General features: G+C 36.1%; 2 protein-coding genes and 1 pseudogene across 2 annotated transcripts; 2 read left to right on the top strand and 1 right to left on the bottom strand.

Annotated features, from left to right (window-relative positions):
* Positions 1–22824: 22824 nt before the first annotated feature.
* Positions 22825–26399, top strand: Fabp7 (fatty acid binding protein 7). The gene is made up of 4 exons (XM_076859775.1): positions 22825–22897; positions 23350–23522; positions 24074–24175; positions 26318–26399. The coding sequence occupies exons 1-4, from the start codon at positions 22825–22827 to the stop codon at positions 26366–26368; spliced, it is 399 nt and encodes a 132-aa protein (XP_076715890.1). The 3' UTR covers positions 26369–26399.
* LOC143402678 (small nucleolar RNA U3) lies at positions 25029–25158 on the bottom strand (annotated as a pseudogene).
* Positions 26400–30169: 3770 nt separating the features above from the next.
* Smpdl3a (sphingomyelin phosphodiesterase acid like 3A) lies at positions 30170–47747 on the top strand. Its single transcript, XM_076859774.2, has 8 exons — positions 30170–30457; positions 35231–35444; positions 36460–36604; positions 41229–41325; positions 43029–43198; positions 43555–43735; positions 45300–45424; positions 47125–47747. Exons 1-8 carry the CDS (start codon positions 30346–30348, stop codon positions 47470–47472), a joined length of 1392 nt encoding a protein of 463 aa, XP_076715889.2. The 5' UTR covers positions 30170–30345; the 3' UTR covers positions 47473–47747.
* The last annotated feature ends 24342 nt before the right edge of the window (positions 47748–72089 follow it).

Raw genomic sequence — 72089 nt, 5'->3', positions numbered from 1 at the left:
TTATGAGCATTAGTGCAGGTGCAAGAAATAGTAAAAGACAATGAGAACAGAGCTTGATGTTTTTGTGGGTTTTTTAAATTCACTTGGCTACAAAGAACAAATTTAGAAGAACAAATCATTGTGTTTAAAAATCCTGATAATTAGTTGCCTAAGAGACCATGTAACTTTTACAATAAAATCTATATTTACTCATCAATTATAGACTATACTTTAAGTGCTCTTTGACTTAAAGAGGAAGACAATTCATACAACTATCTGTAACCAACCTCTGCAAAAAGGAGGTTGGGGCTTCAGTAATACTATTGGGCTTTGACTCTGCTTCTTAGTTCTCCATGGTTTATTTATTTATTTATTTTGTGTGTGTGTGTGGGGGGGGTTTCCTTATTCAGAATTATATCCAGGAGTTCAAGATTTTAGATAGAGCTACAGGGTCAGACTCTTGTCCTTGGTTCTATTTATCTCTGTCTGGCTTGATTTTTCATATCAGGTTTTGACGTGTGGTAGGCAGGATGGCCACCAGCAGCCTCAGACTCCTACTTCCCAGTTTAAACATTCCCACATGGAAGCGACTGATGCTTCCACCCCAGAGTTCCAGCAAATAATTTTGGGGGTGACTTGGGCTTTCTGATTTAGACATGATCCTGCAAGTGGACCTTTTCGTCTTAGAAAACATTTGAATTGGCCATGACTGAGACTTCTTCTCTCCACTGGAACAGGGAACAGAGAGTTGTTCCCATCTGAACCCAGTGAAATTTATTTAAAGGAAAATAATTTTATTTCTATACTTATCAAAACAGTAAATCAGTAAAAGACAGACCTTATTTTCTGAATTCTGAAATATTTTATGATGTTGCCCATATTTATTAAAGAACAAATGACCATAATGATAACAATGGAAGGTAAGAAATGATTAGCATCCTCTCATTACATGAATATATATGTGAACATTTTCATATTATTTAGGGGGAAGAATCATGTCTCTTTTTCTTAAGATCTAATGTTCTATCCTTAGTGAGAAAAGTAAAGCAGGAGGCATCATAATACCAGACATTAAATTATACTTCAGTGCTATAGTAACAAAAACAGCATGGTATTGGCACCAAAACAGACATAAAGATGAATGGAACAGAATAGAAGACACAGAGACAAACTACATAAATACAGTTATCTCATACTAGACAAAGGTGCCATAAACATACATTAGAGAAAAGATAGCAACTTCAATAAATGGTGCTGGGAAAACTGGAATAAGATGTACTCCATGTTTGTATAAATATGTCAAGATATACTCTACTGTCATATGTAACTACAAAGAACAAATAAAAGATCTAATGCTCTGATCATAGAAGGACTTTTAACCCTAAATATCCATTGACATGACTAAGAGCATATAAGATTCAAGGAATAATTTCTCCATATATAACCTTGCCTATATCCTGAAATGAAAGGCAGCTCTATTTAAATTCTGCAAATGTCTGTAGGTACTTATTTTTACTAATATCATAGGTAAGCATTGCTTTGAGTTCAGGGAAGCTTTGAGCAGGAGAGTCATTTATCTCAGATAAAAGACAATTTTGTCAAAGTTTTTATCACAGATAGGAAGAATGCAGCATTTTTTGCATATAAAATATTATTTCTTATAACACCAGGCATATTGGTTCTTTTCCTTTGTCATTTGTGGTTCCAATACTAACTACAAGTCAAAACGGCATTCACAACAGTTGCACAAGGTAACCAAGGAACATTTTATAGTATTAAGCAATTTATATTATTTTTAGATGTAACATGAATTGTAATACCAGTTCAACTAGTTGAAAATTGAACCCTAGAGTTGTGAGCAATTTCTAATGTTCTGCTAACTGCTGGGTCAGAAGACAAACTCAACAAATTTTGCTACCTCTTTTTGTACCTGGCAATTGAGGTAATTCTTCATCTCTCAGATCCTTCCAAATTTATAAGAGTATTCCGTCTTGAACTTCTACCCTGAACTAAGCCTGGAGAAAAAGGCAGGTGAAGGACATTGAGTGAGTCTCCTCAGGGACTCACTAGCTCCCAAACTCTCTGGTTTCCCCCTTCATCTGTCTTCCTTCTCTCATTCCTTTGCTCCAGCCCAGATCTTCCCCCCCCCCTCCCTGTGGAGTTTACACAATCAGAGCTGGGGAACTGGAAATTTTTTTTTTAGGTCCACTATTTATGCCCCTAAACCCCCAAACCAAATGCCTTGGCCTCTATAACTGACAATCTACCAGCTATCTCATCTTTCTGCCCCACCCCCACCTCTTGCTTTTCTCTGTTGGCAAGCCTTCCCTGGCAACTTTTCTAATTTGCTAATTTGATAGAGAGAAAGGCCAAAGAGCACAATCAATGATGTGAATTTCAAAATATTATTTTATTCTAGTAATTCTGAGTTCTAAGAAAGAAAACTGAGCTCTCACTAGATGTGTTCATGCCCATCAACCCCTAAAAGAGTCAGAAACAATTTTCTGTACAGAAGCTATTGCACAAGATTAGTGACTCCCTCAATCTGGCATGGTTATGTGGTTTGATGAGTGACATTTCCTAGTCCTTCTCCAGGGTGAAGCCACGACAGTGGTTTACAAATGCAATTCATTTAACTGGGGTTGCAGTCATTTTACAGGAACTTTCTCTCCTCCATGTACTGGCCTAAACTCCTACTGCTATCCCTCTTTACCTTTCCTGAAGATTTTGGCCATGATGCAGTCAGTAGATCTTTGTGAATAAAACCTAAGGAAACATCTTGCATAAAGGATGAAGAGTTGGCTTTGCTTATATAGAGAGTGCAATACAGCCAATTTCCCAGACCAAAGTTTTAGCCATATCTATTCACTCTATGTGACTAGTTTTTTTTTTTCCATCAAATACCTAATTGTAGAAAGTATTTGTTTAATTTTGACTTGTGTCAGCGGTTCCTCTCTGATTTGTTGGATCTTCTAAACCTGTGTGGATTTGGTTGCTTTTTAGCTGTGGTTTCTTTTTAGGAGCCCAACTCAAAACAAAATTCTGTTTTGAAGAAAGATGCTTACTTAAGGTACAGGCTTAGCAGCTTCTAAACAAAAATTCTCTCTGGCTCTACCACGGAGTTCAAACTCCTCATCCACAACAAGATCTGTCCCCCAGTATGTACCTAGACTAACAGTATTTATGTCCTGCAGGACAACTGGGGTTGTTGTACTTATGTCTTACTGTATTTCTGTTGGTAGTTTTTTTGTTTTTTTCTTTACAATTCAGAACTTTAAAAATTGGCTTTAAACATAATTTTCACCATCTTAAGTGTTTTTCATTGATTTAGGGATTGAACCTCTGTGGCAATTCTTTCCTCAGGTAGATTCCCATGTATGTACCATGTATGTACCCAGAACATTCAATTAATTTGCTCACTGGCAGCCTCATCATTCCAGTGGTTTATCTGAAGTTGGTACTGACTTCAGAGTCAGCCTCAACTCCACATTTTCATAGGCAAGCTCTTCCATATATGGGGTACCATTAGTAGCTCTCAAAACTCACTTATACAATACATGTAACTTTATTTTTTTTTAATTCAGACATCTGCAATTAGGAGAGCCACAAAGTGGATTCTACTTTGTCAAGTCTAGATCATTGTAATTCATTCAAGGTTTGTCTATAGTTGATAAATGTATAATGTTTCATATGAAAATCAGACAACTTTTCTCCATCTCCTTCTCTCAAACCTACCAGTTTCCCCTCTTCAGTGCCCGCAGGCTCTGACTTCCTTCCTCCCTATTTCAACTGAAGCAGTGTCTCCACTCTTAAGGAACTCCTCCCCTGCACAATAGCTCTCAGACTCTTACCTTCTCTGGGATGTTTCTCTTACATTTATCTTCATTTTCTTCATTTAACCTGAGGCCTTCAAGATCTTAAACTTTTGTAGTTCAAAGGCTCAGGCCTTATCAACTCAAAAGCATTAACTTCTAAAATTCTCCTGCTCCTCTGCTTTTCAGTCATAGCATTAGGTTTCTCTAAATCTAGTTTGAAAAACTAATAAGATAAAAAGGAATTGCCAGAGTGAAAACACTTTGATTAGACAGTACAAGATACATAACTATTATAGTTTCTTTCTTTCTTTCTTTCTTTTTTTTTTTTTTTTTTTTTTTTGGTGGCGTTGGGGATTAAATCCAGAGCCTTGGACAGTAATTCTAAGTGTGTGCTCTACTACTGAGCAATGTCCCAGCTCCCACTCCACTTTGATTTACCATGACACTGTGACTACTGCCCATACTAGAATCTAAGGCTGCCAGGGAGGGCCCAGTGCCACTGCTGAGATCATCACTGCTCCCCTAAAAATGGGCAATGATACCATATCTGCAAAGGCTACTGGGGATCAATCATTGACTTCTCCATAGGAGATGATCATTAGAAATGGTCTTATCACTCCTGACATCCAAGCCTCTTGGGTGATCTCTCTTAACTCATATGCTCATCTTCTATGGCTCCAATATAACTTTTTCCAACCCTGTCTTAGTTTGTGCTGCTAATAACAGTTTAAATATTAGGTATCTTCCAAAAGCTCATGTGTTAGATAATGCAGGGAAGTTGGAGGTGAAATGATTGGGTTACAGGAGTTTTAACTTAATTAGTGCATTAATTCCCTGATAGGGAATTAATGTGACTGGTAAAGTGTGACTGGAGGAGGTGGGTCACTGGGAGGTCCTTAGAGTATATATTTTGTTCTTGGAGTGAGAAGTCTCTCTCTGCTTCCTAGTGCCATGTCCTGAGCGGCTTTCCTCTGCTATACTCTTCCACCATGATGTCCTGCCTCACTTCAGGCATAGAGCAATGAAGTCAGCCATTTGTGAAACCTCTGAAACTGTGAGCCCCCAAATAAAGTTTTTCTTCTCTAATTGTTCTTGTCAGGTCTTTTGGTTACAGTGGTGAAAAAGCCTATTAAACCAAGAGCAAACCTGTTTCCTCAAACTCTCTTACAAGGGCCCTAATCCCATTAACTAGGATCCTGCCCTTTTGATCTCCTCCACCTACCCTGCAATACCATCTTAACACCATTACACTGATTATTTTAAACATACAAATTTTGAGGGATACATTAAAACTATAGCAACTCCCCTAAACTTCACTGTGCCAACTTACAGGAATTCACAAGCCATCATGAGCAAAACCCTCATATTCTTGATCACTAACACCTGTATCACTAAAAGATTCTCATTCCCTGACAATGACTTATTTTCTTTTCAGTTCACTACTTCTAACAGTGTCACACCTACAGGGTATGGATCCTAGTGACTCTCAGAGGTCTCTCATAACTTCACCATCTCTTTGCTGTATCCTATGCCTCTCAATTCCTAACTTCTATTAATGCTTGGCTTATATTCCAGGGCTCATTGTTATATAACCCTCCTTCTCTCCATCATTCTCACCTTGTAAAACCAAACCCTAGTAAAATCCATTCTTTTTCCTATTCTGAGCTGTACATGGATGACTTAAAAACACAAAATTACTTTGGTTGTTTTTGTGTTATTTTATATCTTACTACAATATGACATGAACTATTACATTAAAAATATATATTGCGGAGTATTTATTTTTATTTATAATCGCGATTTTGAAGAGGGACCTGTTGTGAGTGAGCTATCACTAACATGGACCAAACATGTATATGTTTTCTACAAAGGCAGAATTTATTGAATGACAACACCACTTTCATTGGTGGCAGTTCACTGAATACCTGTGAGGCACCTGATAGTCATAAGTTGGGCAAACACAAGTTCTTTTATTCCAGTCTTAATTTCTAATATCTGTAATATTCAAGTCACACATACTTCAAGCAATGATATATAAACAGGTCACAGAAAGACTAAGAAAGGGTTAAAGCAGCACAGGGTTACAGGACCAGGACGCTGTGCCAAGAGCACAGGCAGAGAGAGATATGAATGCAGAGTCAAAGAGTCACTAGAGGTGGTCAGATAAGGATTTTAACAGAGTTGTCAAAGTAGAGCATCTGGATGGATGGCTGTGTCACTTTCAGAGTGTCAGCTCAAAGTGCCAGCTTGGAGTGGGCTGTGTATGGTCATCAGAGGCAGGAGAAACTGCACTGTGTTGAAGCCTGTAGGGGAAGGAAATCAGAGGTTCGTTGCTGTGTCAGTTTTCCTGGTCAAGGTTTGCGATGACTGATTGATCAGGTGACGGGATCAAGATACCACCACGTACATTTCAGAGGGGTCCTGCTTTTATGAGTCTAGAATGAGGGGTTCTTATCCGATGAGATTGTTAAGCTTCTATATCTTCTGTTTGTATAAAGAATTTCTAAGTTATTTATCAATTTATGCCTTAGGGTGGCGCTGGGCAGATGGTGGTTGTTTGCTTGTATAAAGTGTAGAGTCATTCTACCTTGGTCCTTGTACTCAAGATGGAATTGTTCACAGCAAATTTCTGTTTACAAAATGGAATAACTGAGGTTTAGGCACAGCCTGAGAGCTGCTCTTCTGTACATCAAAGAGTAACTGAAAGCAGGACATGGCCTGCTGTCCCCAGGATCTCAACACTTACAATGCCTTCCAATATATTTCCTAAATGAAATCCTTTCCTCATTCTTCATTCACTCAATCACCTTCTCTTCCTTAGTGTTTTAATGAAGTTGCTTCCAATTTAAGTGAGAATAGAGAAGCAGTCAGATCAGGACTTCCTCTCTCTACCATCAGATCACGAACACACACATCTGTGGCAATGTAGTCTGGGTTCTATTCCTATCTAGCCCCTTCTACTTACATCCTGGGCCTTGTGTTCTCTTGCACAGTAAGTGCATTATGCTCATTAGCATAACAACATGCTTTCCTATCAACCAACAATAGCAACAAAAAGGCTCCATGACTCCACATAACCAGTTTCTAAGTCCTTCCTTATGACCAAAGTCCTCAAAGGACCTGCCTATACTCACTGTCCACTTTCTTTCTCTTTTCCCGCCTGTTCTTCCAGCCTATGGAAATCACTGTTATCAAGAGGCATCAATGACATCTCTGGTACTTAACCTGGAGATCTACTCTCTCTTGTCTTACCCAATTCCTCAGGAGCACTTTTTAGGGTCTGAAAACAAGTCAAGATGGTACCTGGCCTTTTGCCAGAGGGAGTGGTTTGTGAAGTAACGCCAGCGAGCCACTAAGTGTGGAGATTCCTTATTGGTTGACTGCTGTATCTAGTTTATGTTAATTAAGATAAGCTGTGTGGAATGTATATATACCCCTCCTGTCCTACAATAAACGGCTCCTACTCCTGCTGTATCAATCTACACGAGTTCCTCGTCACCCCCCCCCAACCCCTGTTATACTTCAAGCAATACTTTTTTGGCTTGTCTATATGGCACTAGCTTTGTTTTCATCCTGCCTCACTGGCTTTTCTTCCCCTCAGTTTTCTTGTCTGTATCTTTCTACATTTTTCGATTTATTAATGCTAGAGAATTACTAAGTCTTTGAATTGCTTCTCTGCAGGTCCAGAGCCACTCCTTGGAATCTAAATCGGTAGATGATCTAAATTCAGTGCCATAGCTTTAAAGTTCAATTATATACCCAGGCCTGGTGGAGCACACCTGTAATTCCAGGGACTCAGGAGGCTGAGGCAGAAAGACAAAAAATTGGAAGGCAGCCTCAGGAAATTAAGGAGAACCTGTCTCAAAATAAAGATGACTGTGGGTCAAGATAACTGGTAAAGCATCCTAGATTCAACTCCCATGCCATAAAAATAAATAAATAAATATCAATTTTATGCCTCTGGTTGCCACTAAATGTATGTATTATCCATGCTCTTCAATCTGAATTCATTCTCTTATAAACTCTAGACTTCTATGTTCAAAAATCTTCTTGATAATTATCTTTAGTTTCCAAAAGAGAAATACTGATCAATCCCTTCAAACTGTCCCCTCCTCTAGTTTCTTTAATGCATTGAATAGAATTACAGTGCAATTGACTGTTCCAGCCAAAAAGCTTGTACTCTTTCTTGACATCCTCCTTTCTCTCACATGGTACAGTGAAGATCAGCATCAGGACTTGTGTGCTGACGACAGAGAAGATGACTGGGAAGAGATATTGTGATACTAACATGACAACTTTTTTGGCCCTGGCCCTTTCAACTCATTGCCTATCCTCAGATATTAAATTAAATGCCATGGAGAGGAAGGAGAGGAAGGAAACTCTTGAAACTTAATTTTTCAAAACCTTCAAATTACTTAATAATCATAAATTATACTAGGCTTTCAGAAAAGTGACTAAATAAAATGCTATTAAATAGAAAGGAAATTTGAGTTAGTAATTAAGTTCAGTTCCAGAAAAAAGAAAAATGTACATTATTGTATGTAGGCCTGGACTGAATATACATACCTACTATCTTTAAGGTTTCTCTCCTTTTCATGAGGCTTATGAGTTTTTGTTCATGACTGGTCCCTTAAGTAGGTGAGGGGGAGAGTTAGGGCTGCACAAATTCCAGTGACCTTGTAAATGATCTAATAGAGCATCAAAGTACTAGTATGTTTATTACATTTAATTCTATTTAAAATGAGATACAACTTAATCTTTACTAAGACATACACATGAAAGGGCATGGATCCTTTGACTCAGGCCTATGTGATACTGTCAATCATGAGATGTCCTTAGGGCAGAGAAAGTGACAGAGAGTGACAGTCTCATTTTTCATCCCATTTCAGTTCACTGTGACTTATTGCATTGCATGCGGGCCCCATTGGGTGAATTCATATATAAAGTACCTATTTTATTTAAACTTTTTGAAATGAGACCAAAAAAATATCTAAAAACAGGATGTTGTGATTTGAAAGTGAAGTGTCCCTCAAAAGCTCACGTAGGAGACAATGCAAGAACATTCAGAGGTGAACTGATTGTGTTAGGAGAACCTCAACCCAATCAGTGAATTAATCCCCTAGTCCCCTGATGGGGATTAATTGAGTGGCAACTGAAGGTAGGTAACATGTGGCTGGTGGAGGTGGGTTATTGGGGCATGCCTTTGGGAGTATATATTTTGTATTTGGTGAGTAGATTCTCTCTCTCTCTGCTTCCTGGTCATCATGTGAGATGCTTCCCTCTGCTATATTCTTCTGCCCTGATGTTCGGCCTTACATTAAGCCTGAAGAAATAGAGCTGACTGTCTTTGGACTGAGACCTCTGAAACCGTGAACCCCCAAATAAACTTTTCCTCCTCTAAAATTGTTCTTGTCAGATTTTTTTTAGTCACAGCAGTGAAAAATCTAACTAAAATATAGGATGCAAAACAATGTTAATGTGTGTACAACTTAACAAAGAATGAATACTGATATGTCTTCCCAGTGCAAGGTTTTGTTAGTCACATTATAAAGTATAAATTCAATCAGTATAAATTATTTTAACAAAGAATAACTAAAATTTCACAATACAAGTCATCTTGCATACAAGCATTCTATACAAGTTATCCATTATTTATACCCAGGTTTACTAAAGATAACTCTCACCCTAAGTGTGAAATTTAGCCTTGAAATAGTATTTAACAACTTTATGAGGCCATCTGTGATTAGCAGAAAAATATAATAAAATTTATCTATTAATCTATATTTATCTCATCCTTTTTGTTTTATAACGTTCACATTATGTTAGTATAATATATTCACATAAATTTTATACAAATATGCATGTTAGGTGGACATTTTTTAATCTATCATTGAAACATAAATAATATTTAGAGACCTCTGCTCAATGGAACAGCAATTATCAGAGTTGCTTCTAAATCTTAACAAAAGAAAATGATAGAGCTACACAGGTTCAAAGAAGTTACTTAAATGACAAACTCCCTTGAGACCAACATCAATTCCTTTTCTTTTCTTGGGTTTTTCCTTTGTAAAGTTACAAAGCAAGGCAACTAGTCTTCATATACTCAGAAATGAGTTCCACACCTTCCCGTGCATTAGTTCATTCACATATACTTATGAAACATCTTCTTTATGTACAGTATGACAGTGCAGAGCCCTGAGGTTCCTCCTGGGAGTTTCTAAATCAGGCAACAAGAATTCTTGGAAACTTCTAAATTGTTCTCAGTATTTGGCCACCATCTGTCCCCACAGGATTTGCCAACTATGCAAATCAAATTACTGGCAGAGGTTTGTCTTACTAAAAGTTAAAAATCTAGACATGAAAATTAATTCTAGTTAATTTCTGACTTAAAAAAACTTATTTCCAGAGGCTGGAAATGCAACTCAGTAAAAGCACTTTCTTAGTATGTGCAAGGCCCTGGGTCAGATCCATAGCACTGCAAAAACAGACACAAAAAAAAGCACCAAAAAGACATCCAATTAAAAAAAAAAAAGACCATTTCTCTTCTTCTTTCATTTCTTACCTTTCTTTTTTTAATAAAATATTACAAGTTGTCATAAACATTTAATATTAACCAGGACTGAGAGGATATGAAAATGATAATAGCTAACACATATTGAGTAGTTGCTGTGACACTATTCTAAGTGTTTTATTTGTAATTACTCATTTAGTCCTTACATTTACATTGTATGATGGTAATATCCATTTTAAAAAGACAGTAAAAAACAGAAAAGTTTAACAAAATTAATTTTTATATGGTAAAGAATGCAAAGAGGCAGGATTTAGATCAGAAATTACTATGCTCTAATACTCTATCGGTGGTTCATGAGGAAGTGTCATCTTTTAAAACTTTTTAAAGATATAATTTATATATCACATAGATTTAGCTTGATATAACTGCAGCCATCTTGAGTTGTAACCACCATAATGACCCCTGAGTAATCTTGTTTTTTCCTTCATACTTTCCCAATAAAACGTAAAACCATTAAAGACATAAGTGGGGCTTTATAACCAGATCCTGACTTTAGGGATGTGCCTGACTCTTCCACATTATCGTAAGATAAATAAAATGCGTTTGAGCCACTGTTGCTTTTGTTCATAAATCTGACCTCTTCCTGAGCCAAACTGTGAGAATACAGCTGGTCTTATTGCCAAATCAGGAGCATACTTCAGTCAGCAAGTTTCCTGTTCTATCCTGGATCTGATTGCCTCTTTCTTTGGACTCAAAGCACCTTGGGCCCACTCCTCGGGTACTAGGACTGGGTTGTTCAATAACATATATAATAAATGGACTCATTTAAATTGTACAGTTTGGTAGTTTTGAAAAATGTATGCACCCAGGTATCCAAAAATATCCCCAATCAAATGAAAAGCATTTCTCTCACTCTAAAAGTCCCTTCATGCCCCTTTCAAGAAATAACACTTGAATAATTGACTGTTTTATCATTAGAAGATGTTCTTCTTGGCCACTTCATTGTCCTGAAGTCTACCTTATCTCATAATAATGTGACCACTTCAGCTTTCTTATGATTAGCATTTGCACAGTATATTTTCTATACATTTACTTTTGGGGGGATTGAACACAGGGGCACTTGACCACTGAGCCACATCCCCAGTCCTATTCTGCATTTTATTTAGAGATATGGTCTTACTGAGTTGCTTAGCACTTCCGTTATGCTGAGGCTGGCTTTGAACTCATGATCCTCCTGCCTCAGCCTTTAGAGCTGCTGGATTATAATTATGTGCCCCTGTGCCCGGCTCTATACATTTCCTTTTAAGAAATGTGGCTTTAAAGTAAATATCTTATGAACAACTTACTTGGGAATTGTATATGTGTGTTTTTTTAATCTGATATTTTGCTCTTTGTTTTATACTTTATTTCAATCTATCTTTTTTCTTATTTTCTTCTGTTCCTGCCTTCTTTTGAATTGATTTGATTTTTAGCAGTTTTTAGTAACCACTTTTGGCCTATTAGCAATATTTTATTTCATCAGACTCTGAAAAAGAAGACTGGGGAATAACTTACATTCATTGTCCAACAGAGCAGGTGTTGTTTTTGGAGATACTTTTAGCTGTACTAGGCAAGCACTCTACCACTGAGCCACATCTCCAGAACTTGAACTGGTCAATTGAAGAACAATTGATCTTTTCTAGGTGGCTTTTTTTTTTTTTTTTTTTTTTGAGCACAGCATATGTCATAGTTTATTGTAATATTATATTGAATTGATTACATTTATGTGATTTCTAAGCTAAACCTACCTTTATTTACCTGAGAACTCAAACGGTTGCTGCTTTAGTTCCATCTCCGCTCCCCAATTCTTTTCAAAGGCTAGACATGTTTTCTATCTCAAAGTATTAATTCAGTAGAATTGTTTTGTTTGCCTTGCCTTAGAATCAGGAGGACAGCAGGTGTTTGCTTCTGGAGGAATTAGGCAATGTTTTCTCACAAGGGCACTATTAACATACACAGGGCAAAGATCACTTTACTTGTCAGACAGGGTTTCCATGAAGTGAAATTTGAAAACTAACCAAATAATGCAGAAATGCCAGAGTTCTGGGATATTAGAGAAAGAAGGAACCTAAGAGAGATAGTCCCAAGTAACCTATCATTTCCAAACTGTGAATCAAAAGGTTAGGTTATGTAAGGATACATCTTGTGCTTTGAACCTATCATTAATCATTCAAAATCAAAACAAGAAAATCTTTTCAAAATAGGATTTTAATATAGGGCAGTCAGAGATTACTATATTAATTAATCTAAGTACTAGATTTGAACAGATTTAAGATTAAAAATGCTAATCTCTAGGTTGTGGAGTTTTGCTTCATGTTTTTTTCTGTTTAATTATTTTTTGCAACCCAAGGCTGTCTTGAAGAGAGTAAAAAGGACTGAGAACACAGACTTATATGTACAAAATATTCATTGAAAGAAATGTGAAAGTTTTGAGTACATGAAGCCATAGCTTCATGGTTGCTAAATTGGAAGACTGCATATAATAACGACGGAATCCTTCCTGAAAAAATGTATAAATTTTAACTCAATTGTGATCTGCTAAAGTTTTGAAAAGAAGATTTTCAAAAGAAAGCTTAAAGAAGGCATTGGACAATAATTGTTTACCACCCATCTTCTCTTTAATAAAAACTGCCTGTTTTCCCCCAATGTTGTAAGTTACAACAACAGTAATTGTGAACATGGTTTGAAAAATGAATCCAAGATTATCCCCTTTGGAAAAGGTTGTATCTGGATGTATCCTATGTGTAAATTGAAAATCACTGCCTTAAAGTCTTTGCCATTGTTTAGAATCTGGACTTGATCCTGAGGATTTTGAAACATGACAGCAAACCTTGATCTCATCTCAAGTGGAAACTAAGCTGTCATGCAATCAGACTTCACTAGAAATACAATTACTGTAGAATAAATTGGGTTACCAAGTTCATTGCCTAATGTGTCTCCTCCTGCACCTCGTAACACATGATAAACATTATAATGAGAATCTCATTTGATTGATTTTCTCTTCCTCCCTTCCTTCCTTCCTGTTTCTTTTTCCTTGTTTTTTTTTTTTTTTTTTTCTTTTTGTTTTGTTTTGTTGGTGGTGCTAAGGATGGAACCCAGGGCCTTTGTATGCTAGGCAAGTCCTTTACCTCTGACTTACATTCAAGATTTTTCTCTTGAAAATCAATACATCTCCAAATCAATGTGTTGATTTTCAAGAGAAAAATCTCTTTTACATTCACATATAATGAAAGAAAGTAACCCACACTTTTTCAAAACCTTCATAACAGCTCTATGTTTATTGGGTATCTAAATGCTACAATGGAAAATGTTATGGCCAGTCCACTGATTTTTATAAGATTTTATGTATCTTATTCTCTGATTGAATGTTTATTGGACTTTTTCCTTATTTTATATATTTATAGTTGCATTTCATTCAATGTGTCCTCTACTTTTTTTCTTTATTTTCTTTTTTGTGTTTGCTAAATATATCCACGAATTTCATTCTGGATTTGATTATTTTCTTACTTTTTAAAAAGTGAACTTGTATATATATATACACACAAGTTTTTATATATATATAAAACAAAAAAACTAAAAACTAGAAAATCTACTCCAGCTTGCTAAAAGCTCAAATGTTAAAACTTTAAAATTCTGTGTAGAAAATATGGGTGACTATGTTTTGGACCTTGAGTTGACTGTTTCCTTAAATAAAAACACAAAACACATTGACCCTAAAGTAAAACATATCAACACATTTTGACAATATTAAAAGTAACAACTTTTGGTCATTAAAATTGCATTAATGAACATGAAAGTAAATGGAATATATTCATGTCACCTACATTCTACAAGGATTAAGAATAAAAAATAAGAAACAGAATCAACTCATAGAAAAATGGGTATACAGACAGAAATTGCAGAAAGGAAGAAACCAATCAATAAAGAAATGTTGAAGAACATGAAGAAATGTTCACCTCATAAATGACTAAGAAAATGCAAATCAAGAAAAAAAAATAGATGTCTTTGCATATGCATCTGATTGGAAAACAATATTAAGTATTGGGAAAATGTGAATTCACTTTGGAAAAAAAAATTTGGCATTACCTTCTAAAACTAAGTATCAACCTATAACTCAGCATTTCCATTTCAAGCTATGTACCCAAAAGAACGTATTGCACATGGAAGTTAATTCCCAGAATATTATGCAACAGTAGTAAATATTTTATAGAAATTTTAAAAACCCCTACATTAGTATAAATATTTAGGAAAATATATTGCTGCATTAAAATTAAATGAAATCAAGGAAATGTTGAACATGAGATTCTAGAAGATGATTACTTTGGGAGATAGCAGGGAAGTGGATGCAAGAATGTTTTCAGAGCCCCAGGCTTTGTATTTGGAGAGAGAGTCACAACATGTATTTGTTATACCAATGAAAACAATTAATCATGTAATTTAATAAGTAAATGAAAATTGATATTGTGTGGACAAAAAAGATCATAACATTAACCAAGGATCATAACTAATCTAACTTTATAGTCCAGGTAATAGCCAGATTGCATAGAATTTTCTTTTAGAGGAGAACCTTTTATTTGGAAACACTTTAAGAACTAGTTGATAATACCAAGATTATGAATTAATATGGGTCAAGGAAATAGAAGATATGACTGAATTACTTGAGCTTGGAAATGAATAGAAATTTAGTAGTAGTAAAAATTATGGAAAATAGAAAGATGTTACTATTTAAATAGTTTTTGGTATTTTTGCAGTATAAACTCTGTCTTCCTAAAACATTAGAAAAATGTGCCAATGTTATAAAAGCCTCCTATCAGTTGTTTTCTCGGGGGAAATGAAGAAAAAAGACCCAGTTCCATATCTTTCTGACATGATACAGAACAGGTTGAGCACATCAGAGTGAGGCAAACCATATTCTGAAATTTTTTAGCAGCAGAAATCCGAAAGTGACTCTTAAAAACTCACCTTAGGGAATTTGAAGATATTGTTCTGAGGACAAAGGCATCCAAGAGACATGGGAAGGGTTTCCAAATAATGTTATCTGACTTCAATTTCATTTTATAATCTCCAAGACTCAGTTGTTTTCCAAAATCCCCTATTTGCAATTCATAAATTATGTATATTTGTGATATAAATTATCATATATAATTATAGATTCATATCTCATTTTAAGTTTTACTTCTAAAAACATGTAAATACACAAAATGCATTCTTATATATGTTCCACATAGAAGTTTTTCCTTAACTGATTAATACCTTCTTTTAGGTACCAGAGTGGCAGATGAAAATACATTCAGTGAATGTAACTGAGTTCCAGAAACACCTTAACCTATAATGACTTTTTCATAAAATCACTCATATTTATCTATGTCTCAGTTTTTCCAAGTGGATTAAAAACTTCATACAATGAACAGAAAATTTTTGAAGTGCTATTATTTTCTTAAGAGTCCCAAATGTAGACTCAAACATTTGGCCAAATTGCTTGGTATAAAAGTTTGTAAAGTCATTTAAATATGCTTAAAAACAACAAGAAAGATGCCTTCAACTGATCTTTTCAGTTTCAAAACTTGCTTTGGAAATGAAAAAAAAATTATGCTAATGTCCTAATTTTGTTATTTTTATGTCACTGGAATTCAAAGATATAATACTATACTTTCTAGTCAGCTAATGGAGGAAAAAATAATTACAAATTTCAATGACCTGTTTAAAATTATGATGATATTACTGTTCAAAGTATATTGATAGCTGCTCCAATAAATTATCTTTAAAATAATGTATTAAAAATACTAAAACTTTAGCTGGAAAATATTTACATAAGGGTTCTATTTCTTCTATAAAATGAGTGTGGAAATATCTTACTCATCAGAAGTCCCCATGGGACCAGATGCTCTTTAGGGATAAGTCTTTCCAATATTGTCAGAAATGTCGCCATAAAAATTAATAAAGTGCTGATTAAACTTTGTGAATCCTGCATATCTCCATTATGATTGGAGATAGCCTGGATTGTGGCACAGAGCTTTACATGCTAACATTTGTTCAATCTTAGGAATAGTATGGGTCATGTTTTTTCTTGCTAAATATCACATGACACTTTAATGCAGAGGCAACTTTTTGTTAAAAGTTGTGCACAGCTGGGTGTGGTGGTGCATGCCTGTAATCCTGTGACTCAGGAGGCTGAGGCAGGAGGATTATGAGTTCAAAGCCAGCCTCAGCAATGGCGAGGTGCTAAGCAACTCAGTAAGATCCTGTCTCTAAATAAAATACAAGATAGGGCTGGGGATGTGGCTTAGTGGTTGAGTGCCCCTGAGTTGAATCCCCCGGTACTCAAAGAAAAAAAAAAAATGCACTATTTCTGCAATCATCTGAGAGCCAAAAGACTAGTAGTATCATTAGACTTGTCCTACTTTAGTACTTAGCATTAAAGAAATATTAAAATTCAGATTTACTAATATGATTCTGACAATTTGGAAAGGACTAGTTTGCATTAAATGCATTATATATGTAGAATTTTAACCTAAGATTTTGTTTTCCATACAAATTCCTGAGCCCCAGGCAGTCTATAAGAAAACCTGTCTGGAAAAATTTAGAATTTGCATAATTATGCATCTCTGCAGGTGTTTCTAATGATCATTCAATTTTAAGTACTACTGCTATACAACATTTCTGGACATCTAAGACCTCTTTATTTCTTCATGGTCCCTCTTAACAAACATATTTAAAACCTATCCAAATATTTCTAAGTAATGGATGAGTGCAGTTGATTGGCTTGTCTGACCTATGCCCTGCTTCCTTCTAGGTCCTCTGCAGAATCAGTGAGCAAGCAACATCTCCAAATACCCCAGAGTGATGTAAGTTTTGCCTATCATACATGCTTGTTGTGTAATACTAGAATGCAACTAAGTGTCAGAGAACACATGCAAGACATCCATTTGCTGTTGAACTGGACCCATGTGGTGTGATTTTGAAATCAATATTTCTAAGGGAAATTCCCTTGCTCACAGATGACAACTGAAACAGGATATTGCTAAAGCCAGCAGGTGAAGAAGCACCTTCTCTTGATTCTCCAGCTTACTCGAATAGTTGAGATCACTGTCGTCTTAGCAGGCCAATTTCTTTGGTCATGTTCTGAGTGTGTTTCTAAAAGCTCAATTTAGCCTAAAATCTATTCCTTTAACTGTTCCAATAGCTTTGTAAGCATCTAATTCCCTGTTTTAGGTTCAGTTTCTCTGTTAAAAATAGCAATGGTTTCTTTAATCTTCAATTGATCCTAGGTTAATAACTTCCTTTACTAGATACCTGTCTGGTAAAATAATGCTTAAAGCTTACTCCAAAGTAAGATTTATGTACCCAGTAAACAGCAGAAATTTCAAGGACTATAAGAAGAAAAAAATATATCGGTTTTGAAGTTTTAGATTTACAAATCATAATCACTCATAATAAAGACACCAAAATATCCACTAAAAGGACGGTTTCCACGCAAGCTCCTTGGCATCAGGTTTCCACATATGACATGGCATACAACTCTTCTACTCTTGCATTAATAAATTCATCATTCATTTGAATGTTCTTCCAGACTATCTATGTGCTTTCACTTCAAAGAAAAACTCTAAAAATCTCTAAATTCTTAGTTTTCTCCCAAACAGGAATATGATAGAGGTGAACAAAAAGCTTCAATATCCTGCCTTTGAGTCCTACAGGTTGCAAAGTAAGGAAATGTTTGAATAAAGACTTGGAAAAGTGTACGTAGACAGCAGTTTAAATTCTTACAGTTTGAAAGCTCTGTTTCTCTTTGCTCTCTCCATTTGTTTATCATACTCTATGGACTTCATATTACACTAGACAATGGCTTTGGAAAACACTGGGGAATAGAATTGACACATCCAAGAACTTGTTCTCTTACAAGGAAGAAAAATGTTTAACTAGTGATTATTAAAAGTACTTAATTCAAATTGTGATATGTGTAAAAGATGTAACCAACACCATGGATGACATAACCATAGGATTCAGACTAATCTTCCTCAAGGAAAGCATATTTGAGCTAAACTCTAAAAGACAAGTGGACAATAATGAGAAAGCTAGAGAGAAGAGTTTTCTTGATAGAGTTGTGGCTTATCATTGGTCTGAGGAAGGAAGGTCCTGGAAATCTTTTGTAACAAGACTGGAGTAAGAACAGTTCTCACCTGGGATACTTTGTCAGATCTGGAAGCCAACTCCAGCCCTCTTTTATATTTTGTGTTTAAGAAGACATGGAGAATAGAAGATGTAGATAATGGTAGGGAAATGAAGGAAAAGCTGCTGGAAGAGGCAAACAGAGAAAACATTTCTCCTAAAATTCTTCTTTCACAGGGTGTGACACTGGGAGATGCTTTTTTCCCCCATATCTAGTCCACATTTTTTAAAAAAAGTATAATAAGAGAAGAACTTCATATCACCAAGGGACAGAGAAGCCACTTGTTTTCCCTTCACTTCTTCATACTCATGAAATTCCATCACCATTATTGCATCAACTCCTGCTTGAAGTTTGGGATCCTCATCACTCCTGGCAAGAGCTGGCTTAGCTGGTTAATTGTGGAGGTGGGGATGATGAAAAGTGTGCACAGGGCAGACTGGTGAGCCTTAGGGTACGTCTTTAGCATTGTATTAGTCTGATGGTTTCATCTGATCTTATCTGTTACCTATCATTGGAGAGATTGTGGATCCAGGGTGCCATCCTTGTGTTGTCACAATACATTTCTTAGTACAGAGATATTCCATTAGTATTTTATTCAATATAATTTGGTAACAACAACAACAAAAATTAAAAAAAAAACACCCTAAAGCAAGTACTTTGAATGTTATTTAATTACTCTTGGTGTATACCCTTGGGTTATCTTGCAAGAAATAGTGTCATGGCCTTGGTTGGCTTACTTTGCTCAAGAACAGTATTAAAAATTTATTAGCAATCTGTTTTCTTAAGAAGGAAAAACTGTGAGCAGATTATGCTGAGTGAAGCTAGCCAATCCCTAAAAAACAAATGCCAAATGTCTTCTTTGATATAAGGAGAGTAACTAAGAACAGAGTAGGGAGGAAGAGCATGAGAAGAAGATTAACATTAAACAGGGATGAGAGGTGGGAGGGAAAGGGAGAGAGAAGGGAAATTGCATGGAAATGGAAATGTAAGGAGAACCTCAGGGTTATACAAAATTACATACAAGAGGAAGTGAGGGTAAAGGGGAAAAAAAAAACAAGGGGGAGAAATGAATTACAGTAGATGGGGTAGAGAGAGAAGAGGGGAGGGGAGGGGAGGGGAGGGGAGGGGGGATAGTAGAGGATAGGAAAGGCAGCAAAATACAACAGACACTAGTATGGCAATATGTAAATCAGTGGATGTGTAACCGATGTGATTCTGCAATCTGTATACGGGGTAAAAATGGGAGTTCATAACCCACTTGAATCAAAGTGTGAAATATGATATATCAAGAACTATGTAATGTTTTGAACAACCAACAATAAAATTATAAAAAATAAAAAATAAAAAAAGAAGGAAAAACTGTTAGAAAGAAGGCACAGTCTCACTTGGAGATTTTGCCAACATCTCTCACAGCATCTTCTCTTCCTTTGTTCCTTCTATTTCACTACTTAAAAACATAAATCTTTATAATAGATTATTTAGAGCCCTTATTGCCATTAGTTAACATGCAAAGGAAATGATTTCAGGAGAGGGGATCCAACCTTTCTCTTCTTAAGCTTGAGGATGCATGAAAGTCATATTAAAACACACAGTGCTCCCAGGGTTAGTAAACTTGGAAAAAATATTTGTTGAATCCTCCTTAGCACAACAGTCTTTGTTCCATTTCAGGCTTTTCATGACTGCTAAAGGCATTTTCAAACTCACATCACACGACACCAAGTTCATGTGCCCTCTCAGGTTCAGGGGGTTCCAGTCACTGCTGGAAACTCTGGGCTCCTGACCAGCTTCTGCCTCGTCTGCCCACTCACTGCTGCTCAGGTCTGATGGCATCTGCCCTGTGACCAGGAATGGGGCACTACCTATTGTAGGCAGTGTTTTATCTACAGCATTTTTTGCTTTAGGTATATGGTATGTGAGCCTCCATTTGGATTCTTACTCTAACTCCTTCAAACATCAGGGGCAGAACTGATATAGACAATCTCATTAACTTTGGTCTTTAACCTGAGAACAGGAAGAATCTCTCTGAAGGAGTTTAAGTACTAGAGGGACAAGATCAAATTTAGATTTTTAAAAATAACTTTAATGTGGTAAAATTAACATAAAGTCATTTGTACTTATTTAATATGTATTCTTAATATTTTTAAAAAAATATTTTTCTTTAGTTGTGAATGGGCACAATGACTTCATTTTATTTATTTCTTTTTATGTGGTACTGAGGATTGAACACAGTGCCTCACACATGCTAGGCAAGTGCTCTACCACTGAGCCACAAATCCAGCCCTATACTTAATATTGTTGACACATCAGTGAAACCATTTTAGCAACCAAACAAATGAAGAAAAATCAAAAGAAAGAAAAAATTTCAAAACACATATCCAATAATTGACATTTACCTAGAATATAGTTACATAAAGAACACTTCAAGTCTGGTGGCAAGAAAACAAACAAACTAACAAAAAAGAATTTAAAATAAGTAATAGTTTGAATAGTCACTTTGTCAGAGAACATGTACACAAGGCAGAGAAGCACATGAAAAGATCCTCAATACTCTTTGTCACCAGGGAGATGTAGATCTATACTTCAAAAGGTCACTTGGACTCCAGTATAGTGAAAGGACTAGAAATCAGGAGTGGCTGCAAAGGACAGTGAAGAGGTTATAGTCATACAACTAAACTAGTGAGAGCCAGTGCTGTTTGAATTAGATGGTGTTTATGGAGATCGAAGGAAAACAACAGAGAAATATTCAAAAAGCAAAAAGAGGTAGGTATCGACGTTGAAATCCATCTTGGAGATTAAAGTTTTAGAAATGATGTATATTTTTGGTGTTGTGTAGTTGGGATGATGATACTATTCACATATGCAGTCCAAATTAGAAGAAGAACAGGTGTGGTGAAACGTCTCTGAGCTTCTTCTGGTAAGCACCTTTGAGATAGCAAAGTAGAAGCATGTAGCTAGAAATTGGTTATATATGTTCTGAGTATCATCTCTTGTATTTGGTGAGGACAGAGGCAGATACATAGTGGTCTGTGGTTTAAGTGATGTGGGGTGAAGAGCAGGAATTGCTAAGTCAAAATCCTTGAGGGGCTGAGAAGGTAATGTTCATCTCCGGTCTATATGTGCAAAGCAGGGAGCATATCCAGGTGAAGAGGAGTTTCAGATATCTCCTCTAACTACTCAATTAGAACTTTTGAATTATTTTGCCATTCTTGGGGTACCCTGAGACAGGACAATCTGAAACCCAATTTCTCCTGGTTCCCACCGCTCCTCCCCTCATTGCTCATTGCTTCCCCTCATTTCTAACTCCTAACATGGACACAGATTATATTTATGTAGATGTGGTCTCAGGAAATCAGAATGTCCTATAGTGCATGTCATTTAAGATCTTACTAAATGATCTTCTGTTCCATTCTTCCACTTGGATTCTATAATCTGTTAAAGGAGGGGGAAAAAAGAACCCTCTCTTTATTTCTGTACTTCATTAATGAGTCCTAACCATACTCTTCCTTAGATCGCTTTTCTATTCCAGTCTGGTTCTCACATTCTTAGAGGGAACAATGAGATCTTTAAATTCACTCAGTTTGTGTTGCGAAGGGTCCAGATTTGGTTAGCTTCCATTGATACTCAGCATAGCCTTTGAGCAGTATATCCAGGGAAAGCCTTACACCTCCTCCCTGGCCTCTTTTCCCAGTTTGGCATATTCTAGCCTGTATTTTGCTCTCCCTGTAAATATAAGAGAAAATAAAGTACACTATTCAGACTCTTTTTGTCTGAAAACTCTGGCATTTCAGTGGTTTTCTGTAAGGGGGTCCTCATTTGTAACCAGCTTTGCCATTAACGGAAATCAATCTGAATGTCCTATTGTGCATGTTTTTTTCTTTTCTCACAGTTGGAGATTGCCTTTGCCAAGTTTTTTTTTTTTTTTTCTACTGAACCTGAAAGACCCTCTCTCATCTTCTCTTTCCCCTGCCTCTAGTCCCACTGAAACCCTGCAGAGCTTTTTCAGGCATAAGGGCTGCCCTGTGTCCATTGGGAGGAACTTGACCTACTCTGCTAACCCAGTGGCCTGAGCCAATCACAAAGAGGATTGGAGCCTTCCTTCCCATGCCCTCCCCCTGGAACAGCCTACTGGAAAAAGACACACTGGAAGAGTGAGTTTGCAATTCAAATCATTGGCTTTTTGCCTGCTTATTTTCTAGATAAGAAGGCAGGAGCTGCTATTGCAGTGCAAAGGGGTCTCTGAATTGTAGTGGCAGAAAGACCTGAGACCCTCTGTGGCTTAGCTGCTTTCAAAGCTAAAGGAGGAAAGGACAAGAATGGTGGAGGCTTTCTGTGCTACCTGGAAGCTGACAGACAGTCAGAACTTTGATGAGTACATGAAGGCTCTAGGTAGGTAAAAATAAGACTTGCTATTTTCTCCTTTCAACCTGCAACTTCTGACACTTGCAGATTTCTCTCTTTATCCATCTGGTCAGCATGAGACAGACAGATCACATTATCCTAATTTTACACCAGACTATACATTTTCCACTGAATGGAATTTTTTTTTTTTTTTTTTTTTTTAATGTGGCACTTGCCTGCTTTCTTGTCCAGGGCCAAATAACAGAACATTTGATGTTTTGTGGAGGACAGGAAGCTTCTGTGACTTTTTTGGGTTTTCTTCAGCGTTCATTTATTACAATTTGTGCCCAGTAGTTGTATGATTAATGGGTTAATCATTAATCATATTGTAATGCTACTTATACTTTAGAACCTGGATTTCAGGATTGGAAAGCAGATTTCTGCTTTCTGAGCTATCTTGGAATTGTTGTTGACCATACTGGTTCCTTTTGCTATTTTAGGTGTGGGCTTTGCCACTAGGCAGGTGGGAAATGTGACCAAACCAACAGTGATTATAAGTCAGGAAGGAGACAAAGTGGTGATCAGAACTCAATGCACATTCAAGAACATAGAGATTAGTTTCCACCTGGGAGAAGAGTTTGATGAAATCAGTGCAGATGACAGAAGCTGTAAGGTAAGAGGCTGCTGCTTCTCAGTGTGGGGATGGGGACAGGGGTCATAAAAGACAGATTCCCAAAGCCTGTTTGTTTTCTGAAATTGGAAAGTAGAGAATGTTTCAGGAAGAAGGACATCTAAAGTAGTGTTCTGGTGTGCATAGGTTGTATCCTGAACAAGGAGTAACTGCTCACATCGCAAACCTGTTTGTCTAACACGTTTTTGACATTTTATATCAAACTAGTATTTCAGAAAGTATGGAATCAAGTTCATTTGAAAGAAAGACTGTGCTTCATTTCCTCTCTCTAATTGCCTCTGGTCAACTAACTAGTTTGACTCATTCTAAGGTTTTTATTTCTAGCCTGAAGTTTTTGAGTCTAGATGCATGCATTTCAATCAAATTATAAATAGTTAGAGTTGACATAATAATGAGTCTAGAAGTAACAACTAATTGGATAATTAGTCAATGATAATTTATTCAATTATACTTTTTCCTGTCATTTGACTTCTGTATCAGAAATCTGACTTGTATATCTCTTGCTATACTCTGCATTTTGTTGTTGGTCTCAGTCTGTTGTTAACCTGGATGGAGACAAACTCATTCATGTACAGAAATGGGATGGCAAAGAAACAACTTTAGTCAGAGAAATTAAGGATGGCAAAATGGTTGTGGTAAGTGATAAGTGATAATCCTCCACTTTCCATTTCCACCACCTCTTCCCATCCTTCAACCTTCCTCTTTTCCTTCCTTTCTTCAGTTTTTCCCTCTCTCTTTTTTCATAACATTATGTCACTACCAAGATTTTTTAACAATGTATTAAACAGGAGAAATGAAAAGATTCTAACTAATTGTTTCCTCAGTTCAGCTTCTTTGATTGAAGACAGTCAATTTTGTGTACCTTAAAAATCAAAACAAACATACCCTTGTTTTACCCAGTTCTGTGTGTCAAAATAAGAATTTTTATAGGATTACTGTGAACATTTGATCCTCAAATAAAATTTAAACATAAACCAATAATTATGAAAATATGTACAGATGATTTATGTTACAAAACATCAAACATGCTGAATCTTGGAAAAGTTACTTAATAATTCCATAATAAATAAGACCTTTAAACATTTTACATTTTAGTTTATAAAGATTATAGAAGTCCAGTGTATATGTTTAGTATCTAATAAAAAACTATAATGAAAAAATTAAAAATCTCTTTAATTTCTCATGTGAGAACTATTTTGATGTTACTTTTTTGTTCTTTTTAAAAAATGTATAAGGTGCTTTTTAAACATATATGTTCAATACTAGGCAGGCATGTAAACATTATACAATAGGAAATAATTTACAAAGAAGTTCCTAATGATAGAGTAGCATCAGAAACTGGGGAAGATGTTATGCCTTGATCTAGCTTTTCTCAGTCCTTTTTATGCTAAATAATAGTATTTTGATGATACTGGCATATCAAGTTGGTTTATTCCTTTGTATATGTGTATGTGGTGGTGGGGGCGTTTCTTTACATATCCCTATTAAGCTAATAACAGAAAGGTTTTTTTTTTGTTGTTGTTGCTATTTAAGAAAACCGATTGTCTTCCTCTTGGCTACTGTACTCATAGCGGTTCTAGTAGCAAACTATAGAAATGATCCTTGAAAGTATAGGCTTCTGACATATTCATATTTCTTTACATGCATGGAAGTAGGGATGAGAAGCATCAGGACAGTTTTTCTAAAATGAAAAAAGATATATGCCCACATTTTTCTGCAACGACCAACAAAAGAAAGGATTCATTTATTCTAAGAGATCCAAACAGAAGTTCTCTTTTGTTTTTACTACCATTTTTTTTTCCCTGACTGTAGAAAGGAGAGAGCTCAACTCTGGCACATTTGACTGTGATCAAGCAAGACTGAGTTCAGAAGTGTAGATTAAAAGCAATGGATAACCAAGGCATGCTATAGCTTTGAAAATCAGGTCAATACTCAAAAATTATGAGCACGACATCTTTGCTTTCCAAATTTTATCAAGGTACATTATGGCTTTTCTTTAGATTGGACTTGACATCAGAGGAGTAGAGTCAATGGTCCACATGATACCCAAATGACCACTTAGGTTTATATGGGCTAAATAAAAAATGACAAAATAATGAGAACATCTGTATAGTCACATTTTCCTGCTGATTTTGGAATGAGTCATTGCAAATACCATTAGTGTAAATGATGGGATTTTCTCACAAAATGATCTAGATATGAATTGAAAACTTCTATGAAAACCTATTATACATATTATTCACATTTGATGCAGAGAGCCAAGAAAAAAGTGAACACACTCCATTTCTCACCTGGTCTTTTCCCTCTCTTCTTCTCCTCTGTCCCCCCCCCCCCCACTTTTCCTCTTTGCTTTTCCTCCTTCCTCCCTTAATAATATTATGTCACTACCAAGGTTCTTTAACAGTACATCAAGCAGAAGAAATGAAAGGATCCTAGCTAATTGTTTCCTTTTCTCAGCTTCTTTGATTGCTCCAGTTACCCTGATAACTTAAAACTGAAAGAAATCTTTTGTTCTGAATTTAGATTGTGAACTCAGGTTTTTGGTCCATTTTCATTTTGGAGCTGTGAAAAATGTCTTCTTGTTATTCACACATTAAACATCAAGGTTTCTTTTTTTTCTTTCTGTTTTAAGAAATTAAGAGTTTTGCAGTATTTCATATTTGTAAATGTCATCATTATATTGTGTAGTAGATAAATCATATACATGATGATCTTTAAAAACTCAACTATGAGAGTTCCTGTGTAAAAAAGATTTGATTATCCTTTAAATCTTTCAGACTCTTACTTTTGGTGATGTTGTTGCTGTTCGCTACTATGAAAAGGCATAGAAAAGTTCCTGCTCTGGGCTGGAGAAGCTGGTTCCTCTCATCTCTGTGCTATCCTTGCTATTGCAGCAAGCTGATCACTAATTGAAGGTCATCCTTGGCATGAAGGCAGAAAATAGTGACTTAAAAACTTGATACTTCAAGCAACTAGCCCAATTTTGTTATGTAAATTTATCATGGTTTATAATTTCCATTACAATTTTATAATTTTTTTTATAAAGTAGTGAATACATTTTATGATTTCCTTTGGAATGCAAATCAAATTGAAATAAAAATCTTACTCATAAAATTTTGTAGTTTTCAATGTCATTAATCTGTCTAGGAATTGTGCATTGGAGAGTTTTAAATAAATTAACCATTCTTTTTTTTGGAGGGGGTGTGTAGGAGGGAGGTTCCTGGGATTGAACTCAGGAGCATTCAACCACTGAGCCACATTCTTAGCTCTATTTTGTATTTTTTATTCAGAAACAGGGTCTCACTGAGTTGCTTAGCACCTCACTTTTGCCAAGGCTTGCTTTCAACTTGTGATCCTCCTGTCTCAGCCTCCCTAGACACTGAGAGAAAAGAAGTGTGCCACATGCCTGGCTAAATTAACTATTCTTATGGCATAAAGTAAGGCTGAAAATTTTGACATCTTGTATAAAATACTAATTTTAAAAAATGAGTAGAAGCCTTCAGAAAATGTGGAGATGCCACATATTTGTTTGAGACTTTCATGAACAATTTATGATGATTGCATTTATTTAGCCAGGATCTAAAGAAGTCTTGTCATAATGAGTTGAGCTACCGAAATGACTTTTTTGCTCATAAAAACACACAATCTGAAGAAATAAAGTTATATACTGCAAAATGTCTTGTGAAAAGATAAATATAAAACAAAACACAATATAGTCAAAATGCCATTTACTGAAGCTTCTTATTGGAAGATAAATAGGTAAAGGAAGTAGAATTTACACTAGATTATCAAAAGGAGTCTCCAGACAATGGAACTGAACTCTACTAATTCAACAGAAGGGCTAAAATGAAGTGTATAAAGATTGTGCACAAAAGCATTCAAATTCCTCTTTATTTGAATCCTGGTAATGGGAAGAAGTGGGAGATTGGAACTGAGTGGACCAAACCAAAATAAGTATCTGTTTGTAACTTGCTATGGGTTTACATTTGCAATGTACAAACACACACATATTATTTTGTATTTTATCACTTACAAAATTATTATTATTATTATTATTATTGCATTTTCTCAACCCACAATGTGAAGTCAAGCAAGTATTTATTTTACTTTCCTAATGAGGAAACTGAAGATTAGATTTACATGTTCAAGTTCTCATGACTCATAAAGACAATGAAAACTGCAAACTTTGCAACATTTAACATTGCAATGTTAAAGGACCTTCACTTTGGCACCTGTCACATGAGTCAGAGTTTTCCATTTGTGGTGTCGTGTCAGTGCTCAAAAGTATTGGACTTTGGAGTACTTTGGATTTTAGTTTTAGAGACAACATGTATTTTACTATGGCATAGGTTAGAAAAATATAAAACACAGCTATAGTATTTAACATGAATGTATAATGATTACTGTCAAGATAATCTAGCTAAGGTTTCCAGATTTACAGAGTCTACTGCTGTCTTAAAAAACATGAAACTGAACATTGCCCTGATAGCCATCGTCTCTGCTTCTGGTGAGAGTTGCTTGTTCCTGGTGATTTCAACTTGTGCTCTAGGAACATGATTCTGGCCTATTAACTCAAGGTATAACACCAAGGATGGAGCGTTCTCTTCAATTCTTTATAATGAGGGCAAATCACATTCAGTTGGTACTAATTTCCAACAGAATGGAAAGGTGTTGGGATTGGCCTAAATGGGAAAAATATGTCACCATGGGCTAAAGATCAAGGGTGGCAGTGTTAGATCACAGCATATTTCTAGAAAGATTGTTAACAAATAAATTTGCCTCCTAATTTTTTGGGGGGAGGCACTAGAGTTTGAACTCTGGGGCATTCAACCACTGAGCCACATCCCCAATTCTATTTTGTATTTTATTTTTACAGACAGGGTTTCACTGAGTTATTTAGCACCTCAATTTTGCTGAGTCTGGCTTTGAACTCACAATCCTCCTGTGTCAGCCTCCGGAGCCTCTGGGATTATAGGCATGCACCACCAGGCCTGGCTTGCTTCCTAATTTTTTACAGGGTAGTTGCAAATTTTTTTCCTTCAAGCCAGATTCTTTCATAGTAATCTGTTAATATGCTAAGGTCTCTGGTTTGTTGCCCGCTGCTCCCCTACACTTAAGATAGTTAGAGGAAAGGAAAACAAGCCAAGACCAAAGGTAATTTGACCAATAGGCTTGGGAAGAATATTTCTGAAATTCTGTCTCAAAGATATAAACTAGTTTAAAAGCTATTTTGTGAAGCCAAATCATGCCACTGGCAGCCAGCATCCAGAAGATTCTGCTCTTTTCTCACGTTTTCCCTCCCCCAAGTTAGCACACATACTTGGGAAATGGAGAAATACAAATATAGGCCTAAGCTTGAGGAGCACTGCCAGGAATGTTGGGACACTATAGCTGCCTGCTTTAGAGTAAATAAGAAAAGGAAAGAAAGTAACACTTCTACTTTTTAATTTTAAATTCTTTTTAGGGGTGCAAACATTTTGTAGGTTTCAAAATAGGTAAGACTTATTTTATGTTTACTAGCTGAAGTATTTCACAACCAATTTACTTCAAGTACAGTGTGTTGAAAATCGGAGAACATGAGAAAAAAATCAATATTTTTATAATTTTCCCCTTTTCCCATCTTTAAAAAAAAAAGTATTCTCTCAAATTCACCAGTTTTTTTCCTTATTCCTGCCCCACTTTCCCTCATACTCCACAGGATGAGAACTGAAAAACTGCAAGGACCATTTTATCTGCTATTGGAAAGCACTGTTTTTTGAATCATCTGGAAGCTGAGGCTGGGTTTCGGCTGCCCTGGCCAAACTTAAAATTGAGAAATGAGGTGCTCTGGTTCCCATTTCAAGCCGGAGACACACTTTCATTAAACTACACAGGATGCAAAATAATATTTTCTCTGATGGGAAACAAATACACTGTACAATATTTTTTTTATGAGGTTAGTAATTCTTATGTTATTTTCCTATCCAAAGAAATTCCATGACTTATAACTATTAGCATTATCTTAGAGAGATCAGCACCCTCATAAATGGTAAGAGAAAGAGCACAGGATATGTGCCTCAACACAGTTGGCAGATTCTAACTTCTTTGCGAAAGTGTCTTAAAAAATTTCTTGGAAGTATAAAATCAGCTGCCTCTGTTCATTCTTTCCATATGTCTCCAGAATTCATACTGCACGATTCAGAGACAATGGTGTCAGTTGTAATACATACATACATACAATCCAACCTGGAGCCTTTGAGCAGAGGTTTTCAAGCATCACTGACAATTAATTACCACCTGGAAGGCGTGTGAAAACACGCTTTGCTGGGCTCCCCTCCCAGAGTTTCTGTCTGATTCTTTAAGTCCGGGGTGGGGCCTGGGAATTTGCCTTTCTATTTAGAGTTCTCAGGTGCTACTTAACTCATCCTGCTGATTCAGAAACTGCACTTTGAGAACTACTGCGCTATCCCAAACTTCCGTTGGCCTAGATTGATCAAAGCACAGTTCAGGGCTTTCTGCAAGGCCTTTGCTAAGCAGGGTCCTCTATTTAGGGCCTGATGGCATTTGAGGAAGATGATGTGTGTGGGGTTGGCCCAAGAGCATTCTTTCCCAGACCAGTCACTGACACCAAGGCACAAGACGGCTTGTAATCACAACACAGCAGCTGAAGGTCTGGCGAACCGACTCGTTGGGGAAATCTCTGTGCACGTGATCGGCTGGGCGTCTACACCCGCGCCTCCTTTGCCTCCTCCCCACCCCCAGGCCTGCCGGTCCCAGTGGAACCGCAAAACAGGACAGCCTGAGCCTCCCGGGTCCGCGGCATGCCATGGCGCTGCTGGGCGCCTTCCTCTGCTGCGTGCTGGCCGCCTGGCACGGCCGCCCGGGCCTCGGGCTGCCCCTAGATCCCGCTGGCGGCGGGTGTCCCGCGGCGGCTGTGGGTGAGTCGTCAGGGAGCTTCAGAGGGCGCCGGGCCAAAGGGCTCCGCAAAGTCGGGAAAGTGAGCGCGGCAGCTGAGCGCTGGGCAGAGGCCGGGGCAACCTGGGTCCCGGCCCACCCGAGTCCCGGCCCGACGGCGCTGAGTGGGCCGCGGAGCGTACCAGGGCAGGGCAGGGCAGGGCGGCCAAAGCCGGGAATCGGGTCACCCGCCGGCAACTCGAGGCAGGCGGGGAAATGTCCGCGCCGGCGGGGGCGCTCCCTAGGGCGCGCTGGGTTCCGCACGCAGGGCGTTTGTTTACATTCTGCGTCTCGGTGGCCGGGCCCGGGGAAGGCTGGAAAAGTCAGGGGCTGTTGGTTGTCGGCCACTCCTAGAGTCCCTGAACTGCCCAGAGCGCAGGGGGCCACGCAGAAGTGTCCCTCTCACTTCAGGGGTGTAAGTTTCAGTGGTATCTTCTGTCCTGCTCAGTGAGGTCGCTGGCTTTGTCTGCCATGCACTCAGCCAGAGAGCGACCACCCTGTCGGTGCCGCGCTCCCCCTTTCTTGGTCTACCAAAGAAGCGCTTGGCCTTTCATTTCACCAGATGCCCACCAGGCTTCCTGCTGCGGGCCGTTTTATTCATTTCCAACCAAGAATGAGGTGCCTGTTATAACAGGTTTCTCAAAGTGTGGCCCCCGAACAATAGCAGGAGTAACAGCAGCACCTAAACTTTTTTGAAATGGCAAATTTCAGCGTCACGCCAGACTTCCTGAATCTGAAACTGCAACGCTGAGGCTCAACAGTGTTTAACAAACTCTTAAGGGGGTTCTGATGACGCTACAGCCAGTCTAGACTAAATGAAGGGTGAGAGATTGTACAATGCCTTTTGAGCCTTCAGTTTCAAAAATCAAGGAAACTAACCCCCCTGACTCCCTTTTAAAATAATTGCTGTAGTTTGGGGGGGGGGCGGGAAGAAAAAAATATAGGTGTTCTGTTTGGGGATTAGCAGTCCCTGAGACTCAGAAGCAGGCTTAGTGCTCAACTTTCGGTCTTCCCCCTCTCTCTGTGTCACTCTTGCTTGCTCTCTCCACTCACTTACAGGATTTCAGGAACACTTTGGCTCTTGGGGAAAGTGTCTTCTTTTTATCTCAAAGCCAAGTGCTATTGACTCTGCTGTCAGGCAGTTTGAAAGAACTGTAAATCGGTTTTTCTGATTGACAAATGTTAGTTATAACCAGAAATCGTCCCCAAAATGCTGATGTATGATGATGACTTCTGCTTTTATTATTGCTGGAGTTGTGTTGTGTTATGTTAACTATGTGGCTATATGGGATTTTCAGATAAAATGTCTCAGGTTGAAATTATTGAACCCTACCAATGGTAAACTCACCTTTTGGTTTTAATGATTGATGCCCAGGGTCTCCATGAAAACTTTCTGGATAGGATGTGAAGCTTCTCTTCACTTCTTCCTGTTTTCGTAGGGAAGCTGCAGAGGAAGGGAAAGAGGTAAATGGATTCCAGAGGCCAGAGAAGTGTTGACTTAGGGTTTCACTGAGCATGTAGTATTTTACATGTTTTCTACTTGAGGTGACCAAGTGTCCCCCTTTTACCTCTGAGCCCTCAGTGCTTGTACACCTCCACAGCTTCTACCATGCCTGTCTCCTGCTTGTTTTGTGTTTGTATGTCTAAATTCCCTGTCTCAGTTTCTTCTCTGCTGGGTCTCTTTGGCCCCAGTGCTTTTGATTTAGCAAACTGGGGCCTATTGGTGTATTTAGTAGATAGGAACTAACATTATAAACAATAAATGACCCCATGTCCCAACATCTGAGCTAAGGTTCAGTGGGTTCTTTAGGATAAATGATACTGAAAGACTTGTATGATTTTGAGCATTTTTCTAGATAATGTTGAATACACACACACACATACTCATACACACATAATTTTTGGATTTTTTTTTTTAAGCACTCTGGACTTTGAAAGAGGCAACTGGGATTGGTGTGTGCGTGGGCTCTGTCACAGGCCAAGTCCATGTCTTTAGATAGACATACATACATACAGACAGACAGACACACACAAACAGCACATTTTAAATACAATTCATTAGGGCTTCCCTAATTAATCCAGAGTTCATTATGCATAAATCTCAGGTTAAGAACTTGTCAGAGTTTTTGGCTTCTATTTAAAGATTTCCTTTAGTCAATCTAAATAATTAGCCCCTCATTTATCTGTCTGGTAATGCCATGTAGTAGAAAGAGCAGTGAAGTCTGGGGAGTTTGGCTCCAGTTCAGCTTTCATTACTGAATCATCATGTGATCTTGAGTAAATCCCCCAAATTGGCCTTGACCTAAAATGTCATCATATATAAAAAATATTTATTGAGGGTCTCTGTTGGTCAAACATACTCTAGATGCTGGAGGTATACAAACTAGGTACTAGATTACATCGAAAGAATGTTCTCTTAATGCATTTTAAGTCTTGGGTTACACAAATTTAGTAAATTAATTTTCTTGTGGGACTTACTCTTCATAGTATCTCACACATAGATGCCATTGCCTATTTTTGTGTGAGGCAAGTGAGAGGATATTTGACTGAACACACACAGGGAGGCAGTGCCTGCAGTTCTGAAGGGCAACAGCAACACTGGGTGGGATTCCGGAATTCATGTGGCAGCTCTGTTGTGTAAGATCTATGTGACTGGATTTAATTTCTGTGTACTTCCCTGTACACAGGGAAGTTCAATTTTAAATTAAAGTTTTGGAATTATAAAGTAATAACAGTCAAACTAAAGGTGGTACTTACTAGGTGCCATGCGCCTCCTAAGGGCTTTCCTGCTATGGAGTCACTCAACCCTCATGCAGACACTATTATTATTCCCACTTTACAAATGAAACCAGTTAAGGTCACTCAACCAAATTAGTAGGTGGTGGAGGTTGTGTTGGAAGGCAGGTGATCTGACCCATGCTTTAGCTCTCCACCACAGCACTTATGTCTTGTGTACAGTTTGCTATTCCTTAATATTCTACAAATAATACAAATACATGTCTACACAAGAGTGAGATGTCCAAGGAAAGGCAGCCTCTAGTATGATTGTGACCGCTTTGTCATCTCTACTTTGTGTACAGGATAAAGCAAATCTATACTGGAAATATAGGATAAGGTATTTTCTGCATTATGGAATAAAATCAATTACTCAGCAGATGTTTTCAAATGGTGACTAAGTACTGAGTAATTGACCATAAGGACTATTTTATGTCGTGTTCATCTAGATCTGTTGTCTGGCACTTCTTAGGTGTGAATTTGTGTTATGAAATTATAATAATAACCTTGGCAGGAAACAACCAAAAAGATTACTCATACTTTCCATCTTAAAAAAAAATCAAATTTTCACTTCATTTTTCCAGCTTTGGGCTGTATTAAGTTTTATTATGTTTATATAAATAAAGGCTTACATTTTTTTTTTTTTTGCTCTGACACTTCTGTTGTGTTTCTGATGTAATTAATTGGAATCATAGTGAACTCAAAATCCTATGTTCTCATGTGTGTTGAAGATTTGTTTTGAAAGTCATTTTCAAAGCAAATTTAAAAACAATCTGAGGAAAAAGTGCACAGAATATGCTTAGTAAAAAAGTATAGAGATTAAATCAAAGTAAAGAAAATGTTTTCTTTTGCAACTCTGGAAATTAGTTATTGTCCTGAAGGTGTGTGTGTTTACCCAAATTGGGGGAAACCATGGCCATTAAATCTGCCTATTGATCATAGGCAGCTTTAAATCTATAATAAAGTGTCAAAAAAAATTCTCAATGTTAAAGCAAGTTAAAAAATAAACATAAGAAAGCAGAAAAATCAATGAATTTATAATTTAATTATATAGATGCAAGGTTGGGGGCCCTTCAAACGAGGGTTCAGATTAACTGTATGTACTTGAGCAAATTTCTGGTATATGATTTCCTAGGTGAGAGAATACCTTTGAGAATGAAATAACTTAGTATATTTAAATTGCTTATCACAGTGCCTAGCACATATTAAATAATAAAATGAGGTAACTACTATGACTATTTGTTTTAGTGTGTCCTTCAAGGAAGTAACCTTTCTTAAGATGATTTCCAAACAGGCATGTTATCAAATGGATTTGGCTTCTCCCTGAAAACCCAAAGGGAATATTGTCTTTAACAACTGCTTCCTGTAATACTATAAATGTTTTGTACAAGTATATAATAGAAGGTGTACCTCTATTAAATAGCTTTTAAGAATCTGTGGGAATTCCCGCTTGGGGCATATGACTATGGTTAAAGATTTATGCTCTTTCCTTTAATGTTGAGAAGAAAGTTATATAAAAAATTAACTGAGGTATACCTTTCTTCATTCTGCAGTTAACCTATTCATGTAACTCTGAGAAATCACATATTTCAGTGTCAGGTTTTTTGCAAGATGAATGTAAATAATTTTCCAAACCTTAAATTCTGTAAGGAGACATGCTATTAAGACACAGTATGATATTATCATTGACCTCTCAGAAGGATGTCCCCAAAAATTTCATTAGGAAAATTCTTCTTTGTTAGTAGTTGTGCTAATAAGCTCATTAGTTCTGACATATGTAAGTGGGATATTCATCTTATGTTCTTTGAATATTCATCTTCTCAAAGGAAAGGAATGTATTTAACTTCATGGTATAAGGACATTTAAATTATTAAATCTTTTCTCATCATAGGGAGGGAAAACTGTTTCTAGTCTTAAAGTAAATATTTGTATGGGAATTCCAAAAGAAAAGTATTTATCAGCATTTCTTTTCTGATCAACAGGACAGTTCTGGCATGTCACTGATTTACACTTAGATCCTAGTTACCACATCACAGATGACCACACCAAAGTGTGCTCTTCTTCCAAAGGGGCAAATGCCTCCAACCCTGGCCCTTTTGGAGATGTCCTGTGTGATTCTCCATATCAACTTATTTTGTCAGCATTTGATTTTATTAAGAATTCAGGACAAGAATCATCTTTCATGATATGGACGGGGTAAGTGAGCATATAAATATCATTAATTCCTTAGTACTTAACTATAGTATCCTAAACTTCATGTGAATATTGACATTTATAAGAATAATAATTGTTTTAAGAACCATTTCAGTTAAAAAATACTAGATCAAATTAGTCAACATTATTAGAGATAAAACTATTTTTGAAGTCCTGTTTTCTTTTTAATAATACATACCTTTAGAAGTATGTCAGTGTTGACAAACAGATGATTCCATAAACATCACACCTGCATGAATATTTTAAAGTATTAATTAATGTGATTATTGGTCTTGATTAAATAATGGAGGAAAAAAGGCAACATGGGAGTTAATATATGATGATAATTTTGTCAAGTCTCATTTTCTGCTGGAACAATTAGCTAGTTCCATTCATCATAACAGAATGAAGAGGCCTAGATTTCTAGTACCTTGAATAATCCTTGTAGTGTGTTTTCTTTGTTCTGGGGACTGTTTTAATTAGTTTATACATTGCAACTTATTTAATTTTTATAGTAGGTATCATTATTATTCCAATTTTACAGTTAAGAAAATGAAGGCACTGAGCATCTAAATACCTTGCCCAATTGTACACATCTAGGCCATTTGGCTCCAAAATGTGTGTTTTACAAATACTACAGTTTTTTTCCCTCTCACATTATATTTTTATTATTTTTCTTTTTCTTTTTTAATAGGATTCTTTGTGGGGAAGAGGTAGGTGATGAGTAGTTTATCAACTCTCTCTCTCTCTCTTTTTTTTTTTTTTTTTTTGTTGAGATGGGATCTTGCTATATTGCTCAGGCTAGGCTTAAGCTCCTGGCTTACATAATGTTCTTGTTTCAGTTTTCTGAGTAGCTTGGATACAGGTGCATGTCACCTAAAACCTCACCTGACATTAACTCTTTAATTGTAGTCTGCTTTTTAAAAGTGGAAGTCTGCAGTGATGGGTATAGTTGCATAAGTCTCATGACTCTTAACAAAGATGGATTTTGTTCTTTACCATTCTTTCTCCTTTTCAGGGATAGTCCACCTCATGTTCCAGTACCTGAGCTCTCAACAGACACTGTTATCAAGGTGATCTCTAACATGACAATGACCATCCAGAGTCTCTTTCCAAATCTCCAAGTTTTCCCTGCCCTGGGCAATCACGACTATTGGCCACAGGTAATTGTGACCTCAATTTCCAGAAATGCTTAGAAAAATTTTCCCATCCCTAGTGTCAAAATTATGACAATAGCTAGCTAGGAGTAGGGAGCAGGAATGGGTCTTATGGAAGCAGAATGTATTCTTTGTGATAAACATCAAAGAAAGCAGGACAAATGCTTTGGGGACTTTAAATGGATATTTTAAATAATTCATAGAAAGTTATGTCAATAGTGAGTTTTTCAGAAGAAAATTACCCAGTATGTAGATAATTAATTCCTGTCTATCTGGTTTGTAGGTAATTAACCCCTGTTTTCCTTTACAGTATTCTCTAGTTTCTCCATTGTTTTGGAATAATTTTCTTGTTCATTTGCATTCCCATGGCAGAATTAGAAAAGAAGATTAATGTTGTCACATATTTGTATTTTTCAGAATTTCTATTAGGCATATAGAGATATATACTCTCTGATTGTGATTAAAAACAAAAAAAAATAAAATGCTATTAACAATCAAAAAGGGAGGTCTAATGTTCAAATCCATTTTATCTAATTAAGATGTGATTCACAACATAAACCCTGTTAGATTATTTATTGCCTGATGTAGCCCTGGCCCCACCACTCAGTGTGGCCATTTGTTAAGGTACCTGTGCATAACAGCTGGGACCATTTGTGGTTACAAGGTCCTGTTAGAGTATTGTAGAATTGTAGATTTGTGTAGATGTAAGATGTCTCAGAGATTACTGTTTAGTTAAGGGGTTGGCAAACTGGCCTGTGATTCAGATTTGGTTCATTGTATGTATTTTACTGGAACACACTATGTTTCCATTCTTTCTCTCTTTTTAAAAAATTGTCTGTGGTTGCTTTTGTGCTATAACAGCAGAACAGAATGGTTGTCACAGACAGCATATTAACCATAAGCCTGGTGGATATACTGTCCTTTCCTTTATAGAAGAGTGTGCTGACCCTGGTCTGGACAACTCTCCATTTACAGATAAGAAAACTGAGGCCCAGAAATGTGGAGTTGCTTTTCTGAGTGCTCACAAGCACTTAGTTGCAGATCCCACAATCTGGATCTTTTTATCCCTGTCCTGTGTCTGTTTGGAGCCACATCCTTTCATATATCCCTTGTTCTTGCCAGACTGACACATTCAGCATTTCCTAAATGTGATTTACTTTGTCCACATTTCTCCTTCTACTTAGAATATCTTTTCCATCTGTGCCATTGGAAGTTTTGATTAATTTAGCTATCTAAACTGAGTAGAGTGATTTTGAAAAGTTGTATTGTTGGACAAACTTTATTTTCAAGTGACTTCTTGGCTTTGGCCTACAATCTTGAGCTAACAGTATGTGAGTCTTTGTGAACCAGCCTCTCAGCCAGTGGTCAACTTTTATTACTATTGGAATGTTAAAACTACACAGCATAGGAGCTTGAGGACAAATAATGTGCAGGAGCCTGAAGTTACAAACAATTGTTTTTATATGCCTTAGGTGACAGGCACACTGGAAAATAGGGAGTTCAGATAATATTCACTAGAATGTAAATCTCTATCCTGCCCTGCTTCTGTGAGCTTGACCTTGCATAATTCACATAATATCCCTCATCACTAGGTCACTCATTTGCAAATAGGAGAGGGAATACTTGCCTTGCAAAGTTTTTCTGAGAATTAGTGATACATATGAAAAGAAAGCAGCTTACTTCCTGGGACATAAGTGAGGTGGTGGTTTTTGTAGCACTGAGGAGTGGAACAGGATGAAATTTTTTTTCTGACTCTGAAGATTTGTTTTATTTTATCTTTACCTCTGTCTTTTCATTAAGTCAAATTTTAAAATATTTTAAAGTTACAGATACTAACTTATGCAACTTATTCTATTATATGTACAACTAATATAAATTGGGCTGCACACATACCTTAAATAGTTTGTTTGGTTGTTTTTTTTTTTTCACTTTCTAGCTTATTTTGGGGGGGAGGAAGGCAGTTGAACTCAGAGCTCTCTGGTCCCAAGCATGTGCTTTGTCACTGAGCTACACCAACAGATCCTAGCTTATGGTTTTATATTTGAAATTTTTTTTTTTTTTTATAAAACTACCATCTTTCTACTTCACAGTTTTAGAAATATCAAATGTCACATGAAAGCCCCTCAACACAATTTCCCAAAGACTGACATCTGGGATCTAATTTTGAAGAATATGAAGAATAAATAAATTTGATAACTGTGATTTCTCCATGCAGAGCCCATAAATCTTCACCATAGCTCCATAAACATGCATGCAGAGATGCATGTCCCACTCATTGAATCAGAGGCAGTGGGCAACCCAGGGGTTCCTTCTGTTGCGGTCTGATCGTGGTCCCCATTTACTCCTATGCTGGCAAGACTGGTGGTACCAAGATTATCACTTCCTATTATGCCTCCTTTCTCTGTGGTTAGCAGTCAAAGTCCAAAAGGATTGACAAGGTGGCACAGTTCAAGAGACAATTGGACCTATGAGGGATGGTGGGAAGACCTGGGAATTTATCAGCTGTCTTGATACATTATCTAGTTTGTCTGCTCATATTTCTCATATTTAAAATACAAAAATCTAGAGTGATTTTTATATATAGTCAGTCCTATGTAAATATAGCTCTGCATGCTCAGATTAAACCAATTCTCAGAAAATATTTAAAAGAAATACTTTTATACTGAACATGTACATACCTTTTTCTTGCCATTATTTGGACAGCATAGAATAATGGCTATTTACATGACATTTAGATTGGATTAAATATTATAAGTAGCCTGGATATTATTTAAAATATATATGGGGTTGTGTGAAGGTTTTATGTAATTTCTATTCCATTTTATATATAGGACTTGAGCATTCCCAAGATTTTAATATCTTAGGGGGATCCTGAAACCAATCCCCTGTGGATACTGAAGGATGGCTATAATTTTAAGATTATCCACCATCATTCTATACTTTAGCAGTCATACCAAAATAAACCAATGTCCAATACTTCATGGATTTATATTATTATTAATATCATCATTATTGTTATTACCAATTTCAACTCAGAATCTAGTTTGGCAGAAGCTATGTGCATTTCTCAGGTAGGTGACCCTGATCTCTTAAACAAACTTAAAATATGCTTTGAAAAATTATCTCCAGTTAAAACAAATCATTTGATTATTACATGTCCTGAATTAGCCTGAAAAATAACTAAGTATTTTGATCAATTTTTGTATTGGTTCATCATAGTTTTATATATATATATATATATATATATATATATATATATATATATATATATATATAACAATAAAGTGTGTTTTGACATAATTATAAATGCATGGTATATAACATGCTCCAATTAAGTCCTCAATACTTACCATCCCTTTCCCCCTCCTTCTACCCACAATTTCCTTTCCTCTACTCTAAATATATATATATATTATATATTATATATATAATATTTATATATATATTATATATATATATATATATATATATAATTTTAGTGTCTTGTGGATATACATAATTGTGAGATTTACTCTAGTATATTCCTATGTGAACATTGGAAAGTTAGGTCAGATTGATTCCATTATTTTTCCCTTATCACATCCCTCCTCCCTCCCTCTCAATCCCCTTCTTCTACTCCCCTGTTGATCCATGTTGACAAGAGACTCCTCTAAGATATAGGTTTATTCAGGCTGTATATTCAGGGAAATGATATGACTAAAGAAGAGGGCTCTAGTTTTTCAGATTTTTTTTAAACATTAGAAATTATTATCCAATTTCACAAATGGTTTATGATGCTTTATTCAGCACTTTTAAAAATTCTTTCTTCCTAGAGTTTATGTCACTATTAATAATATTTCAGGAAAACAAAGGTACTTTATAATGATTTAAGAAACTTGATATAATAAAAAGACACTTGAAGATGAAAATGCTTTATATTTTATAAAGCATTATTTAAAAAAATCAAAGCATATTGATATAACTTAAATGGCCATTAAGACACTTCTTCAAGTCAGAAACATGTGGTTGTAAATCTTTATTCAGTGAGCTGAGAACCTTCACAGTAGTTGTAGCATTCAGAGGACTTTGTTAAAGTCTTAAATCATGTTTTTCTGGTTCCCACGGCATGCTAGACCAGGCCCTGCATGTTCAGGCTCCAACCTGTCTTCAGTATCTGTTTCATGAACACAACTCCCATGTCCATGCTATAGACCCTGGCCACATGAAAACAGGAGTTTTCTCTGTTTGTAGCACTGCTCTCTGTGCTTCTGGGTCCTTTTTTTTTTTTTTAGCCATTTCTTTTGTTTTGGTGGCTTTTCTTGTCAATCTGATGAAGTCACCATGCAAAACTGGGTGTGATTGCTCTCTTTGCACTCCTCTCTAACTTGACTATCCCTGCTTCTCTGCTCCCAGGACCTCCGTGGTAGCACAAAGTCTCATGGTTGATTACGTTTGGCTCTCCTCCCCCAACTAAGTTATCAATTTCTTGAAGATATCATCTATCTAGTGTTCAGCCTGTGTCTACAGATGCCTGACACAGTAGTCAACACTAAAGTAATATATAAATTAATTAATCCTTTAAAGCTTAATTAATTAATTAATTAATTAATATCTTTGAAGTTTCAATGTGGATTATATTGTTTGTGGCCAGGATCAGCTGCCTATAGTCACCAGTGAAGTGTATAATGCAGTGGCCAACCTCTGGAAACCATGGCTAGATGAAGAAGCTATTAGTACTTTAAGGAAAGGTAAGTGAAAAAGTATCCCCATTTTACCTACTTTTTTATTCATGTTGTTTAGAATTAAGTCTTGAGTGTTTTCTTGGATGAGCCAAGGATGGTGAGTAGTTACGTTGCCATGTGATGTGAACCTGTTTATGTTATAGGGAACTCCATCCCTTCCTTTCTACCCTCAATCAGGATGCTCCACGTGAAGCAAAAGCTGAACTTCAAATTAGAGTGTAAATAAGTATATGTTTTCAATTGGAAAATTGATTGAGAAGAGAGAAAGGATGCTAATGTTTAGCCAGCAAGCATATTTTACAATGCTAACAGGCGGCAAAGTGAGAATAACTAAGCTTTTCACATGGACCTTGAGGTGCTTGGAAAAGTCATGTAGAGCAAGTGCCTGGTGAGGGCTTCCTGGGTGTTGTCTGAAGGTCCCTTCTCCCCTGGCTCCCAACACACGAGATGTAAACTCTGATGTTTTCTCAACTTCACTGCAGTGGTGATCTGTGAAACTTAACTTTTAGTCTTTTAAATTTTTGAGACAATTATTAACTTAATGACTGGACTTCTCTCAGTTCAAAGTCTGTCTTTCACTATTTTCTTTAAATCTTTTGCCACTATTTTCTTACTGTTGTTTTTGCTAATGCTCAACCAATCACAGTATGTATGACTTAGAGTCCTGTTATCTTAGAATCAGGCCATGGACCTTATTCATCTGGGGAACGGTATCTAGTCCTATCCTCTCAAACTTGAAACACCCATGGAGAGCTTGTGTATATTGAAAGAAGAGCCATAAAAATAATCAAGATTCCTAAAGAGATGTTCTAGATTACAAAGAGGCTCAACTCAACACAATGAGAGGAAGGCACAAAAGAGCCTACGTGGAATGCTGGTCCTAAGAAAGAGCCATATGAGTTGTACAATGATATCCACTTCAACCATGATTATCTAACTTCCACTTAAAGATTAGAGTTGAAAATCATAAAAGGCTTTCAGTGAAAGTCTTAAAAGCAAAAGTGATTTGAAGGAACTCAAAGTTTATCATACTAAGAGCCCAAAGTGAGAATTGCTGTCATCTTCTACTACTAGGAAATAAAGGACATCTTTTCAAAAACAACCCTGCTACTACCATAGTAAAAATTATAAAGTGTTCTGGCTACAGAGAAAAAGAAATTAAAGAAGTAGCAATCAGTCATCGAAAGTTTGTGAGTGGGCAAAGAAAGCTCACCCAATCTCTTACTATCTGACTCTGGAAGCACCAATGCAGCAGACCCATGAGTGATGATTCCCAGTAGTTCAGAGGCCTGAATGGGATCAAACTTTTAAGTCTCTCCTCCACTGGGGACTGTAACAAATCTGGTTTATCTGACATTTTTTTTTTTAGTAGTCTCTAGCAAGATCTTGGTATATTTGCATTATTTAGATTTTATATTTCACGATTGTTCATTTTAACTCTTCCATCCTATTCAAGCAGAGGTTGATATATAACTCTTTCTTTTATAAAATTCAGTCGTATTAATTAATGCCCAAACATTTAATTATTTTTTTCATCTGAATATTGGCTGCAATTGTTGTATCCTCAGTATATATACACTGAGCCTGGCACATACCAGGTTTTCAAGAAATGTTTGTTAAATCGATTGTTATTTAAAGAGTGAGAGGCAGGTCTAAGCTTCCTGATATATATGCATTTATAAGATGTAGTTTTTAAATTGTTTTTACAGGTGGTTTTTATTCACAGAAAGTCACAAGTAATCCAAACCTTAGGATCATCAGTCTAAACACAAACTTGTACTATGGTCCAAATGTCAAGACCCTGAACAAAACTGACCCAGCAAGTCAATTTGAATGGCTAGAAGATACTCTGAACAGCTCTCAGCAAAATAAGGAAAAGGTAGATCCCATAGACTCAAATCATAGATAAACAGAAGGCTAAATTTGTTTATTTATTGACTTGAGCAGACACAGATATGAAAGATGATATTAAAATTTAAAGATTTAAAAAATTAAGATCAAGGTCATAGTTACTATATATTATCAACAGTGTAGTATAAATGAGACAAGTGCAGATATAGTGAACTTAATAGTTTCATAATTTTCTCTCTCTTTTGTCCTAAATACGAGAGTTGATATATTTGATTTCTGAATTTTAATTAATATACTTTCAATGTTGGGTATCCAAATATCATTTAGTTATAATAAATGTGCAAAAAGAGTCTCATAAGGCCTTTCTTGCATTTCTTTTTCCAGGTTTACATCATTGCACATATTCCAGTAGGATATCTGCCTTTTTCGAGTGGTATCACAGCAATGAGACAATACTACAATGAAAAATTGATAGATATTTTTAGAAGATACAGCAATATCATTGCAGGACAATTCTATGGACATACTCACAAAGACAGCCTTATGGTTCTTTCAGATAAAAAAGGTAGTGTGACATTCTGTTTGCAGTTTTTTTTTTCTTTAATTTGGTACCAAGAGTTGAACTCAGGATGGTTAACCACTTAGCCACATCCCAGCGCTTTTTATTTTTTATTTTGAGACAGGGTCTTGATAAATTGCTTAGGACCTCATTAAGTTGCTGAGGCTGGCTTTGTGATCCTTCTGCTTCAGCCTCTGGAATCATGGGGATTCCAGGTATGCACTACTGTACCTGGCTGCATCTGATCAGTAAAGATACTGGAGTAAAGCAGTGACTATCCAGTAAGTTTACTGATTCAGGAACTCAGAATCTTTGATTAAAAAACCTGTCAGCACTGGCCTTTTGTGAATACCTTTAATGGTTATATGATGAATGTCCAAATCAAAAGACTAGGCCTGTAATTAGATTTCTGCACTATAAGCTCCTATTAGATGCACAGAGCCAGGATCATTTGTTTGATGTCCACATAAAAATACCTGAAATGCTTAGCTCACTCCAATTTTCTTTCAGATACCTGAGTTTAGGAAGATATTACTGTTGTTACTTACCTCAATTTCTTTTTATATGACAAGTTAAAAAAAAACTTGTCATATAAAAAGAAATTGAGGTAAATTTCTCTTTTTCATAATTTAAAAAGCTGAGCACAATTTACACAATAACTTACCTGTAGGTGCTTAACTGCTATTCTTGCTTATTCAGCAGTAAAAGAAAAGAAAAGGAAAGAAGCCCTAGCAGGACACTGAGAGTTAAAATATCAGAGTTCGGATTTTATGCTAGACTGAAGGAAAATCAATGTGCATTTTCTTTCATGATTGGGGAACAATTTTCAAATGTTTACCTCTCATCTAAAATGAGTTAGCTTGGTAAAAATGACTACTTTCTAGCATTTGAGAAAATTTTTTCACTCAGAAAAAAATTTACTTTTATAACAGATAATCAAACATTGTGACACTTTAGTCAAATTCTTAGTATATGGTATATGGTTTTAGGTAGAGGTACAGAATGAACTAGTCCAAAACTTTTTGTGTGTGTTCTTATGATAGACTTGAACATTTTTTATTATGAAAATTTTCAAATATATAAAACAGTAGAGGGAATGATACAACAAACATCTATATTCATGATTTTATCATTCATGTTCAACATCTATCAAGATTTTGATACATTTGGTTTTTATATAAATATGTAGTATATGCATACGTACGTGAATACATACATACATGTATGTGTGCATATATACACTTCAGTGTTTAAAATGAAGTATTGAAAAGTGAATTCTAACATCAGATCTTATGTCAGCCCTATGTATTCCTGAATTCATTGTAAAATATATGGAGAATTGATAGAACCATAATTATATAATCATATTATCAACATTAATTCTTTGATATTGATATTATGAGTTTTTTGCTTTCTTAAAAGTGTCTTTATAATTGTTTCAAGTCAGGATTCATCAATGATCATACATCATTTGACTATTATGTCTGTTAACCTCTTAACCTGAAAGCTATTCCTATTTTTAATATAGTTAAGCTCAATTTAAAAGAAAATTTACATATTTTTTCTCCAGGAAGTCCAGTAAATTCTTTGTTTGTGGCTCCTGCTGTTACACCAGTAAAGGGTGTTTTAGAAAAAGAAACTAATAATCCTGGTGTCCGATTATTTCAGTATAAGCCTTGTGATTATACATTATTGGTAAGTTGGCATGATTTCAGAGTTGACCCCATATTTATGCATGTCTTTGCAATTTTATTTTAGTTCAATGATTCTCAGCACAGCCTTGTGAGATGTATTTTATGCTGCAGTCTCATTATATATATATATATAAATATATATATTTATATATATTGTTTGGAATGTCTGTCAGCACTTTCTAAGTGTGGGCTGGTGAGGTTAGTCTTGGGGAACTATATCTGTCTCTCTAAGGACTTCACACTTATTGAAGAGTTCATTGGATAGTGCTTTATTTATGAACTTGGATACAAATTGAAAATTTTTGCCAAACCATATTAATTACTCTTCCAAAGCATAACTATAAAGAAGAGTGTAGGCTCTGGGATCATATTCTTCTCTTGGGCTATATTACTTCTCTATGTTCTAGTTTATTTCTCCCTAAAGTGGGAATTAAATATGCCTGAGTTTACTGAGTAGCTGTGAGGATTCCATGAACAAATCTATGTGAAGTACTTAGAGAAATGCTTAACTCATACTAAGTGCTCAATACATGTTTGCATCAAATCTTTGTAAAGAAAAAAATTCAAACTTGACATTTGCCTTTGAGACAAAAGTTCTCTGGAGCGTATTCATGACTCTGCTTTAGAACAACATAGCACCAAAAGGCTGGCCATTTAGGTTATAGGTACTTAAGCTTGGGTAACTGCCCCTCTCTACAAATATAATTTGAAAGATTTTTCCACTAGTAAAGCAATTGTTTTTATAATTGCATTTTTTCCCTAAATAAATTAAAATAAGAGATAACTCTGTTATTCCTTAGAATAACAAGGAAATAGGGCAACAAAAATCTGGTTTCATTCATATATGTTCGATTAAATGGAGAATAAAACAATTGATAAACTAATTCAAAGAAATTCTTTTACAACTGTTAGTTGCATGCTTTTGGATCTGAACCTCAGATATATACACATACCCATACGTTTCTATGCATGTACATAGATGAATATATATATATATATAACCTATATGAATTATATGTGTGAGTGTATGTTTGTGTATGTATACTGATATGCTGACACGGAATGATTCCCCTTAATTTGCATTAATTTTAAAAGTACAAAATACTTTATATAGTATGACTCCCTTTTTTTGAGAAGTCAAAGTAGACACATATTTTCTAAATATTTATCTTTGTTTTGTATGTAAAGAATAGAACAAAACTTGTACATTGCAGTGCTGAAAAACATTTAGCTAGTGCTTCACTGGGAAAATTAGTGCCTTGATTTGTAGTGTTTGTTGATTTCCAAGATAGAAATACACCTGTCATGGACAATTTCAAGCTACCAAAGTGACATTGTCTGACTTTCCAATGTTTCTGAACACTTCAGTCAGCTTTTGTGAGCTGGCTTGAGCAGCCTCTAGCACACTACTATACTACACACAGCTGTTAGCAGTAGTCACCTTTGAGTTGTGTGAACTAAGTGAAATTAAAAATTTTTATTTGTACATCTCTCTTTATATTTTGGGTTATTTACTATATATCCTATAATTTCTAAAATTTAAAAAGTGATGACAGATTTTATTGAGTGTTTTCTTTGAAACCAATTTTAATGACAACAACTTTAAAAATGTCACATAAATCTTAATAAGCACTCTTCATTTTGTGTAATGCTTCATATGCCATAAAAGTGAACCAAGTTTGTTACTGTCTTTAAATTTAGGATATGTTGCAGTATTATCTGAATCTGACAGATGCAAATCTAAAGGGAGATGCCAATTGGAAGCTGGAATATATCCTAACTCAGACCTATGACATTGAGGATTTGCAGCCAAAAAGTTTATATGGATTAGCTAAACAATTTGCAATCCCTGACAGTAAGCAGTTCATAAAATACTACAATTACTTCTTTGTGAATTATGACAGCAGTGTAATTTGTGATAAGAAATGTAAGGCCTTGCAAGTTTGTGCAATTATGAATCTTGATTATGTTTCCTATGTAGATTGCCTTAAGCAATATTATATAAAGTATGGCCACTGGAATTGCACAGTTTGTGTTCATAGAAAATAAAACATTTCTGTTTTTGAAATCAGTTGTGGGAATTGTTATGTAAATTGTTGTGAATTACTGAATGAGCAAACAGAATTATTGTTTTTGCTTTCTTTGTTGTGATGTCCATATGTAGATATCCATAATAATCTAATTTTATTTTATTAAATACATTTGAAGTGCCCATTAATAGAGTGATGTTTGAATGTAAATATCCTATTTCTAGTTTGTATAATTATATCTAATTTATATTCTTGTTAAAATTGTCATTCATAAAATAAAGCAAATTACTTTTCTCTAAGCATGAAGTGTTTTTAATATGATTTTCAGTTTTAATTCACTTGTTAAAAACTCATATGTAAATTGAGGTTCAAACTGTTTTACATCTCATATGTAAACTGATGCAAATACTCTTGGGAAAACACCAGTGTCTCATTATAGCCATCTCTGCCCAACTTTCTTCATTCTGTGCTTTTGACTTTATGCAATAAACACAAAGCTGGGACTTCATTTGGCTAACAGTAGAGGTGACAGCTCTTTCTGAAACTTCTTGTTGAATAAAATCTGAGACTTGCTCTCATCATTAATCTCATCAGATGACAAAGTTCTGAGACAGTCCCCCTTAAAGGCGGTACCCCTGGTGGTCCTCTAACTCTGGGAGCCACTGATAAACTCTGTAAGAACTGAACCACTGCAAATAATCAGTTGGTCAGTTCTCTAAGGCCAACTTGGAAAATAGAATTCTCTATTTCTTGGCAGTTTAGTTATAGAGGTAGGCTTAAGAGTTAAATCTCAAAAATAAATGCTAAGAGTCATGTATAATACATCTAGGATAGCATTGTTTAAATATAACAATAAACCAAACCTATAAATTATTTAAATATACATCAACAGGAAAATGGATAAATGGAATATGGTTTATTATGGAATATTATAGAGAAGTAAAAATGAATATGGATAGATGTTAAGCATAATGATGTTTTAAAATGGTAAATACAATATATAGTATTACCATTTAAATCAAACTTAAAGTTTGACCTTTAAACATAAGGTTTTTGCATTTCAAAAACAAGGAGGGAGGCAAAAATAGCATTTGTGTCTTAGAGATAAGTGAAATAGACCAAAAGAAATATTACTAAAATAGATATGAAATACAGAATATATGGGCTATGGCAAATGGAAGAGTTGTTTGAAAAGAGATAAATAGGGAGATTTAACTAATAGCTATATAAATAATGCTCTATTTTTCTATATATTAATATCTATTAAAACCATATAATATATAGTATACTCTTTATAAGGAAAAATACAAGTTAAGCCTTTAAACATGATGATCTGGCTCTTCCATGGAGAATGACTTATAGTGAAAGCACCTGAGGGTTGAAGTAGTCTGACTGAGAGGGATCCTTGGACTCAGATGGTGGTACAGGAGAAGGGTAGCCCAGTTCATGATATATTTTAGAAGGAGAAGTAACAGGATTTGTTGATGAGATGGACGTAAGAGACAAAATAAGAAGATTTTACCTGGAACAATTGGCAGATGGTATATTAGGAAGGAGTTGGGATTACTAAGAAAGGAGAACAATGATGAGAAGGGCAGAAGGGTAGAGCAACAGGTTATCATTTTTCATTACTGCTAGCTGGGACTACCTAAGGACTCCTCCATCTCATTAAATGTTTTGTCATTACAATTATTTCTATATTGAGGATATTAAAGTTTCTTTAACAAAATAATTGGTATCCTAAGAAAGAAGCCAAACCAACTCAAACTCACTTTATTACTTTATTTCTACAATACTTAAAACTTGTTAGGAATAAATATGACTTGCTTATAGAAGTGTGTCATCTGCCCACCTCCCTGCCGGTACAATGCTAGACAAATGTGTAGACATTTAAGGAAAGGAAAGATAGTACAATTCAATTACTGATGAGCTATCTATTCTTTTGTGGAAAAAGGATTCCTTTGTATAGAATCCCTTATTTGAATTGCTCTTTCTTGGAGCAATTCTGTGCATAAGCATAGCGTAGGTAAACTACACAGTGGACCCCTGGTAGGAATAATGAAAAGATAAGGAGCATTATCTACATTACAGAAAACGTTTCCCAAGATGTACCTGAAGTTTCTGTTTACAAAATTTTCCATTTTAAATGCAGTGTGATTCAGCATCCTTACTTATTAATAGATTATTAATAAAGGGAATTTCCTTCTTTAATTTGTATATGCTACTTAATTTTAAAATTGTAGATCATTATAAAACTCTTGTATCTTTTATAGTAAAAATTCAGTCTTGTGCATTCTATTCCATACACAAACATTTCCTTTTGAAAGTTTTTTGTCCTCAAACTTTAAATACTGGAGACAAAGGAAATGGCTATACATGTCTACTGACGTATAACTCATAGGCTGGAGACATCTTTACATACAGGACCAGGAATGGATGTGCTCTGTTGATTTCTGTGGCCCTTTTGCTGCCTCTGTGTAGATTCCTACATCTTCCATCACCACCTCGTATTCCAACTAATTAGAATGGACAGTTTCTAAACACAAATGCAATTACCCGTATCATATTGTTGTTTTTCGAGTCTAAATGCCTGCATTTCTTCCTCCCCCCAAACTATTTTTTAAAAGCTTTAGTGTATAAATTACCTTTGTTGTCAAAGCTTCCAACTTTTCTTCCTGAGGCTATCAGTTGATCATATGTCCTATTCTCTATTTCCTTCTTCACCATTGAGATAAAAAGGGCTCTGCTTTACTCAAATTTGTATTTTTATTACCTAACATGGTACTTAACAAATAGGTAAGTGTTTTAGTTCTGCAGGACTTCCATACAAAATATCACACTGGGCAGCTTAAACAACAGAAATTTATTTTCCCACAGTTCTGGAGGTAGGAAGTCAAGACACCAGCAGGTTTGGTTTCTGGTTTCTGGTGAGGCATTTCTTCCTTGCCTCCTCTCTCAGAGGGCTGCCTTCTCTTGATTTTCTCACTGGGACTTTCCTCTCTGCATTTGGAGAGGGATGGGTGGAAAGTTATAGTTATATACCAGGTGCCCCCCACCACCCTGAAAATCATTTGTAAGGCAATGAGAAAATTTAGAGATGAAATGACTGGGCTATGATAGTTTAAACCTAATCAGTACATTAATCCTGTGACAGGGATTAACTGGGTGGTAACTATAGGCAGGTAGGATATGGCTGGAGGAGGTAGGTACCTGAGGTTGTGCCTTTAGGGTATATATTTTGTCCCTGGTGAGCAGAGCTCTCTGCTTCCTGATTGCCATGTCCTGAGCCATACTCTTCCACCAGATGTTCTGCTTCACCTCAGGTTCAGCACTGTGGAGATGGTCATCTAAGGACTAAGACCTCTGAAACCATGAGCCAAATAAACTTCTCTTCTTTTAAGTGTCTATTCATTTTTTTTTATCTTAGCTTGAAAAAATTAATTGAAACAAAAAACCTAAAAGTAAACTCTGGTTTCTTTCTCATCTTATAAGGGTACTATTCCTATAAATTTAGGGTCTCACACTTATGACTTCCTTTAATTTTAATCACCTCCTTAACAACCCTATCTCCAAATATTGGAACATTGGGGGTTCGAGCTTCACCATATGAATTTGGACAGTAAGTTTTATAATAGTATTGAATAAACCAAATTAAATAATTTTCAGAGATGTTTCTTTTAATTAATTGCTGATACCTGAATTCCCTTACAAATAGATACAATTTATTATCGAATAGCAGAGTTACAGGTTTAAGATGGGCATTTGGCAGAGGCACTCCTGTGCACTGTGTCCTATTCACATTGAAGTGTAATGATTAATAAGTCAGCTCCTAGGCAACTGAGCCAATGCACCCTCATTCCAGTCTAGACAGAATGGATTTTGGCATTGGTGGGCTGGGGAAAAGGAACTGAGAAAGGAGATGGAGATGTTATGAAATAATAAAAGTTGGGCAGTTCAGCCCCTCATATTCTGGTGGTAAGGAGGGCTTTGTGACTAGGAGGTGATATGATAAGGGATTGAAATTCAGAGCTTCCAGTCAGAGACATTTGAGACCAATGTCAGCTGCTCCATGTTTTTCTGATGGCAGCCAAGGTACTTATCTGTCTATAATTGAATTTTTCTCATCAATTAATTGAGGGTGTAGTATCATCTAACTTATAAAGTTGTAGGAAATAAATGAACTCACCCCACTGTCTCGACATAGTAATCATTGTAAAAAATCATAAGTATTAATATTATTTTTGATATGATCAGATGCCTAAATAAATTAGAGTGTACTTGGCAGAGACACAGAAGAGATCAGAAAAATTGAACCCAGGGGTAGTTAGCCACTGAGCCACATCTGCAGACCTTTTTATTTTTATTTTGAGGCAGGGTATCATTAAGTAGCTTAGAGCCTTGCTAAACTGGCAAGGCTGGACTCGAACTTGGGGTCCTCCTGCCTTAGCCTCCTGAGTTGCTGGGATCACAGGTGCTCACCTCACATTTTTCAGAGTTGCTCTGAAGAATATTCAGTTTATATACAAATGAAGCCACAATGATGGTATCTTTACGGCTCGGTTCTCTCTATGAGTATGTATTGAGTTCCTCTAATATTCCTGGCATTGTCTTTGGTGCTAGTGATACAGAAATAAGCAAAACAAAGATTCGAGTACTAGCAGAGTTCCCTGGAATGCACATTAGTGCGATGCATGTGTGTGTGTGAATGGCTTGGAGTGTATACTGATTGCATTTGATTCATATTTTACATAATAACAACTGGTTTAATAAATAATATACATTTTTATAGGGCCACATTTATTATAATGGACTGTATTCCTCGAGAACTAATTAGCTGTGATTGTCATGTCACAAAATGAAAGCTTCACAAACACTGACAGTTGTAATACAAAGATGTCCATAATTCTTAAATATTTGGGATGAATGATCAAAAGAAACTAAAATGACTGCTTCATCTGAAACCATGTAATTTTATAAACATGGAGATGGTTATTGCAATGTGGAAGAAAAACCTGTTTCCAATCAGCCTCTGGCAGATTTCATGATTTTTCTGATCAATGTTGAGGGAACTGTGTAATATTTACAAAAACACTTTTTTGGGGGGTGCCATGTAAGCATTTGCTCTCAGATCACTCAGACCATGAGGGAGCAGGGCTTGAAACAATGAGTAGGGTTCCACAGAGCATTTTGCTAAAGTGCTCGTTTTCCCTCTTCCCTGTTAAGTTCTCAAGATGCTACCAAAAGGTGTTCAAGCACCATAGCAACAACCTGAGGAGGTTTTTAGTCACCTGAAAATTCATTAACCCACATCTTCTCTTCAATTATAGCAAGACTCTTAAGCTGAAATCTGTGTAATTTCTTATTATCTTTTGTTTGGAAAGGGTTGGTGGACATTATCTTAAAATATTGGGTAATAAAACTATTTGACAATTTGAAAGATGACTTAAAAAATTCAAGATGACATTCACTCATTATTTGTATTTTAGTGGTTATTTTTGCTCTCCCAGGAAAAACCCAAATCTTTCATTTGGAGTCTCTATGCTTTAAAAGCTAAACGGAATCCTTCTAATATGTATACATTTAAGATACTGTTTGTCTTCTTTAGTTGAGGATGGTAGGCTGTAGAATATTAAATTGATATTTCTTTGTTTAGAGGCTACTGCAGTGTGTTTGTTTATGTTATTCATATGTTCAGTGACTCTTTTATGGAAAAGGGAGGAGTGGATTCACACACTGATCAAGCATTTTCTTAGAGTCTATTATGTATATGGGAGTTCAAAGACAATTAAACTAGGAAACAAAAAGGAAGGCATATATATAAATAGGTAAATAAAAATTATTGTAGTACAAAAATTGTATTGATTTTAATGTCACATTTTGCCCAGTTCTTTGTAGTTTTATTTTGTCTGTGTTTTTTATTTGTTCATTCATTTATTTCACAGGGTTTCCTTATGCTGCCCAAGATTGACCTTGAACTCAAGATCATCTCACCTTAGCCTCCAGAGTAGCTGTGATTACAGACATGACCTCTTTCATTTTAGTTTTGAGTTTCTGGTTCTGACCTTTACCTGAGAGTTTGAACAAGCTTTATCATTGTATTTCAGACTTGTTTTGAATTATTTTAGAAATATAGTACCCCTGTGAGTCTTAGGTGGCTTTTTCTACTTTATGTTAGTTGCATATAGTATTTATGGTGGACTTATTCTGTTGGCCAGCTTCCAATGAAGTACACCTACTTCTGGATTTGGCCAAGATCAAGGAAAGAATTTCCTGCTTTGTAAAACAGAGGTAGTAATAGAACTTCATAGTTTTGTGAAGATCAGAATCTATTGTGGCAAAGCATGTACAACATGCCTGACACATAGTAGATTCTACAAAAATGCATTTAAACCACAAAAGTCACATACTACCCTTTAAGTTCATCACGGTCTACTTGGCTGTTATGGTATACCCAAGTCAACTTTCTTTGTTCTTTTGTGGTAGAAATGTTAGCCATTGCTAAATTCTTGGATGTCAGGTTAAAGCAAAAGCAAGTTTTGGTCAAATTATACCACAAATACAGGCATTTATTAACTAAATACTTATTTTTAAGAAAACATAGAGAACAATAATAAGTTAAATGACAAAAATTTTATACAACTAATTTTATGGTCTTGAGAAGCCTTGATTTCTCATTTATTGAGATGCTTTGAATACTTCCCTAAATGAAAGTTTTCCTGGAGATGATTGCTGAAGTTCTAGAAACAGATATTTCAGTCTTACACTCTTTAGATGCGCAAAATGAGGACAGTGGGGCACCTATCAAAGAGGCAAAATCCAAGGAGTCACCTAAATTCTGTGTTCAAGAGAGGTAATATTATAAGGCAATTCTTAAAAATTTTAATTGAATGCAAAAAATATTTCTGTGTACAAAGTATCAAAATTTTAAATAAAGGTAGGCTGTTGATGTTTGATGTCTTGACATTATGGTAAAACAAATGGTCATTCCATGTAGTCAGTGGTTCCTTGCCTTCCAGCATAGATTTATAAGGGTTGAAGATGTCTTGCAATCACTGGATAACACAGTGGGCAACATGGGGCCTGATATGGGTGTTTTTTGAATACGTAGATTGCATGAAGTGTTTCTAGTTGGTTCAGAATATCGGAGAATATTTTAGTAAGTGTAAATAAAGACTGTTTTTATTTACTGAATTTTGACTCTCATATGGTGCTGCTCAGAGCTCTCAGGAATTTGCCTCTGGAGGGAGGACTGAGTAGTCTAAGGTATACCATAGCTAAAGGTAAAACTTTTGACCTTCTAATTTCTTCTACTTTGTTCATGTATGTTAAGTATGTTTTAGCCAGCTTTTTTGCCACTGTGACTAAAAGACATAACTAGCACAACTGTGGAGAAGAAAACGTTTATTTGAGGGCTCACAGTTGCAAAGGTCTCAGTTTATAGACAGCAGGCTCCATTCTTTGGGCCTCAAGGTAAGGCAGGACATTATGGTGGAAGCGTGTGGTGGAGGGAAGCAGCTCACATGATAATCAGGAAGCAGAGAGAGAGACAGAGAGCTCCACTTGCTAGATACAAAGATATACCCCAATGCCCCACCTCCTCCAACCATACCCCCCTGCCTTCAATTACTACTCGATTAATCCCATCAGGTGATTAATTCACTGATTGGGTGAAGGCTTTCATAACCCAATAATTTTTCCTCTAAACCTTCTTGTATTGTCTCATACATGAGCTTTTGGGGGACAACTTACGTCCAAACCATAACATATAGCATGTGTCTCTGTGAAGGAAGGAAAACATATATGCATGCACATTTGGGTATCTGTGTGTGTGTGTGTGTGTATGTGTGTGTGTGTGTGTGTGTGTATATATATATATATATATATATATATATATATATATATATATATAAATTTCATCATTAAGCATTTCATATATGCTAATCTATAGGCAAATGTTTTCACCAGTGAAAACCCTTTTCTGAGATCCAGGCTGTTAATTAAGAAAAGAGTAATGGCTTTCTGATTAGAACCCACACTGACTGCTTCTGGAAAATGCTTTCTTGATAGTGGGTTACCCTAGTGTGTGAAATTTCCATCACAGCAAGTCTTCCCTTCCACTTGAGCTGTTATGTTATTTTGTCTCTTCTGTCTGGTTGTCTGAGATGCTAAAACATCTGAATTATGAGATATCCCTAATTGTCTACATGCAATAATCATCCTACCTGTATATATACTTATATATTTACGAAAACTACATATCCCAAAGTTCTACAAATATTTCTCCTACATCACCCAGTTTCTTTCTAAGGGTTTTAGTCACTAGTTTTAGATAGATAGATAGATAGATAGATAGATGGATGAATAGGTAGATAGAGCTAGATGTATATGTCATAAGGTACATGTGTGTATATCTCTATATCTGCATGTATATAGATATACACATCTGTCTTGTATATCTATATCTGTCTGCATATACACACATCTGCCGATTGTATATACACACCTGTGTATAGATATGGATAGACTAATTGAGGACAGAGGAAACTGATACTCAGTTATTGATCTGGATGAAGAGAGTTATATGCATTGGTTTCTGGTTAGTGTATCTCTTGTGACTCCCTGCCACTGGTAGATAGTGGTGTAAGGATGATGGTTTCCCTTTTTTTAAGGCAAAGGTTTTCATTGCTTGATTTCTGTTTTAGTCAACCTTTTCATTGCTGAGACCAAAAGACTGAGACAATAATAATTTTAGAGGAGGAAAATTTATTAGAGGTTCAAAGTTTAAGAGATCTCAGTCCACAAACAGCCAACTCCATTGTTTTGGTCCCTAGGTGAAGGAGAACAACCTGGAGGAAGGGTATGAAAGAGGAGAAAGTGGCTCAAGACATGGCCACCAGAAAGCAGAAGGAGCCACTCATCGGGGATAAAATATATATCCAAAAGACATGCCAGCAGTAACCTACTTCCTCTCGCCACCCCCTACCAACCTACAGTTACCACCCAATTAATGCATACAAGTGGATTAGGACATTGATTAGATTGAGGCTCTCATAACCCAATCATTTCACCTCTCAATTTTCTTGCATTCCCTCACATATGAGCATCTGGGGGACACTTCATACCTAAACCATAACGATTGTACATTGTGCAGGGTCAGTAATTTTCTTCATATCTAGTCATTAGCTATAATTCTTTCCAGATTCTCAAAGCAATGTAACTCCAAGTCTTGGTTAATTATTTTCTCCTTTCATTAAATGCTTATGGAATTTCTGTTACACACTAAATGCTGTTGAGTCACTGAAGACAGACAAAAAGTATCCCTGCCTTAATTCAGCTTAAATTCTTGATGTGCCTTATTACCTTATTCTGTGAATTTAGGGAGTAGCAGTAAAAAGAGCTACTAGACAGATGTCAAACACTTCAGGCCTGTCTCGTGAATTTCAAATATTGGGGATTTCTTAGTTCAATCTATTCTAATATTAATAAATTACTCATTAGGGAAATTCATATTATTAAATAAAACTGTATACTATTTTATGTATTTACTACATGGACATTAAAAAATTTCCTTTAGTACTTTAATTTTTCAGAAGCATAGTTGTGTGTACAACACATTATTTATGGGCAGAGTTAGCTCAGAAAGATTAAGCAAACTGCTCAAAGGAAATATCTAAGCTGAAACTCATACCCAAGCTTTCTGACTTCAGATTCAAATAATTTCTATTATACAGATCAAATTTGCAGTTTCCAGCACTTTCTATGCTGATGTATAATTCATTAATTCAGTAGGCAATGGATAATAACTCTTCTCTTCAAATAATTTCAGTTATATTTTCACAATTGAGCTAGACAATGAATTTTTTTCCTAAGATCGTTTGTTGGTATTTCAAAGCATTGTGTTCGGTATGCATCTTGGCTCTGCCCTGTAGAATAGGCCTGTCCTGAGCACTGAGATCACCACTCTCCTCAGGCTTCACACCTCCCTGTGAGGAACCATTCACTTTATTCTTGTTAGTAAGCTGAGCACACAACCCAAACTAAGGCTGCATGGTGTTTATGAACCTGCTTCTAAACTTTTCTTTATATTTTAGTTTCATTTTTTTCCTGACCAAAATATAATTTAGGAATCATTTAAGAAATAGCCTATTCTTTTCCTATTACTTCGGAGTAGGTAAAATGTAACTTTTCAAATATTAGGTAGTTTTTTATAGTCTCAATTTTCATAAATTAAGTGCATGATTACTTTCAAGTATAGTGCTAGAAAGACTTCTTTTATCTTCTAATAACCTAATATACATTTAATGGTGCTCAATTATTCATTTAGCATGGTCTATTAAACAGCCATTTTGTGCAAGGTGTGCAATTAGTTCCAATAAACCTGATCACTCCAATTTATGGGATAGTTTTCAGCTTTATGCACTGTTACTAGATTATAGAGGTCCTCTTGAGCTTTTGGTATTTAAAAGACTCCATCCTTTGGACATCCATACACCAATCCTTTTATTCAGAAAGTAATAATAAATTCTATAAAAAATAAGGATTATATTGGATAAAATAGAACCATATATAATTCATATGATGCCCCAGAACTGTCTTAGGAAGCACAAATGGCTAACTGCTGTACTGTACACACACACATACACAAACACACACACAGAGACACACGCACACAGTGCAATCTCATGATAGTAAAGTGTCTTCATTCAAAGACACGAGAATGAGAAAGGAATATCTCAAGCAGTCAATTAAATTGCATGTTTGATAAAATTGCAGCTATTTCTCAATGTATCTAAAGGCATAAAAGTGAGAAATGACACAATCCAAAATTCTTTTTAAATTTGTACTAATGTAGTTTTCTCAAAAGATACTAATAGGGCTGGGGATGTGGCTCAAGCGGTAGCGCACTCGCCTGGCATGCATGGGGCGCTGGGTTCGATCCTCAACACCACATAAAAATAAAATAAAGATATTGTGCCCACCTGAAACGAAAAAATAAATATTAAAAAAGATACTAATAATTCTGAGTGTTTTCAAAACATAGTAATAATTATTTCAAGAAAGTATCACGAATGGATGCTGAAATGATTGGATGACAGTCTTAAGAGGAACAGTATATTGCACTACCTCTAAATATCTCTCCATAGATTAAAAGTCAATTACAAAAATTAAAATGATGAATTTACAATACAAAAACCTGGTGGTGCCATTTTAACCAAGTATTCATAGTGTCACCAACAAGGTACAAACAGCTTTGCCTCCTTGTTGTGATGTATTACTCCTGCTTAAAATGAATAAACAAACGTACACTTAAACAAAGACAAATTCACTCTGGGGAACATTCTACAATTTAACTGGCTTTTAATCTTTACAAAGGCCAATGTCATGAAAGAAAAAGAAAGACAGACTGAGTCATTATTCTGAATTAAAGAGAATAAAGAGAACTGAACAAATAAATATAATGCATAATCCTGGGTTGGGATAAAAATATTCCATAAAGAATGTTATTGGGATAATTGTTGAAAACTGATAATAAGCTGTTCATTTGTTTATAATTTGTATTTTCTTTAAGTCTATTGAATATTATAAAAGTAGCATAGACATAGTATCACACTCATATACATATATAGACTATATGCATCAAATTAAAATAATGTGTTACAAAGTTAAATGTAGAGAATTTAAGAAAAAATACATGTTAAAAGATATAGCAAAAAAAAAAAAAAAGCAGAAAACTTCAGAAACTATTAAAACTACAATGGTTGTTTTTCCGTCTTCTGTGACTTGAAAATAGGGACAAAATTTTTGAGGCTTTCACTATTTACACTCCTTTTTTTTATTATGGCAAACTCTCTAAAATGTCCATATTTTTTCACTAGTGACATAAGCTCTTTCTTAATTGGGTTAGGTAGCTTATGAAATTTCACACAATATGCAATTTAACTATGCTTTCTTGAAAATTTTCCTTCTTGCTGTACTCTGTCTTCAGGCGAACTATTTTGTTGCTATAAAATGAGGAACCATTGGGTTTCACACAATTTGGTCCCTAGCGCCTTTGTGTAATCTCCTCTCACCCTCTGCATTTTTAGCATTGTTGTAATGAGCCTGCTTAAACCATGGCAACCCCTTATAACTCAGTAAACATGGAAATTAGATGGATCATTCTTCTCTCTTGGCGTGTCATGAGGTAATCGGCTTTCATTACAGGCTTTTTTTTTTTTTTTTTGCTGAGGTGATAGGGATTAGATACCATGAGCACAGGGTAGAACATATCTGTTCTCTCAAAAGGCAAGTTCAAGAGCTGCATGAATTATCTTTTTATGTTCCTACAGCTGTTTTCAATTTCTTTCTGAGCCTTCAAAATGGCTAACTTTGCTTAGCATGGCTTCCTTCCACTTTCAACATCTATTTAAGACATCTGGGTTCCTCTATGGAAATGATCCACAAGAAAATAGTTCTCTTTTTTCCCCCCAAACATTAATTTAGTAATGAGCATCAAGAAAATATCTGACTATAAGCTATGTTTCTTTAAGGAAAAGGGATTGCTTCTCTCAGCTTACTATTGAAGCTTGGGAGAGAAGGAAATATAAAGCTTTCCTTTGTGCATGTGGTTATGAACACTTACTGTCTTACACAAAATTAATTAAATACAAGATTTTCAGCATTTGATAAAAATTGGAGGGCTATAATAAGAGAACTTACCCAGCATTAGGGTATAAAGTATTTTTGTAATAATAGTGACCTACAATTTTCACTTCCTGGTGCTTTTTGCTGTTCTTAAGTCACAGGAAGAAATGTATTCTTCAGCAACCAGGGCTTTTGTTGGCATGCTTTTCATTGAAGAGTTTGCATGTTTAAGGAAGACTAAACCAGTCCCACTGTGTCTCTTTGACTATTAAAGTCATTTCACTTGTGTTCCCTTCAGTTGCTTTTTTTGGAGAGGTGAATACTAGGGATTGAACTCAGGGAAACTCCACAACTGAGCCACATCCCCAGCCCTATTTTGTATTTTATTTAGAGACAGGGTCTCACTGAATTGCTTAGTAGCTCCCTGTTGCTGAGTCTGGCTTTGAACTTGAGATCCTCCAGCCTCAGCCTCCCTAGCCACTGTGATTATAGGTGTGCACCACTGAGCCCAGCTCAGTTGCATTTTTTTAAAGAAGCATCTGAACTTATATAGAAGTTTGCATTATTATATTTGGAGGAAGAAAAGTTTGAAAGTCTGCTTTTTATGCAAGTGAATAAATTCTTTCAGGTACAGATAATCATTTGAAAAAACCTCCTGTGAAATTTGTGATAAGAACCAGTGGTCTTGCCTGAAAGTTCTAGAAATATTTTGATTTTTTTTGCATATCTAGCATTATTTTTGTTTGTTTGCCTGATGTAGAGAGAAGGGCTTGATGGAATTCTCAATACTTGTTCTATCTCTAGAATTACCTGATGATAGTAACTAAAGCTTGAGGATGGTGTTGTGTCATGAGGAGGTAATGATAACAAGGACTTTCCAGGTTCTTTCTAACCCACTTATATGCCAAAGAAGCATTTATGACAAGAGCATTGGCAATTCTTTCCTTCTTCCATATTTATAACCACCTTTTCTATCTGTTACCTGCCCATTAATTACTTTTTAACAGTCTCAGTCAATGCAAACTCAGAAACTGAAAAAGTAAAAAGGACTTTACTTGGGGGTCTTTGGAATTGCAATTTGGGAGACTCAATTTCAGAAAGCCATGAATCAGTGTTCCAAGGAAGGCAGGAGAAGTGGGAGATTATATGGGGCATTGAATAATGAGAAGGAGCAGGGCCTTTAGTGTCTGATAGAAGATAATCAGAAAAAATATATACACAGAATAGAAATGTCCATAAAAAAAGTATCTGACCCATAACCTCTTGATTTGCATCTTGAGCTTCTAGGCATGATGTCAGAAACCTGCAGTCAAGGGATAGAGGTGACAAAACTTCTCATTTCTAGGCAACAGCTGAATGGTGCACAAATTCTGCCTCCTTAATAGTCTCTCATCTCCACTTTGAAAAGTTCTCTCAGTGTTGCTGTCAGGATTTTCCTTCCGTTTTCACAGCAGCCGTCTTGGTGTTGTCATGGAGGTACCACATTATCTCAAAAGGAGTTCTGAGCAACAGACATGTTGAGAGACAAAGACCACTTTATACCACTTTTATCCACAGCATGTTGTTGTAATTGTTCTATTTTATTATTTGTATTATGATGAGTTTCTTCCTGTGCCTAAATTATAAATTAAATATTTTTATCATATATGTGTATGGGTCCAAAAAATCATAGTACTATCTGCAGTTTCAAATGTCCACTGGGTTCTTGGAAGATAATCTCCTACAAAAAGGGGGACCACTGTAAATTGTAGTCTAGTAAGTAAACTCTTGAGTATAGTGAGCCCCTGTGGCAAATGATCAAACCTGAGGAAGAGATTGCAGACAGTGGGTCAGAACTGGCAATCTGGCCTTATGATTGCACCCTGAAGTGGGGGCAGTTTTGTGGGACTGTGATATCTAATGCTATCTCCAGAGAGTTCCAGCATTTAATAAAATTGTGAAACACTCAGCTAATGTTAAAGGATTGTTGGTGGAGAAAATTCCACACATCTGGTGTCATAAGTGAAGTACTGAGTATTGTAAAAGTACGAACAGTCTCTCTCTCTTTTTTTTTTTCTATTCAGAAATGAACTTTACTTCTTTTGTAGGAAGAAATGCATGGCAAAGAATCAAGGGCAATCATGTGCCATCTATTAAGCTAAGGAGTCTGCTTCCTTTCAAATTAGCTTATGGGTGAAGAAGCTGAGGGAGGATCCAGGGGCAGTGCAGCTGTGCAGGTTAGGCTGCTGGTCACCCCAGTGAGATGAGGCAGGACAGAAGCAGCTCAGCTGGCTCACTTCCATCCTCACCTTAGATAGGGAATTCTGAGGAAAAGTTCAGCCCAGGCAGTGGACACACTACAGATCAAACATGACAGATATTGTGTACTTTTAAAATAGTTTTTCAGCAATTTATTTTAAAATGTTCATGGACATCAGGACATACTACCCCCAAATATGACATGTAGGTATTTGAGAAAACAGCAGAAGCCAAATGGTCATTGCCATCTTCCCCTCTCTCTTTCTCCCTGAATCAGATCATAAAACCTTTATTCTAATAGTTTCCATCTTATACCCAGAGGAAAGAAACATACTTATCTCTGAAGACACAGAATAGGGACAGAGAAGAGCTGAAAAACAGGCCTTGCTAAGTTTCCCCTAATTTATTACCAGTAGAGTTTACCCCTTGACTAGTCATACTTTTCTGCGATCCACTTTATCAAACCTAGCATAAGAAATATACAAAGTTTGTATACTCTTCTATTGTTAATTTGTCTCTTATGATGGGGGTCTCAGACATAAATCTAGTGCTGAGTGAGGATGTAAATGTTTTCTTTCCCTGGGATTTCTGGTGCCCAGGGTGGACCCCATTGGCTGGGAAATCTTCTATGAGAACAATTCATTCAGTGCAAAAGGTGTATTTAAGAGATTCTGGCTGGACCTTTGACAAAAGCCAGGAGAAGGTATGTATTTTATCACATTAGTCTCTCTGCTATCTGTGGGGTATAATAAAGCAAGAGTGGTAATAAAGTGTAAAAATAAAGTGGAATAATCAAGCTTTAAACATTTAGATTACCAGGAGAAAACATGTGTGTGTATGAATACCTTTTCATTCTTGGTAAAATCAATCTCTGCTCTTTTCCTCTTGTTTATCTGTCTTTGTCAATTTTATTTCCAGACACAGCCTAAGAGAATCAAGGAAAAACTTTGCTTCCCGACGATGTCAAATTGTTGGATATTTCAGAATTCATATCTTTTGCAATTGTTAAACTCAAGTTGGGTGGTTTGCTATGTCAACCTGATGTATGGGAAGTGTAGGGGCAGAAAGGTGTGACATCTTTCATCATCGTTCATAAGTGTCATTGTATTTGCTCCTTGGTTTGAAAAATCGGGTTAATAAAAGAATAGCAGGGTGTTGGCACCAGGGTGTTGGCATCATCTGGAGGTTGTGGGACTTTTAAGAGGTGAGGCATAGTGGGAGGGATTGTGGGACCTCAGTCTTTCCCTAATTCTGCCTTTTGAGAGATGTTCCCTTTTTCCTAAGCTCTCACTCCTACCATCCATCATAGGCCTTTACCAGAGCCAGCTTCATGCTGTTTGATCTTTCAGCCTCCAAACCTGTGAGTTAAAATCAACCTCTTTTCTTTCTAAAGTTAGCTTGCAAGGGGTATTTCACTATAGTAATGAAAAACGGACTAATACAGGATTCTAGACAAGAGTATAGGAGAAGGTCAGAAAGACATGGCTTCTGAGGCTCTTCAGTTAAATGTACTTAGGAAGACAAAGTGCCACACTTTAGAATGTTGCATTCTAAGCTCTAACGAGGGTACATAGTTTTGAAAATTATTTTTGAAAGTTATAAGTAAAACTATTTGAATAATACCATGATAAGATTTTGATTACAGACTCTTTAGGAAGGAGAAACGATCTGAGACCTGATGGAATTGTGGTCTATTAAAATGTCACCCCAAAATACCCAAGATTGTTGAGCAAAGGAGCTCTCTGATCTCCTTCTAATTGCCTAAAAGTAGAATGTAGATTTATGAAGTAAAAGTATTTATCCTGCCCTTCACCTGCTTCTACTGGGGATATTTCATCACTGAAGATGACCTCGGATCCTTGTCCTCTGAAGATGATACCAGAGAAGTCTACATCCACAAACTTACAGACTAGACATTATCTACTATGTCCACCTTTCCACAGGATGCTGCCCCTAGAGACCATCTCCCTTTCTCTCTATAAATATTCATTGCTCTTTGTTTAAAATGGGGTATAGAGGCTTCTTTGAAGTCATATCTTTGAAAACTAGATATTCTCTGGGTGTCTCCCAAATATATATGAAATATATGTTAATAAACTTGTGTGTTTTTTTCTTATTCATCTTTTATTATAAATAAAGGCCTATAATTGAATAAATAAAACCATTATTCTTCCTCCATAGGATTCATTTCCTAAGACGAGGTGCTGCCTGTGGATGCAGGTAGAGAGGGAGGGGCTTCCAAGGCCAGCCAAAGGGGCCCAAGGAAGTAGACTAACCCATGCTTCAGGGATCACTCTCCAGATATAATCATGATGCTACCAACTTGGTGCCACTTCCACACAAATTTTTCTGCAGATTCCTGAACCTGAAGCCACTGAGAGTTCCTACACACAGCCTCAGATTCTGACCAATAAGAGATTTGAGTAACTGCTTTGACTGCCTGGATCAAACTTTATTCTCTACCTCCTTGGTGAGGCTTCTGCCCCACACAGACAGATTTCCTAGAAAGTGATTTCCTAGCCTAGCTCTGGAAAACTCAAACACCGCTTGGATGCTTAATGTCCATGACTTTGTCCATGACTAATAATGATAGATTTAGGCTTAAGAAGTTTGCTAACTTAGTCCTTCCCAGAGAATGTGGAAGAGGGTATCTTTGTTTTGCATTGCTATAACAGATTATTTGAGATTGGATCATTTATAAAGGAATGCATCTAATCGACTGGCCTCTGGTGAGGTACTTAATGAAGCTTTGTAACACATGACAAAGAAACAGAAAGATAAGCTGACGCCTGGGGAAGATACAAAATATGAGGGGTGGCCTTGTTTTATAACCACAGTTCTTGTGGTAACTAATCCAGTCTGACAAGAACATAAGCTCACAGTCTGCTGTGAGAATTAATCCATCCCCATAAGAAAGGCTTTAGTTGTTGTTCTATTTTTTTTTTTTTTTTTTGGTGGTGGTGCTGGGGACTGAACCTAGAGCCTTCTGCATATGAGCCAAGCACTCTACCAACTGTGCTATAGCCCCAACCCTATATTAGTTCTTCTTAATGACCTAAATGCCTCTTAGAGGGCCCATCTCTTAGTACTGCCACAAAAGCAATCATTTTCAAAATGCATTTGGAAGGGGACAAACCACATTCAAACCATAGCTAAAGGGAAGGCAGCTAAGAGATGAGATGTTGAAACAGATTTTGTAGCAAGTCATTTTGTGGAGAGAGCTGAAAATCTGAGTGACTAGAGAGGGAAGTGACTAGGAAGCAGCTAGTGATATATTGGGATTTATTGGGATGAAGCCAGATGACAAAGGGGAGTCTAGCCTCTTAGGCACTGAGCTGGGGGAGAATAATTAGCACATTGTCTTGACAGGGTTTGATAGCAAATGTCCTCTTAAAACATGGGTAATCTTTGGCAAAGCAATCAAAGTCTTAGCTATATAACCACTTAATATTAGAATTCCAGGTTGCTTCCAATGTTTTCCATAATAACTAATGCTATGTGGGATATTCTTATAAATTGACCTTCAAGTACATTTTAGTTATTTTCCTTGAATTAATTTCTAGAAATCAATTATAATGATTGTTATCATTTTTAAAGACTTTCAACCATGTGATCAGTGACAATATTACCTCATTACATATTTCTTTTGATGAATCAATTTTTATATTAATAGTCATTTTTAAGGAAAAAATACAAGATGTGACAAATGAGAGTATTCAAACATTAGATTATGTGATAAAAGGATTATAGATTTTGAATTCTGATTCACTATCATCCCCTTCCTTCTCTTCAAATCCAAAGAAAATGTTTGAATTATTTGGTTTACACATCCTCAGTCAGATTGTGCATTATAGGTATGCCTCTCTGGAATAGAATTGGTCACCATTTAGACTTTTAGTTTCTACTTCTTAGTAATAAAATCATGATCACTGTTATTAACTTTTTGCTGTTTCAAAACAGTGGGATTTTTTAATAGTTTAACTGAGACTCAATTAAAATGTAAGCCATTTTGAAACTATTTTTATACTTTCACAACATTTAAATTTCTGCTTGAGGCTATATTTGGCATGGTCTTAAGGTACCGCCCCCATCCTCTGTGTTGATTTGCCCAAACCTAGTATGCATGTATCCTGTTTGCTTTGGTTGCTTGATGGCCTCCAAATGGAAATGTGACCTTTATGAAGATAAGCTTACTTAGCTAAAAATAGTTTTGAGAAAGCCTTATCCAAAATCAGAGGGAAATTTTAACTTTTCAAGGCCCACTCCTACAAAAGCTCTGATACCATTATCAGCACAAAGCTTGGATCCACCTTCAGTGCAGAAAGATGATTAGGGGCTGGAACTGTGGCTCAGTGATAGAGCACTTGCCTAGCCTGTGTGAGTCTCTGGGTTTGAGCCTCAGCACCACATAAAGATAAATAAATAAAGGTATATTAAAAAAAGATGATAAGAACATTGGAGTCTGATGCCATCGTACATTGAGTCGCCTGGCTGCCTCCTCCTGCTCAGATTCCTTCCCATCCAACATCCTTCTAGTGTTTTGACTTCCCAGGTAGCTAGAATTACATGTCAGCTAAGCTGATAAAACTGTTTGACCTATTTAATGCTCATATTTCCTTTGGTATGTTTATAAACTAGCATTTAGCTTTAATTATAAAAGAACACTGAATTGTCCAAACTCCTTGAAAGGGCTTGATGGATAATCTTAAACATACCTTAACCCAGAAGTCTGTGTAGCAAGGAGATTAAGAACTCAACTTTTGGATCTGAATGGCCAGGACTTAAGTCTTATCTCCACTTTGAGTTTTTATTTCTGTTTTGTTTGGTGGTGGTTGTGGTGCTGAGGATCTAACCCAGGACTTGCACATATGAGACAAGCGACATCACCTGTCCTGTCTTCACCAATTTTTACTACAGTAATTCTGCCATTTTCTAGCCCTCAATTTCCTTATTTATAAAATGTGTACTCCCTAAATGTAAATTAGTATTATTAAATAGATGGAGTAAATTTTTCATGGGTGAACTAATCTCTTAATTATTTCCATCTTATGTACAATTCATAAATCTTATATAACATTGTTAGTAGGATCAATGTTTTTATTATTATGCTTACTCAATTAAGAAGAAATTGACATTTGCATACCATCAAATTAGAGTTAAGTCTCCATAGAGGGATCTTACCAAATGTCTCTCTCTCTTTTTTTTTTTTTTTTTTTTTGGTATCAGGGATTGAATCTAGAGGCATTTAGCCAGTGAGTCATATACCCAGCTCTTTTCATGTTTTTATCTTGAAATAGAGTTTTGCTAAATTGCTCAGGCTGGCTTTGATCTTGTGATCCTCCTGCCTCAGCCTCCAGAGCTGGGATTACAGGCATTCACCACTACACCCAGCCCAAATGTTTTCTTTGCTCTTTCACAAAATGTCTACTAGAATCTTTCAAAGAAGTATGTGACTTGGTATTGTTGGAGTCTTTCAGAAAGAGGAAATAATAATAATAAGGTAAATACAGCCAAGCAATAAGTGAGCTGTTGCTGAGTGTTCGCTAGATAGATGCAGGTCAGGCGGGCAGGTGTGTAGATGAGGTTAAGGTGCACAGAAAAGTAGGAAAAGGCTCATATTTCAGGCTCATATTAAGTTAGAGCTTGTAAATTTATTGCAGTTAAAATCCATTTCTGAGATCACCAATAATGTGTTAATGAAATTTTAAAAATTATTAACAATCTAAGCCCAAGAAGAACTGATTTGCTACAGGCAGTCTATATTTTAGATCTCATATGCTGATCTTTGGTTATTATTAAATTTAAAAAAATGTTTTCAAAAAAAGTCATTAAATTAAAAAAAATGTTTTCAAAAAGAAGTATTTCCAAGAAAGGACTCCTTCCTAATGCTTACCCTGAAAATAAATGACATGCAGAGAATATGCAACTCACAAAACTCCTGCTTGGGAATAATTAGCCAAGCTCACTGGAAACCAAAGATGTAACAGTCATCATCAGTTCTGGGGGTTACTGTAACAGACTGCATTTCCTTCCATATTCTTCCCCCTCTTCTTATTTATCTGTTTATTCTTTGTCTTGACACTTTCCTCCTGTTCCTGACACCAAAGCTGCTTCTTCCAAATGAAAGCCTCAGATAGAATTTGATCACCCCTGCTCCCTCTGTGGTCTGAGCAATGCCTTTCTGTCTCAGGGGCTCCTTTTCTTTCCTGCTTTCAGGAAGCTTTGTCAGCCTTTGAATGCTGCCTCTTGTGCTCAGGTGGATTTAGTTGTAAGCTGATTGCTGTTCCATGTGTGAAGGCAGCAAGACCAGTTTGGAGGCAGCCAGTCAGGACGCCCTCAGCCCCTTATAGCAGCATCACACAGTGGCCAACTGCCCCTGCCAGACCCACTCTCCTTGCTTCCATTCTTTTCTTTTCTTTTCTTTTTCATTTTTCAAAGAAAAAGAAGGAAGTCTGGGAAAGGAGCAAGAGGTGCCTTCATTTCACTTGAGAATCACCAAATGCTATAATAAAAAATTTAAATTTGAGGTTCTATAAGGGGTGGAGAAGTAAAGGAGGACAGCATTATGGGGAAAATAATTTAGTTTTTTGAAACTTGGCAATATCAGTTTTATCTGCTTTGGTACTTGATCACCTTTCCCCCTCCCACTCTTCAACTCATTCCCCAGTTTTTGTAGTAGTGATATTATTATTTTTTATTATGAATGTGTATGTACAATAAGAATATAGACATAGAAAACTACACTTCTGCATTTTTTTTGAGGGGAACAGAGTTTAATCAAGATAAGTAGAATGTTTCTTCCTTCCTGTATTCTTAATGTTCTGGATATTCTCCTTTTAGACTTTATATATTGCTTACAGCACACTGTATGCTTTAGACAAATGAGAGGCTGAGCTTTCTGTACTTCACCTGTGTCATTCCTCGTTGCTGTCATGGGGGAGGGAGACAATGGTCAGGGGAGACCAACCTGAAAATGATGTGATGCATGGTTTTATTAATGCTATCAATCAGAAGACTTAACATGGAGGTTCCATGTGTCCAACTAAAACAGTTGGAATCAGCGTTGATGATGCAGCCCCATAATTGGTTTCATGGCACTGAACATTTGGTCAAACAGATGCTGAAAAATAGCCTCATTCTGCTGAGATCCACAAACTTCTCTGTAACAGGTGGGCCAAACCCTGTAAGCACTTCCTGCTGCCTACCTACGACAGAGCTGCACAATAGTCTCTTTGACCACAGGGCACTAACACCAGTACCCCTATTGACAGTATTATTATTATTTTTTTTTTCACAAATTGAGGGAAGAAGGCATCTGTGCTAAAAATAATAAGGTATATTTTCTTGTAGTTACCAGAAGACTGCTGTTTCAGAGAAAAGTTATTCCACTGTTGAAGCAGAGGCAACAGATCATGAAATACAAACTTGTCATCTTTAACAAAGCTGATTCATGGTGTTATATTATGCTTATTTCTTTTCCTTTGGCAAAGAAATTTTAGCTTTATTTTTCACGTCTGAAATGTTAGCAAGAACATCTTTGTTATGTATTACTTAAGATATTTAAAAATTTGATTACAGAAATCAAGTATCATTTTCATTGTAGAAAATGTAGAAAACATAAAGGATAAAATGATTACATCTTTCCATTACTTAAAGGAAACTTGTCTCAATGTTGTTGTATTGATTTTTCACAGGTTATTTGTTAAGAGGACCTGGAAGAGTGTCCCACTATCCATATTGACTCTGGAACTTTTCCTTTGAAGCACTGTTAACAGCTAAACTGATCTAGTCCTTCATGGAGGTTTTAAAATTTTTTGGCCATTTCTCCCAATTTTTTGGACAGGTTGTATATCCCCAGCACCAAGAACAATGCCTGACACTAGAAGCCACTTACTAAATACTTTCTAAATAATACTTTAATGAACAAGCATGAATATTGTCTAATTGCTTTCAATAGTCTTTGCCTAGTTGAATTTATCCTGTCTAAACAATTTGATATCCTGATAGTCAAATTAACATTGTAACTTTGTGCTTGCTATGAGCTGATTGTTTTGTTCCTGCTTTCCTTGGGTCCTTCTTTACAAGCTGTTTTTCTTCAGTCTCCATTGTACAGGATGTCAAGGATGAGTGGCTAGGTCTTCTTTCAGATTCCTTCTGACCTTGTGAACCTGTCCAACTCTTGTGCAGGACCTTTGTGTAAGCTATTCTCCTGTCTAGGAGATTGTCCTGCATTCTTCAGGGTACAGCACTTTCAACTCAGTTACACAGAGCAGGCTTTGCTGACATGTTAGAGAGATCTGCATAAACTTCTCACTATCAGATATTTTAATTACTTAATTATTCATTCATATGGGTTGATTACCTCTGTTCTCCCACTAGAATGTTTTATGAAAACACAAAGCTTATTTTGCTCACTGCAGTCTCCTTTAAAGAGAGTAAATAGGTTAGCCAACACTTTATTCCAAAAAACATTTATTAGATTCACATACTCCACCATTTTATGTGCTTACTGTTAGAAATTTGAATATGCCTATGAGGCTATCACTACCCTTGGAGCTCATAGTCTAGAAGAATTTATATATTCATTTACAAATATTTACTGAGCCTCCGCTTATATAAACAGGACTAGTGCTTGTCAGGAATTCAACCCTGAATAGGGTAAGGTCATGATGGATGGAAGGGTGCTACAGGTGGTGAAGACAAAGAAAAAAAAAAAAAAAACAAACAACAAATTTTAATAAGTATTGCAAAGGAAAATACAGATTGAGCATCCTTAATCTGAAAATATGGAATCACAAATCCTCCAAAATCTAAAGCTTTTTGAACACCTGCATGACACCTGGCCTCAAGCGACAGATCTCAGTCAAAATGCAGAAACATAAAAATGTGGTATAAAATTACCTTCAGGCTATGTGTATAAAAGTGTACAAAACAACTTGATTTCATGTATGTCATTATATGAATGCAGATCTTCCAAAATCCTCCAAAATTCCAATTCTAAAACACTTGTAGTCCCAATAATTTCAGATAAGAGATATACAATTTGTAAATGTAGCCAGGTTCTGATGTGAATAGTTTGATTCCCTCCAGAAACATTGAATTTAAAAAAAATTACTCTAAATAGAAATTAATGCATTTAACCCCATTAAAGGAGTGACTTTAGTTAAAGTCATTTAAATATCTGATCCTGATAAGATTATTTTGCTTGTCTATGGTTGTAAACTTCATATTTAGTGGTAACATGCAATTTGAAGAATTTTTATTCTGAGGTGTTACATTAACAAAACACCCAAACAATTCTCCACAAATTTTCTGGTGACAATTTTGATTTTTTCACACTAACAGAATGGGGAGCAGATTTTACTGGGGCAGTAAGACATAAAAATAACTTAGTTGGAAACATAATTCTCTGCCATAAGAATGCTCCATTGACTAGATAGCGACAGCTAACTCTATTGTTCTCCCCTGATCTGTTTAGGAAACACTGTTCCTTTTAGAGAAGATTAAACTCTTCCATCACTAAGAAAATTCATTTAGTCTTTTCCTCTCATGGATAAATTTAAATACCTTCTTTTCCAGGAGGCAATATCTTCTGTGTTTCAAATTTCTTTACAAGAACCTCTCCCCCAAAGTAATAAGCAGGACAGGAATCATAGCATTTTATCACGCTATCTCAGAGCCCTGAGATTTCCCATGCCTTGCTGACTTTTCTCCTCTTTCCAGAAGTATTATTCATTCAAAGAACAAAGTGGGAATAACCAAATGAATCCAGCT

The sequence above is a fragment of the Callospermophilus lateralis genome, chromosome 6 (genome assembly GCF_048772815.1).
Source record: "Callospermophilus lateralis isolate mCalLat2 chromosome 6, mCalLat2.hap1, whole genome shotgun sequence".
NCBI lineage: Eukaryota > Metazoa > Chordata > Mammalia > Rodentia > Sciuridae > Callospermophilus > Callospermophilus lateralis.
The sequence above is the reverse complement of the archived record's forward strand: the minus strand, read 5'-3'. Positions and strand labels throughout refer to the sequence as shown.

What these genes read in the sequence shown, in the direction of transcription:
- Fabp7 (XM_076859775.1), top strand. Translation starts at nt 22,825, where the DNA reads ATGGTGGAGGCTTTCTGTGCTACCTGGAAGCTGACAGACAGTCAGAAC. An exon ending in TGAGTACATGAAGGCTCTAG is followed by an intron (nt 22,898 to 23,349) that starts GTAGGTAAAAAT and finishes TTGCTATTTTAG; the next exon opens with GTGTGGGCTTTGCCACTAGG. An exon ending in AGGATGGCAAAATGGTTGTG is followed by an intron (nt 24,176 to 26,317) that starts GTAAGTGATAAG and finishes TAAATCTTTCAG; the next exon opens with ACTCTTACTTTTGGTGATGT.
- Smpdl3a (XM_076859774.2), top strand. Translation starts at nt 30,346, where the DNA reads ATGGCGCTGCTGGGCGCCTTCCTCTGCTGCGTGCTGGCCGCCTGGCAC. An exon ending in GTGTCCCGCGGCGGCTGTGG is followed by an intron (nt 30,458 to 35,230) that starts GTGAGTCGTCAG and finishes TCTGATCAACAG; the next exon opens with GACAGTTCTGGCATGTCACT. An exon ending in ATCACGACTATTGGCCACAG is followed by an intron (nt 36,605 to 41,228) that starts GTAATTGTGACC and finishes GTTTGTGGCCAG; the next exon opens with GATCAGCTGCCTATAGTCAC.